The sequence below is a fragment of the Ranitomeya imitator genome, chromosome 8 (genome assembly GCF_032444005.1).
Source record: "Ranitomeya imitator isolate aRanImi1 chromosome 8, aRanImi1.pri, whole genome shotgun sequence".
Lineage (NCBI taxonomy): Eukaryota > Metazoa > Chordata > Amphibia > Anura > Dendrobatidae > Ranitomeya > Ranitomeya imitator.
Genome location: NC_091289.1, coordinates 132,660,689 through 132,732,777, shown reverse-complemented (window position 1 = coordinate 132,732,777; position 72,089 = coordinate 132,660,689). Strand labels below are relative to the sequence as shown.

The 72,089-nt window shown below is 47.5% G+C and overlaps 1 long non-coding RNA gene across 1 annotated transcript; it reads right to left on the bottom strand.

Annotated features, from left to right (window-relative positions):
- Positions 1-40,873: 40,873 nt before the first annotated feature.
- Positions 40,874-48,854, bottom strand: LOC138647293 (uncharacterized). The gene is made up of 3 exons (XR_011314940.1): positions 48,583-48,854; positions 42,202-42,512; positions 40,874-41,388 (listed from the first exon to the last, which is right to left on the bottom strand). It is a non-coding gene; the product is annotated as an uncharacterized lncRNA (long non-coding RNA).
- Positions 48,855-72,089: the final 23,235 nt, after the last annotated feature.

Below are 72,089 nucleotides of genomic sequence, written 5' to 3'. Positions count from 1 at the left end.
ATGTATGGCTTAATTTAGATTCATTAAAGGAGTCTATGTCATTCTTTCATTTAATTTATTCTGGTTGTGTGTCTATTTACAATATAACTATAGGATTAGTAATGAATAGGCATCTAATTTAAATAAATACACACGTGGTCAAAATTATTGGTACCCCTTGATTATTGACAGAAAAACCCACGATGGTCACAGAAATAACTTGAATATGACAAAAGTAATAATAAATACAAGATCTATGAAAATGAACAAATGAAAGTCAGACATTGCTTTTCAACTATGCTCCCACAGAATAAAAAAAGAATAAAACTCATGAAATAGGCCTGGACAGAAATGATGGTATCCCTGAAAATAATGTGACAAAAGTGACATGTTAAATCAAGGTGTGTCCAATAACTAACACAATAAAATGATGCACCTGAGTGCAAAAAGGTATGCGCTTGATAATAGCCAACAAAATGTTTACAACCAAAAAGTGGAATAACCCTGAAGAAGGAGACAGCAGTCTCAGAAACGCGTCGGTTGATTGACCCTCACAGCGTTCCGTACTCACTCCCGGGCTTCGGTAACGGTCACGTGACCGCACACGTCACGCAGGTCCTGTGTCTCACCTGGACTCACAGCTCTCGCACCGCACGGCGTCTGGTGTTCCGGGGCCCCGTTCCAGCCCGGAGGCTTGTTTCAGGTGGCTGCTACCGGCTGGGGCAGCCACTAGTTTGGACTCTACAGCGGCGCTCTGCACCTGGAGCTCCCCGAAAATACAGCGGCAGCACGATAGTTTTCTCATCCATCACGGACTTCTCACCCATCACGGACTTGCCATTGGAGGTAGGAACATTCATGTTTTAATTCTACCTATCCACCACGGACGCAAATAAGGACTCTTTTGGTGTATACACTGAGAAACTACGCTCTATTCCACTATCTATTTGGGTTATTCCACTTTTTGGTTGCAAACATTTTATTGGCTATTATCAAGCGCATACCTTTTTGCACTTAGGTGCATCATTTTATTGTGTTATTTATTTATTTACCAACCAAGTGTGGAGGTTGGTTTGGTACTGCAGCAAGGATCGATAGCCCTGTCTTTTCCTTACATTTTGCGCCACCATTTATATTTATCTTTACTTGTGTCCAATAACTAGCATCACAGGTGTCTACAGTCTTGGAATCAGTCAGTGGGCCTGTATATAGGGCTACAGATACTCACTGTGCTGTTTGGAGACATGGTGTGTATCATACTCAACATGGACCAGAGGAAGCGAAGGAAAGAGTTGCCTCAGGAGATTAAAAAGAAAATTGTAGCCAAACATGTTAAAAGTAAAAGTTATAAGACCTTCTCTAAGCAGCTTGAAGTTTCTGTGACCACAGTTGCACATATTAAGATCTATGGGACTGTAGCCAACCTCCCTGTACGTGGCCGCAGGAGGAAAATTGATGACAAATCAAAGAGACGGTTAATACGAATGGTAACAAAAGAGCTCAGAAAAACTTCTAAACAGATTAAAGGTGAACTACAAGCTCAAGGAACATCAGTGTCAGATTGTACCATCCGTTGTTGTATAAGCCAAAGTGCACTTCATGGGAGACGACCAAGGAGGACACTATTGCTGAAAAAAAGTCATAAAAAATCCAGACTGGAATTTGCCAAACTACATGTTGACAAGCTACAAAGCTTCTGGGAGAATTTCCTATGGACAGATGAGACAAAAATAGAACTTTTTGGCAAGGCACACCAGCTCTATGTTCACAGATGGAAAAATAAAGCATATAAAAAAAGAACACTGCCTACTGTGAAACATGAAGGAGGCTCTGTTATGTTCTGGGGCTGCTTTGCTGCATCTAGCACAGGGTGTCTAGAATCTGTGCAGGGTACAATGAAATCTCAAGACTATTAAGGGATTCTAGAGAGAAATGTGCTGCTCAGTGTCAGAAAGCTTGGTCTCATTCGCAGGTCATGGGTTTTTCAACATGATAATGACCCAAAACACACAGCTTAAAACACCCAAGAATGACGAAGAGGAAAATATTGGACGATCCTGAAGTGTCCTTCTATGAGTCCTGCCCTAAATCCTATTGAGCATCTTTAGAAAGAGCTGAAACATGCCGTCTGGAAAAGGCAACCTTCAAAGATTAAGCAATTAGAGCAGTTTGCTTTTGAGGAGTGAGCCAAAATACCCGTCGAGAGGTGCAGAAGTCTCATTGACAGTTACAGAAATCATTTGATTGTAGTGATTGCCTCAAAAGGTTGTGCAACAAGATATTAAGTTAAAGGTACCATCAATTCTGTCCAGGTCTACTTCATGAGTTTTATTTTTTTAAATTCTGTGGAAGCATGGTTGACAAGCAATGTCTACTTTCATTTGTTCATTTTCATAGATTTTTTTTATTTATTATTACTTTTGTCAGATTGAAGTTATTTCTGTGACCATAGTGGGTTTTTCTGTTATTAAACAAGGGGTACCAACAATTTTGACCATGTATGTAAATAAAACAGCATGGGAACTCCACTTGTCTTGATGATTCACCTTGCTATGGCTGACAGCTGAGGGTTGCAGCCAGTTTTCAGTTTTGCCTGGCCAGTTATGAAAAATACAGGGAAACCCATGTCCATTTTTTAAAAATTATTTATTTATAGCACAATTGATAGGTCAATTTATGCCAATTTTCCTGAAGTCTATCCCTAATTTGAACTGTTTTGGCAGCTTTTTGGTGCCTCTGAAGGTGTCTATGCATTTGATTTTTTCTCCCACTGAATTCATTATTGTTCGGAACATTCGCTGAATCCAATCCGAGCCTTGAAAGGGTAGCTCATCTGTAATTCCTACCATGTTCTGCATGCCATTTTCAAAGCAAATGATCCAAAGCAAATGAGCAGCACTGCTACTTCATAGATATGTTATAAAGATGATGTAATGCATCATGCAAAACCTTTAAATAAGGCAGCTGGGTTAGCTCAGCAGAATAGAGTTTGGGCTGGAACAGAACAAATGATTGTTTGTTTGGTGAATACTTTTAAACTGCCTGAGCTGATACTGAATGGAATACTGAGATTGGTGATGCTGCTACATTGACATTGTTTTATTGCGCCTGAAGAAAGAATTGTTTATTAGGGATGAGGGATTCTGAACGGTGAAGTTCGAGACCATACCGGCACCTAGTGTCTGGCACTAAACCCCACACATACATTTTAATGAGCATCCAGTTTCCAAGCCATTGTGTGTAATTTGCATCCCCGCATGTGGGAGTACTGTGTCCTTAAGCTGCTGTCTGCTCTCTGCACCCCTCGCTTGTGGGAGTACTGTTCCTTTAAGCTGCTGTGTGTTGTGTTATATTATGTAGTAGTGTAGTGTTGCAAACAAATAATTGGCATCAGCCATGTCCTTGCCATTTTGTAGGCCAAATAACTATTTTTGTGGACTGCTGTGTGTTTTCTAGTAGTCTGAGAAATTACTGGGATCAGCCATCTCGTTCCTGTTTGTATTCCAACGAACTAATTTTTCTGCACTACTATTTTTTCTATTAGTGTTGCAAATATATAATTGGCATCAGCCATCTCGTTACTATTTGAGGGCCAAATAAACAATTTCTCTAGACAGCTGTGTGTTTTCTAGTAGTCTGAGAAATAAGCAATTGGCTTCAGCCCTCAGCAGCAATGGCACCTTACAAGAGCTTTAGCAAACTTGTCTAAAATAATCTTCTATATTTCCCGTACAGTACACATAAAGGGTGATTCATTCTCTACTTTACCCAGGAAAACTTCTAAAAGAGAAAATCTACCTTACTGAAAATTGGAATATAAATACCTTAGTTCATGAAAATCTGATGTTTTAAAGCAGTTGTTGAAACTGTCCACCATTCGCAACCAAGAACGCCGGCAGGACACATTGGGTCATAGCCTGATTTTCTCGCTGTGTGTTTTCTCAGAGCACCTCTACTGTTTGTGGTTTGCTACTGTATATCCGACTTTCAAAAGAGCCCAAATTAAAAAATCTGGAAGTGTTAAATCAGGCGATCTTGGTGGTCACAGTTCTTTGGAGATTATTCTGTCGTCAAAGAAGGCTTCAATACACGGTTTTGATGGTGGACTTCAACCTTCAATCTTCTTTGGACACTCACTTTGGTACCTCTTTAATGACTCAGCTTTCCAATAAGGTTTCACACTGAAAACACACTCCTCCAAACTGTATCTGTACATTGTCAACAAATGAACAATAAATTCAGTGGGAGTGAAATGGAAGCACCACACATAACCTTAGTCAGAGAATGGTGAGCAACAATTCTATCTCGTAGTGGAGACAACTGGAGGAGCAACAAATTGTCACTGTCATTTCTCATGAACCACAGTTTTTACAGTCCAAGTTTCAGCACGGTCAACGGTCTCTTTTAGAACTTGCAACAATTTTTCTTGGCAAAGTAGTAAATCAATCACACCCTGTACTATACCAGAGTAACACAATAAGAAAATAAGCATCCATTTTCCCCTTAAAATAAAATAATAATTTTGTTTATATAGCGCCAACATATTCTGCAGCGCTTTACAAATTATAGAGGGGACTTGTACAGACAATAGACATTACAGCATAACAGAAATCACAGTTCAAAATAGATACCCAGAGGAGTGAGGGCCCTGCTCGCAAGCTTACAAACTATGAGGAAAAGGGGAGACACGAGAGGTAGATATATAGGTAGAATAAAGAAAAAAATGTACAAGGAGTTAATATGTGATTAACATTTTCTAGAAACCTTAAAACTTCATATATTGTCTGTTCAAAAACCAACCACATCTACACAATAATTACCTGTGGTAAAACTGTCTTTTAACCCACAAATTGTACGTTTTGGATCATTTAGTGAATGATTAAACAAAATAAGCGTTCGAAATGTCTAATGAAGCACATGACAAGCTTTATATACATACAAAATTACATCTCGCTCAGATCTACAGAATAATTACTCAGTTTATATGCTTTGATTGTAACCCCTGAGGCTTCCTGCAAATTATTACCTCTTAATAACCCTGACACAGGACTTGTTTACCAATGACAGGTAAAATTAACTGGAGTGCATGTTTGCCCCAGAGAAATAAAATTAGGAGCTCAGCAGTTTCCCTGCCTTGGAAATCATCAGATGAGCGGGAATGTGGTGAATTGAAATAATCAGCATTCCTGCTGCAATATAGAAATATAACAAATATAAGAATACTGTATATGTACACAGTGAAAGTCACATCACTTCTCCATCCGCTGTAATAAACAATGCAACTAAGAGTGTCTTTAATGTCCTGGGATCAATTATTTTTTTAAAAAGTTCAGTAATTTTCTAACTTCTGAAAATTAAGTGCCCCTCGGACACCTTAAGACTAGAGGCACCATACCAGCCAAGACAATCGAGGTTTGTTATGCTAATCACACTCTGATCAAACTGTCCAGAGTCTGATCATATTGTGACCCGATTTTCTCAGATAAGGAGAAGATGGGGAAAAAAGTATCATCTTCTTTATTCTGTCAGTCGATGTAAATCACACTGCACTAAGATGACATTCCATTTTTTTCCATGGACATATTGACTTGCATGGTCAAGTGCAATCCAATTATCGGATATAAATCGAGCATGTGCAATTTTTTTGAGAAAATTTCATATGTGCACAGCCCCATAGAACAACATGGGTCCAAATATGATCCGGTGTTTTGTTGCATCACACTCGGACCGTCTGTTCGCTTTCAAGTAAATATCTCCCCTAACCGAAGTTTTCTAAAATAAAGAAAAAAATGCATTTTACTCATCTTCCCCAGCTGCTGAGCTCGCTCACTGATTGGCTGCTTGACTATCGACAAGTCATCGGTACAGCAGTCAATGCCAGATAGTGCGAACAGTAGTAGAGGCTCGCTGGCGAACTCGGGGGAGGTCCAATTTCCTGACCGAAAAACCGGACGAGTGCTATGTGAATGCCATGCGATTGTCATGCAAGTACAATGCAATTTTCACACCTAGCATTCAATTTACATCCGAATGTGCAGCAATTTCTATCCGATTGCAATGCGATTTTAACTTGAGATTTACATACAGCAGTTCCCTGTATGTAAAAGCTTATGTTACAATCACATTGTAATACACAACTGTACACATCCTTTTAAAACCAAACCAAATATATTTAAAAAAAAAAAAAAATATATATATATATATATATATACATATATATACACTGCTCAAAAAATTAAAGGGAACACTAAAATCCCACATCCTAGATATCCCTGAATGAAATATTCCAGTTGTAAATCTTTATTCATTACATAGTGGAATGTGTTGAGAACAATAAAACCTAAAAATGATCAATGTAAATCACAACTAATATCCCACAGAGCTCTGGAGCTGGAAGGATGCTAAAAATCAAAGTGGAAAATGAAGTTACAGGCTGATCCAACTTCAGTGGAAATGCCTCAAGACAAGGAAATGATGCTCAGTAGTATGTGTGGCCTCCACGTGCCTGTATGATCTCCCTACAATGCCTGGGCATGCTCCTAATGAGGCAGTGGATGTTATCCTGAGGGATCTCCTCTCAGACCTGGAATAAAGCATCAGTCAACTCCTGTACAGTCTGTGATGCAATGGGGCATTGGTGGATGGAACGAGACATGATGTCGCAGATATGCTCGATTAGATTCAGGGCTGGTGAACTGGCAGGCCAGTCCCTAGCATAAATGCCTTCATCATGCAGGAACTGCTGACACACTTCAGCCACATGAGGCCTAGCATTATCATGCATCAGAAGGAACCCAGGGCCTAATGCACCTGCATATGGTCTCACAAGTGGTCTGGCTACCTCTGGCGAGCATATGGAGGGCTGTGTGGCCCTCCAAAGAAATGCCACCCCACACCATTACTGACCCACTGCCAAGCCGGTCATGCTGAAGGATGTTGCAGACAGCAGATCACTCTCCACGGCATCTCCAGACTCTGTTATGTTTGTCCCATGTGCTCAGTTTAAACCTGCTTTCATCTGTGAAAAGCACAGTGCGCCAGTGGTGAATTTGCCAATCCTGGTGTTCTGTGGCAAATGCCAAGCATCCTGCACGGTGATGGGCTGTGAGCATAACCCCCATCTGTGAACGTCTGGCACTCAGACCATCCTCATGGAGTTGGTTTCTAACTATTTGTGCAGACACATGCACATTTGTGGCCTGCTGGAGGTCATTTTGCAAGGCTCTGGCAGTTCTCCTCCTGTTCCTCCTTGCACAAAGGCTGAGGTAGCGGTCCTGCTGCTGGGTTGTTGCCCTCCTACTGTCCCCTCCACATCTCCAGGTGTACTGGCCTGTCTCCTGGTAGTGCCTCCAGCCTCTGGACACTACGCTGACAGACAGCAAACCTTCTTGCCACAGCTCGCATTGATGTGCTATCCTGGATGAGCTGCACTACCTGAGCCACTTGTGTGGGTTGTAGAGTCCATCTCATGCTGCCACGAGTGTGAAAGCACAACCAACATTCAAAAACATCAGCCAGAAAGCATTGGTACTGAGATGTGGACTGTGTTCCCCACCAGCAGAACCACTCCTTTATTGAGTGTGTCTTGATAATTGTCAATAATTTCCATTTGTTGTCTATTCCATTTGCACAACAGCAGGTGAAATTGATTATCGAACAGTGTTGCTTCCAAAGTGGACAGTTTGATTTCACAGAAGTTTGATTTACTTGGAGTTATGTTCTGCTGTTTAAGTGTTCCCTTTATTTTTGTGAGCAATGTATATATATATATATATATATATATATATATACACACACATATATATGTATTAGATAGCTTAAAAGCCGGCAAATGATCTGCCGCGTACAGTATAGAATAGAATTGGTTTAGTAGAATAGATAGAGTAGATATATACACATAGTATATATATATATATATACATATATTTATATATATATATATTTATATATGTCAGTGACACACATATATATATCTTTGTATTGCATATAGATATAGATAGATGATGCAACCACCCAGGCTGTAAACTACTGGGGAATAAGTGAGAAGCTGCCGACGCTTGTTTCAGAGACAAGCACTGACATCACTGAGTCTGTGCTCCCTCACAGCCCGATCTCAGATGAACTCTTAAGTGTGGGAAAATGCCAGCTGATTTTCCCACGCTCAAGAGTTTATCTGGGTCCGGGCTGTGAGTCAGATGCGCCTTTTCTGGGGCAGCTGAGTGCTGAGATTTTTAGCAAGGGGGTGCCAATTTCCATGGTCCCTTCCTAGGCTATTAATATCAGCCCGCAGCTGTCTGCATAGCCTTTGCTGGTTATTAATTATGGTTAAACCACATGTAATTTTTTTGAGGGGTGTCCCATTTTAATAGCCAGTAAAGGCTAAGTATACAGTTGTGAGCTGATATTAATAGCCTGGGAAGCTTCATGGGTATTAACCCCTTCCCAGGCTACGAACATCTGCCCCCAGTCACTGGGTTTCCCTCTGCTGGTTTTGAAAATTGCGTGGGAGCCCAGGCCATTTTTTTCAAATCATTTATTAATTAAATACATGTCCAGTAATTTGCACACACACTGTACTAATTGCATTTGTCACTGACGTCTATATATCTACCTATTCTATATGTATTTACTGTATGTAATCCATCTCTTCTGTCCTGTCGACTCCTGCATTGATTTTACAGAAGCCGGCAGCCTATTCTTCTATCTCTGTATCTATGTAATATAAATTCATATATATGTGTGTGTCACTGACATGTATATATGTATGTATTATATGTGTATATATATATATATATATATATATATATATACAGTATATATTCTATCTTTTCTATTATAACCTGTCAGTGTGATTTTTACAGTAGCGGCATAAGAATTACCTATGCGTAAAAAATGGACAGCACTCGCATGGTGTGAGTGCTGTGCATTTTTTTCTCGCATCCATTGACTTGCATTGGCGAGTCTTGTCTGAGATACGCAGCAAATCGCAGCATGCTGAAATTTTTTTCTCAGTGTGATTTCAGCTGAGCAAAAAAATTGCAGATGAGATGTAATCCATTGAATAACATTGGTCCGAGTGCAATCTGATTTTTTATCGGATTGCACTCGTCCACTTTTCTTGCAAGTGCGTATGAGCACTTAGTGGAAGAATTATACTAAAATAAGAGCAGAAACTTGTCACTTTTCCACTAGTTACAGGTCCTCTTTAAGTGGACAACTGCTAGAAGAAGTGTCCAACAGCAACATAAGTCAAAACAATGCTCAACCATAGCTTACTTAGGGATGGGTGGATACTAAAGTCCTTTTGGTCTCCATTGGGCTGGTATATGTTGCTATGGCTATTTTTTGGGTATAGTTGTCTACCATAATCAGCATATACAGTACTATCCCATTCAAAGACAAATGGTAAAAAAATATATTCCTATAGACTAGATTATGTTGCATCTTTCAATCAGAGGTATTCACTTGGTCTGGAGATTGTTCCTACATATATCTCCAACATGGGCTCCTCATCTGTTGTGAACAGAGCACTGTAAAGACAGTGTGAATAGTCTATATACTAATTGAGACTGTGATCTTTGTATTATGCTATCAGTAGATGTTTCTCTTGTTTTTTTGGACTTGTGTATTTTCTGCTATGAGGACATACATGGACACATGTGGATAAAATATTCTTTTAGAGATTACAATTAATTAATGCCAGTTAAAGTCATTTATCTGCAATCCATGTCAGCACAAAACCTGTTCTGATATATTTAAAATCTTAGAGGTTCCCCTAGCTATACTTTTCAGCACATTAGGATTTTTCATTACATTTATTTCTTACAACTGACAAATATTTTCATTTTCTTCAAGAACTTGATACATGGGAGTGTGCGATCCAATCAATACATTACAAACGGAATTGTTAAGAAACAAAGGTGAAATAACTAACCCATCTACCTAGCCACAAATAATAAAACTGCATTTCCAAAGAATCACAAAAATTTGAGCCTGGCAAAGAATTGGTGCATCTAATGGTGTGCTCATTCTCTGAGATTGGTCAAAAACAGCAGGCATGTCCTCTTCCGTTACAACTGATGGCAGGCTCTCAGTCAGTGTGACTGGACCAGGTAAAGAACCCGATGTTTTGAGTTCAAAGATATGCATCTCAATAGTTGTCAAGGTAACAGAGGAGGAGGAAGAAGCAGCAGACGCGATTGATGGGGATGGCTGATGGTTGTTAAGGTCTGCTGGTTCACATTTTAGTGCAGTGGGATTCCCAGAGTAATGCATGTTGATGGCACATGTGAAGGTTCATACATGTAGTAGTCAAATTATTGCTGCACTTTTTACCTCGACTCAGTTATTTTTTGCAAAGTTGGCAGATTATGTAAGTTGGCTCATCCTTTGCAGTGTCAAAAAAGGCCCAAGCTAGGCAACCTTTGCCACCCCTGAAAGCTGCGGACCCATGGACACTGCGAGTCACAGCCCCAGTTGTGGCTGTGGATGCATTGCTCGTCATGTCTGCATCCCTACGTGTCTGCGATGTACGGCGCAACGTAACTTCCTCGACTTCCTCCACAGATGACCTACTCAGCTGTGTGCCTCTATGTTGATGCCCACTGGAATCTAACACCTCATCATCATCTTCCTCTGTGTTATCACATTCCTTGCCCTTAGAGTCACCCTCCTTCTCTTCCTACCCTGACAGCACAGTACAGTCCGCGTGAGCTTCAGATATCAGCCTCATCAGGATCACCTCTCCCCAGAGATTGATGTCTGATGATGAGGGTCAGGATGCTGTTTGGACCCTACTTCGTCCTGCCTTGGATGTAAGCTAAAAATATTTTGGGCATCAGTGCAGATTTCCTCCTCTTGACTCTGGAAAGCTTTTGAGTACACTTCCGATGAACATGCATAAAATGTGTGAACAGCTCTTGAGACTCACCCATCTATGGTTCCATACAGTCAGTTGTATGGTTGGAGAGTTAGGATGAGGGGGAAGCAAGGGGTATTTGGATGCCACCTCTGTGGACTGTACTGGGTGTAATGTTGAAGTGGAGGAAGAGCTGGACAGGCCACTTGAAGCTGCGCTTGCCATTCACTCGAGTACATGCTCCTTCTGTGCCTCATCAACAAGGCGTACCGCTGTGCGTCTGCCAAAGAAAGTAAGTGTAGTTGCCCATGAAGTAACAGAAGTTTTCAGTTGCCTATGCATAGGACATGACATTGGTTCACTACACTATTGTTACTACAAAAATTACCACCTACCACACGTACATCTTGAACAATAAGCCTAATTCCCCCTCTGAGCTCTGCAAACCATCTCCTCTCATCAAGCACGTGCTAAACGATCATGATACACCACCATTCTCATTGCTTAAGTGCTGAAAATACTTTTGTGGCAACACAAATATTTTCCCACACTTTTTAACGAATGTCACCAATTTTTTTTATGATTTTAGAAAATGTTGCTCGTATTTCCGATCACATATCTGAATGTGCCATATTCATGTCAAATTTATGTTTGGCGATCTTTTTCCGAACAAATTCGGTCATCACCACACATGACCATTAGTGATGAGCGAATATACTCGTTACTCGAGATTTCCCAGGCACGCTCGTGTGTCCTCCGAGTATTTTTTAATGCTCGGAAATTTAGTTTTCATCACCGCAGCTGAATGATTTACATCTGTTAGCCAGCATAAGTACATGTGGGGGTTGCCTGGTTGCTAGGGAATCCCCACATGTATTTAAGCTGGCTAAGAGATATAAATCATTCAGCTGCAGTGAGGAAAACTAAATGTCCGAACACTAAAAAATACTCTGAGGATACCCGAGCGTGCTCGGGAAATGTCGAGTAACGAGTATATTCGCTCATCACTAATGACCATGCCTGGTTATAAATTCAGCAGTGAGAACCACAGGTCTGTCTGATCTGTGATTCATTTCAATAACTCTTCTGCAGTCTGTGGCTTGTTTCTTGGACAAATTAGCTTCAGCAGAGCCTGTTGTTGCTTCGCTGAGGCACTACTGCAGTGCTTCCAGCTTACGGCTAATGTGGACGATGTTGTCTGAGAGAACACATCAGAGTTGGAGAATCAGGAGGAACAGAAACTGGTGGAGGAAACTCTGATAGAGGTAGGGCCAGCAATCCTCAGAATTGGTAGCATAGGTGCCATGCAAGGGTGGGTCTCGACCTTAGCCTCCACAATGTTCACCCAGTGTGCCGCCATGAAAATGTAGTTGTGAAAGACGAGGGAGACTCCATTTGGATTCATTAATTTAGGCCCAATATGTTATCCAGAGATCTCCATCTGCCCCTGGAACTGTGTCCCCCATCCATGGGATAAGTGTGCAAATTCCCAAAAGAACAGGAACATGACAAATGGCCAGAGAATTAGAGGCCACATGTTAATTAAGGCAAGAAGGAACAGAGCTGGGACCCACAGATGTCTTTTGTGCAAGGCAGCCAACATCAATCAGCTATCAATGGAAGGCGCAGACATTTGAGCACCGACAGATAGAAATTAATTATGAGAGTAACGTGCATCTCAGGGTTGAGTCCAATATACCACCAGAATTCTGGGAGCTCTCCATACACACCCCTGTGTCTCATCATTCTCTAGCTGTCCCAGATACAGAGCTATCCAGACTGGCTCTCTAGCCGACCCAAGTTTGGACTCTCCATATCAGTCCAGCCCAAACAAACCCTTTGAGACGTCAGTTGTCCCATTTGGACCTCCCACTAGGAAGTTATGACCCATCCTAGATATTGAGAAGTATTTCAGCTAGGAGGTCAAGGGAGGAGATTTCAGTCCAACCCAGAGGGGCGATGGGAAATACAGGAGGGGCGAGCTAAGGGTTAAAAGCTAGCCACTCACATTTAGCCAGTGTGATTGTTCTGCCATGGAAGCCTCATCATGTCATGTGTGGAGATGGACCAGAAATTAAGAAAGTACCTGTTGACTCAAGTTCTTCCTTGGGCCATATGTTATAAGGAACAATAAGTGACACATACCGCTAACTGCAAACCCATCCCTGTACCCTCCCTTTATCTGTACTTCTGGCTATAATATCTGTATAGTACTAAGTATATATTTGTATTATCTAGTTCTCCTTTTGGCAATTAAAATATCAAATAATTTTGGGCTGCTTTTTTATCTCGCATCCCGATTTCCAACATCCGTGAGTCCGGTTAGAACTTATGCGCTACCTGGGGTTGGTTTTTGACCCAATATAGGCTTGTTAACGAACTGGGCTTATATCTAAAAAGAAACTGGTGGCAGTATACCATTCTGGTGTTATTGGTGTGTGGCACCCCTAGGGGTATTTGCCACAAAAATAGTTACTGACAGTAAATACAAATACTAAAATAGCAAGACTGCACTACCACCTCCGGCCAGAAGGGGGAGCTCCAGAGACTCCCCTTGATCCATTCTGGTCTGAGAGAAGAAATGGCAGTTGGGCTAAGGAGCTGAAAGTGAGAGGTCATACAGCTGAATTTCTAACAGCCCTATGACGGTTTCCAGGCCCAAATCACCGGCCTGAGGAGAAGAGGAACAGAGAGAAAGGACATTGTGAGAACCGGGTAGCATTAATCACTACCCAGAACAGGCGCAAAGACGGATACCGGATCCGTGGCTGTATTCATTATATATAATACAGCAACCGGAAAAACGTGAGGTGATATCAGCTTCACTAGGGCCGGACGCAGCAACAGACACAGAGTTCAGCGGTACTCCTGGAGGGGGTAAGCCGATAAAAGGACTCAGGTTGCCCGTCGAACCAGGACCCGGAGGGGACAGATTGGGCCGGCAGCCAGTTCACATACAACAGCAGGGCCACACAGAAATTGCGTACAATAAGAGGCGAAGACCCCGGCAGGGTCAAAGTAACTCAGAGTTCCCATACAGACTCCGGTGACAGGACTGGTTGTAAATCCTTTTATGTTAAAGTAAACTGGTTAAACATTTCAGTGCCTCAATCTTTCATTTGGACAATAGCCATCTATCCAGGATCGGGATCGTCACCGCTGGGAGAACCTGCTGCTGATCAAGTAAGTGCCTGTCCCCTCACGATACCCCTTACACTGTGCATTGCCTGAGGCCACAGCACCGGGTCAAGCCACCCGTGACATCCCCCTCAAGAGACAGACCCCATTGGTCCGGTGCTGGGTATCCCGGTCTCTTGGGCGTCACATTTGGCGTCATGAACAGGATTCAGCCAGCCTGTATACCGGGTATTGTGTGCCATGATTGGAGTCCAAAATTGTGAAAACTTGGATGAAAAATCTTGAAAATTGACTTTATTAAAGAAAATTCCATTTCCCATTGAAAACTATTGAAAGTGACTTTTCCCCATTGGTTATAATGGAGTAAAGATGGCCGCCATCCCCTGAGCCCCAGTTTAACTGAAAAACTTCAGAATCCGCCATTACAGAGCGCGGTGGGTGGGAGCAGCAGGGGGCGTGTCATTGTGGGCGGCACCAACTTGAGCGCTCTGACGTCAGAGCAAGGGGAAAACCAATCCTGCTGCACAGCGGAACGAATCTACACTATCCCGACGGAAGCGGAGGACCGGAAGGGTCCGGATTAACTAAGGGGGCACAGTATGTCGCAGCACGGAGACGCCGCAGCACCCGGCGACGCTAATGCAGCTGAAAGACAGAGTGTCGATAGAGAGTCCGGTAGCGCAGCGGTGCAAGGAGTGGTGCCCATCATGCCGGTGCTGATGCCATATACCCCGGGTGGCCCGTGGCTTCCAATGTATGAAGGTGAGCCTAATACCCTTGACGATTTCAGAGAAAAGATGCTGGCCCATTTTGACATGTTCCCCGTGGGTGAATTTCAGCGTGTTAGTCTCCTGATGATGCAGTTAAGTGGCCATACTAAGCGAGAAGTCACAGCATGGGCAGCTGATCTAAAAGGCACTGTTGAACGCATATTTGCTGGATTAAAAGCTACATTTGAAACCACTGCCGGCAGCAAAGCTAAAGTACGATTCTTTAATTGCAAACAAAAAGCTAATGAGAGTGTGAGAGACTTTGCCTTAAACCTGCAGGAAGCCCTTAAATCACTTACACTGGCTGAACCCATTTTTAACACCGGGGCGGATAAACTGCTAAGAGATCAATTTATTGAGGGACTCTACACCCCTTCTCACCGGGGGCATGTGAGTATGCTTGTTTTTAAGAACCCTGAATTGACATTTGCCCAATTAAAGGAGAGCGCTATACGTCTCCAGCTGGCAGAGGCACCTCGGAATCAGGATCCTGCGCAACCCATGGCAGAGGCACCTCAACAACAGGGAGTGCAAGTGACATCAGCTATGTCCGGGGCCATTGCTAAGCCCCTGGGGCCCAGTACTAATGAGGCTCTTCAACAAAAGCATGACTCTTTAACTGATGTTGTTGCTTCAATGGCTAAAACCATGCAGGAGATGAGAGGACCCAAGATGGAGTTGCCAAACCGTAGAGAGGATGTTCCATGGATGAGACCCCGGAAATACCCGACATGGAGAGGACGACCCCGCGACCGCTACCAACCGGATGGACAGCCCATTTGCCGCCGTTGCCAGCAGCCAGGCCACTTTGCACGAGATTGTGATTTAAACGGGAATCCCCTGGGAATGCGGGCCGCTTCACAGGAATGAACTTTCAAGGCCCAACACCCTGGCACGACAGGTACATCGGAGGACGACCCATTATCCCTATCGTGCTGGACGGAATTCCCCTCAACGCTTTGCTGGACACAGGTTCCCAGATTTCATCTATACCGTATATCCTTTATAAGAGGTACTGGGCTGATGCAGATATTGATAAAGAGCCCTCTGATGTTGAACTAGATATATGGGCCAGTAATGGTAAGTTGGTACCGAAACTAGGATTCAGGGAGACAACCATAAAGATTGGTAAAGTAGAATTGAAGAAACAGGGTATAATTGTTGTTGATGTTGACCGGCGGAACTGTGAACCAACTGTATTGATAGGAATGAATGTGTTAGAGAACTGCTTTTCCGAAGTCATTTCTGTCTTACAGCAAATTGCTGAAACTGCCCAATCCTGCCAGCAGAGAGTTCTCCGGAGGGAAATAAAAGTATTGATGTTAAGGCAACAGGTAGAAGTTGCAGGTGGAGAAATCGGCAGTGTGAGGGTAAGTGATCCAACGTCTATTGTAATCCCACCAAAAACAGAAATGCTGGTATGGTGTAGAGCAGCCATTGGTACTAAGGGACGAGATTATCAAGCCTTAATAGAACCAGTGTACACCGACAGCAGGCCCACTATACTCACAGCACGAGGGGTAGTCGAGGTACACCGGGGACGAGTGCCGGTACGACTTTTGAACTGTGGAGAGGAAGAGGTCACTTTGCCAAGGTATGCTACAGTGGCAAAGCTATATACTGTTGACAACAATGCCATCACAACCATTGAGCCCTTAGAACCAACCTGTCAGGTGGAAGTCAACGGCTCAGATGGAGAATTGGAGGATTGGTGCCAACAGCTACACGTGGGCATAAATTCAACACCTACCCATCAAAAACAAGGGGTGTATAGGCTAGTGACGGAATATGAACAAGTCTTCAGTAAACACCCATTGGACTTCGGACGGATAGAAGGGGTAGAACACACAATCCCCACCGGTGACCATCCCCCAATAAAAGAAAGATATAGACCCATACCGCCCGCTCACTATCAATGTGCAAAAGATATGCTGAGGGAGATGAAACAGGCAGGGGTAATAAGAGACAGCTGTAGCCCCTGGGCGGCCCCTCTAGTGATTGTCAAAAAAAAGGACGGAACCATGAGAATGTGCGTAGACTACCGGCGGATTAATAACATCACCCATAAAGACGCCTACCCCTTGCCTAGGATAGAAGAGTCCTTGACTGCTTTGAAATCTGCTAATTATTTTTCCACCTTAGACTTAACAAGTGGGTATTGGCAAGTCCCTGTGGCTGAGAGAGATAAGGAAAAGACGGCATTCACCACACCAATGGGTCTATGTGAATTTAATCGCATGCCATTCGGACTCTGCAACGCATCCGGTACCTTCCAGCGGCTGATGGAATGCTGCCTCGGACACAAGAACTTCGAGACCGTCCTCCTGTACCTAGATGATGTGATCGTCTACTCAAAGACTTACGAACAACACTTAAAAGACCTGGCAGAAGTGTTCGAAGCCTTATCCAGGTATGGCATGAAAATCAAGCCATCCAAATGTCACCTTCTCAAGCCAAAGGTACAGTACCTGGGACACATCGTGAGTTCGGAGGGAGTAGCACCGGATCCCGAGAAAATAAGCGCCATAAGGGATTGGCCAAGACCTACCAACGCAAAAGAAGTGAGGCAATTCCTGGGATTGGTGGGTTACTATCGCAGATTTATAAAAGGATTTACCAAGTTGGCAGCACCCTTCAAGACGCCTTGGTAGGGCAGACGAAGAAACCTTCAAACCGAAACCCTCCTTTTCAGTGGAACGACGAAAGGGAAGACTCCTTTGAACAACTAAAGAAGGCACTAACCGGAGAAGAGGTTCTGGCATACCCAGATTACCATCAACCTTTCATCCTCTACACCGATGCCAGTAATGTGGGACTAGGAGCGGTGCGGTCACAAAAGCAAGAAGGTCGGGAGAAAGTCATCGCCTTTGCAAGTAGAAAGCTCCGGCCAACTGAAAGAAATTCAGAAAATTACAGCTCCTTCAAATTGGAACTACTGGCAGTAGTTTGGGCTGTGACTGAACGTTTCAAACACTATCTGGCCGCTGCAGAATTTATTGTCTATACTGACAACAATCCGTTGACCCATCTGGACACAGCTAAATTAGGTGCGTTAGAACAGCGATGGATAGCCCGGTTATCTAATTACAACTTCATAATCAAGTATCGAGCAGGTCGCAAGAATGGAAATGCCGATGCCCTATCCCGGATGCCACACTTGAGAGATGTAGAAGAAGAAATGGGGGAGCTTGAAGAAATTGAACTACCAGCCTTCCATCATCCCAAGGCAAAACATCATCAGTCAAGTACCTATCAGAAACAACAAGAGGTGAATTTTAATCCGTTAGCACACCATAGATGGGCTGACACCCAAGACAGCAATCTGGCTGTGAAGTTGGTGAAGGAACTGCTGACTGAGCAAAGTGCATATCCCGATGAGGATGCCCCAGAAGAGACGCATCAACTCTGGAAAGAGAGAGGCAAAATGTTCCTGTATCAAGGGAAGCTCTGTAGAAGGTACACCAATCCGAAAACACATGAATTGTTTTGGCAAATTATCGTGCCTAAACAAGATGTCAAGATGGTCCTCGAAGCTTACCATAATGGTGCTCGTCACTTCGGTTGGAAAAAGTTAGAAGTACTTCTAAGAGAAAGATTTTATTGGGTCGGGATGAGAAAATCAATCGAACAGTGGTGCAGAAATTGTGGCCCGTGCAACCTCAGAAGAAACGATCAAAAGAACCAAAGAGCACCACTGCAGCCCATAATCACCAAACAAACACTTGAACTTGTAGCCATGGACCACGTGAAGTTGACACCAAGCCGGTCCGGCTATGTCTATGCCTTGACCATCGTGGATCATTATTCACGCTTCTTGGTAGTAGTACCTGTAAAAGATCTGACAGCAAAAACAGCAGCCAAAGCGTTCCAAACGTACTTTTGTAGACCCCATGGATATCCGGAACAGGTTCTCACCGACCAAGGTACAGCCTTTGAATCAGAGATCTTCAGAGAATTCTGTAATATGTATGGTTGCAAAAAGATCCGGACGACGGCCTATCATCCACAAACAAACGGCTTATGCGAGAAGATGAACCATATTGTAATAGACCTACTAAAGACTTTACCTGAGACAGATAGGAATCAATGGCCAGAGAAATTGCCTGACTTGGTGGATCTGTATAATCATGTCCCGGTGAGCTCCACCAACTGCACCCCAGCTTACCTTATGCGTGCAAGACCCGGCCAATTACCAATCGATCTAGAAATGGGAATTCTGAAACCAGACGCAGAAGTTCAAGACTCCAATTGGGATATCATATGGCAAAAGCAGTATCGCCAAGTGCAAGAGAGTGTGGAAAGAAGCCTTCAGCAAACTAGAGAAAGACAAAAGCGAACTTTCAACCAGAATGCTCTAGCGACCCCATTAAGACCGGGTGACCAAGTGCTCAAGAGAAATCGTCGAACCAATAAACTAGACAATCAGTGGGAAGCCGTACCCTACACAGTTTTACCAACAAGAATGGATAATCCTAAAATGTGTCTCATTAGCAAAAACGGAGGCTTAACATCTGTATTAGTGTCAAGAGACAATCTTAAATTGTGTCCGGAAGCATTGAAAGAGCCAGAAGTTGTCCAGCCAGAATCAGAAGTTATTCAACCCATACAGGTTCAACCAGTAAAGGAAAAAGAAGAGGAAATGTATCACACCTGTATAGGAGACTTTCCCAAAACCCTACTAACATACCATGGTGCAGTAGTGGTTCCCATGGTGGCCTTTTACCCAACACCGAACCCAATACCAGAAGTCCCAAGACAGGAAGAGGCTGACCCCGCACTACAGGAGGTTCCAGGCCACGAAGAACAGATTCCTGATCAGAGTAATCCCATTCACGGTGGACTTGCCAACTCCATAGTCATGGAATTATCTTTAGCAGAGCGGGCAGATACTACATCCGCAGTAGACAGTAGTACTCCACATGAAGAGATACCGCTATTACGTAGATCACAGCGTAGTACCCAGGGTCAATTACCGGCCAGGTATGCAGATTACCAACTATAAAGCTCATAATGTGAATTGTATATATGTTATGCCGTATATAGTTAAACAGAAAATGTAGTATAGTCATTGTTATCAGTCTGCAACGTTTAAGCCCAGTGCCTACAGAGACTTGTCTGTATGAACTTCTTGCATATTCTTGAACTTGTTATCAGCCCGGAGGCACTAAATCAAAGCTCCGGAAAGACTGCTTTTTGAACTTTGGTTTTTGCTCTTTTTGAATTTTCTTTAGACTTTATATTGACAACTTCATTGGAAAAATGGAACTAAATTCCTGGACACAAAGTGCAGTGCCTTTCCTAGTACCTTCAAGGATAGGACTGTATTAATGGACGCTATTTGAAGTGACTTTTTACAGAACTCTATTTTTGTTTCCTTGAGTGGTTTTTGTAACTTTTCATTTTTAAGACTCTGTGCATATTAATTGTTATTTCAAAATGTTATCGTCCCACAGTCCCGGAGTACTGTTCTTAACTAAGGGGGAATGTGGCACCCCTAGGGGTATTTGCCTCAAAAATAGTTACTGACAGTAAATACAAATACTAAAATAGCAAGACTGCACTACCACCTCCGGCCAGAAGGGGGAGCTCCAGAGACTCCCCTTGATCCATTCTGGTCTGAGAGAAGAAATGGCAGTTGGGCTAAGGAGCTGAAAGTGAGAGGTCATACAGCTGAATTTCTAACAGCCCTATGACGGTTTCCAGGCCCAAATCACCGGCCTGAGGAGAAGAGGAACAGAGAGAAAGGACATTGTGAGAATCGGGTAGCATTAATCACTACCCAGAACAGGCGCAAAGACGGATACCGGATCCGTGGCTGTATTCATTATATATAATACAGCAACTGGAAAAACATGAGGTGATATCAGCTTCACTAGGGCCGGACGCAGCAACAGACACAGAGTTCAGCGGTACTCCTGGAGGGGGTAAGCCGATAAAAGGACTCGGGTTGCCCGTCGAACCAGGACCCGGAGGGGACAGATTGGGCCGGCAGCCAGTTCACATACAGCAGCAGGGCCACACAGAAATTGCGTACAATAAGAGGCGAAGACCCCGGCAGGGTCAAAGTAACTCAGAGTTCCCATACAGACTCCGGTGACAGGACTGGTTGTAAATCCTTTTATGTTAAAGTAAACTGGTTAAACATTTCAGTGCCTCAGTCTTTCATTTGGACAATAGCCATCTATCCAGGATCGGGATCGTCACCGCTGGGAGAACCTGCTGCTGATCAAGTAAGTGCCTGTCCCCTCACGATACCCCTTACACTGTGCATTGCCTGAGGCCACAGCACCGGGTCAAGCCACCCGTGACATCCCCCTCAAGAGACAGACCCCATTGGTCCGGTGCTGGGTATCCCGGTCTCTTGGGTGTCACAGGTGGATCCTGGCAGTGACGGACTGGTGGTTTATATCTACAGCTGTGGCAAAAATTAAGAGACCACCACATCAAAACCCTGTCATGGGCAGACCAATCTCCACACCTAAACCCCATTGAAAACCTCTGGAATGTAATCAAGAGGATGATAGATAGTCACAAGCGATGAACAAAGAAGAACTGCATAAATTGTTGTGTCAGAGGCAGTGTGAAAGACTAGTGGAAAGCATGCCAAGACGCATGAAAGCTGTGATTAAAAATCATGGTTATTCCACAAAATATTGATTTCTGAACACTTCCTAAGTTAAAACATCAATATTATCGTTTCTAAATGATTTTGAAGTAGTTTTCTATGCATTATTTGAGGTCTGAAAGCTCTGATTTTTTTATTTTGACCATTTTTCTTTGTCAGGAAAAAAATACAAAATGTATTGCTTGGAAATTCGGAGACATGTTGTCAGAAGTTTATAGAATAAAAAAACTATTTACGTTTTGCTCAAAAATATACCTAGAAAGAGAAAAAATCTGACAAACTGAACATTTTGCAGTTGTCTCTTAACTTTTGCCAGACCTATATATTCCCGGCCTGGGACTGGTATATATATATATATATATATGTATGTATATATATATATATATATACCGCCCTCACTGAAGAGTGCTTCGATAACCAGTGAGTAACAGGGCAGCCTCTTCGCTACTACTTATCCTAGGTGCAGTTCCCTGACTGACTGGTAAGGGGGCACCAGAGAACTGTAAATGCCTAAGCTCTGTCACAGATTGGTGAAGGCGGTGGGATATCCGTATTCCCCCGCCTCTCATTTTCCTTACAAGTGGTGGCAGCAGTGGGATCGAGATAATAGTGTGTGTGGGAACCCTACTCCTAGACACTAAGGACTACCAGCAGTAGCTTTTGCTGCTGAGGTCTTAAAAGGAACCTGTCACCCCCAAAATTGAAGGTGAGCTAAGCCCACTTGTTTATGTGATTTTGGTTTTATTTATATACAGTATATATATTCTTTTCAAGTGGTTCTTTTTTGGTATAGTATTCTGTTGTCTGCTTGAACTTAATTTGATTTTGTGATAGGTTCTCTTGTGCTCCTATTTTTTTGGTTTAAAGTATGGGAGACATGGGGGCAGTATGGGAGACACAAGGGCAGGATGGACACACGTGGCAGAATGGGAGACACGGGAACAGAATGGAGACAATGAGCAGGATGGGAGACAGGGGGCAGGAGGGGAGACATGGGGGCAGGATGGGAGACACAAGGGCAGGATGGACACACGGGGCAGAATGGAGACATGGGGCAGAATGAGAGACATGGGGGCAGGATCGAAACAAGGGGTAGAATGGAGATAGGGGGCAGAATGGAGACACGGGTAGGATGGAGATACGGGGGCAGAAAGGAGGCAGGATGGGAGACAAGGGGCAGAATGGAGACAAGGGGCAGAATGGAGACACAAGCAGGATGGGAGACACGGGGCAGAATGTAGCCAGGGGGCAGGATGGTAGACAAGGGGGCAGAATGTAGACAAAAGGCAGGATGGGAGACACAGGGGCAGGATGGGGGACACGGGGTAGGATGGGAGACACGGGGGCAGGATGGGAGACATGGGGGCAGAATGTAGACAAGGGGCAGAATGTAGACAAGGGGCAGAATGGAGATGGGGCAAGATGGGTGACACGGGACAGAATGAAGACAAGGGCCAGGATGGGAGAAATGGGTGCAGGATAGGAGACAAGGGGAAGATTAGAGACACAGGGTAGGATGGAAATGGGGTAGAATGGAGACAAGGGGCAGGATGGGAGACATGGGGGCAGGATGGAGACATGGGGCAGGAATGGAGACATGGGGACAGAATGGAGACATGGGGCAGAATGGAGATATGGGGGCAGAATGGAGACATGGGGCAGAATGGAGACATGGGGGCAGGAAGGAGGCAGGATGGGAGACAAGGGGCAGAATGGGAGACATAGGGGCAGGATAGGAGACAAGGGGTCGAATTGAGACACGGGGGCAGGATGGAGACAGGGGGCAGAATGGAGACAAGCGGCAGAATGGAGACAAGAAGCAGGATAGGAGACACGGGGCAGGATGAGAGACATGGGGGCAGGATGGAGGCATGGGGCAGAATGGGAGACATGGGGCAGGATGGGAGACAAAGGGGCAGAATGGAGACAAGGGGCAGAATGGAGACAGGGGTCAGAATGGAGACATGGCAGGATGGAGACATGGGAGCAGGACGGAGGCAGGATGGGAGACAAGAGGCAGAATGTAGATGGGGAAAAATGGAGACACGGGCAGGTGGGATACACAGGGGCAGAATGTAGACAAAGGGCAGAATGGAGACAGGGGGTAAGATGGGAGACACAGGGCAGAATGTCGACAAGGGGCAGGATGGGAGACACGGGGTAAGGATGGGGAACACGGAGCAGGATGGGAGACGTGGGTGCAGGATGGGAGACAAGGGGCAGGATGGGAGTCAGGGGGCAGGATTGGAGACATGGGGCAGGATGGAGACACAGGGGACAGGATGGAGACACAGGTGGCAGGATGGAGACATGGATACAGATGGGGCAGGAATATAGGACAGGATGGAGACAGATGGGGCAGGATGGAGACAGATGGGGCAGGATCATAGGGCAGGATGGAGACACATGGTGCAGGATCATGGGGCAGGATGGAGACAGATGGTGCAGAATCATGGGGCAGGATGGAGACAGATGGGGCAGGATCATGGGGCAGATGGGGCAGAATCATGGGGCTGATGGGCAGGATCATGGAGCAGATGGGACAGGATCAAGGGGCAGATGGGGCAGGATCATGGGACAGATGGGACAGGATCATGGGAAAGATGGGGCAGGATGGGACATCACATCAAGGCAGGATGGAAGAACATATGGCTGGAGTCAAGAACGAGACACACGGGGGCCAGAATGGGGGATGTTATTACTGCAGTGATGTATTTATTTTATTTTTTGAGGATACTGTTTCAAATAGGGGTGTCGGTCCTGTTACTGTTCAGAGCAAAACACTGTCCCCTTTTTTTCCTCATCTGGTGTAGTTTAGAATTTGGGAAAAAAATAAGTAATGTGTTCTGCAAGCGGTGCTCTAGATAACTGTGTAATTTCCTGCACAGACGAGCCCTGGCTGGAAGAAGTGATGGCGGTCTGTGCTGGATGAAGATGAAAAGCAAAAATGAAGGACTTGACCTAGAGACGTCACTTGTGAGTCAGTGTGTTACCTGTACACTGACACTATACATTCTATACTATATACAACAGGGGTGTCAAACTGCATTCCTTGAGTGCCTCAAACCATGCGTGTTTTCAAGATTTCCTTAGCATTGCACAAGGTGCTGGAATCATTCTGTGCAGGTGATTGAATTATCACCTGTGCAATGCAAGGAAATCCTGAAAACATGACCTGTTTGCAGCCCTCGAGGAATGCAGTTTGACGCCCCTGATATACAGCAGTCCTGTGTACAATGTCACCAGTGATCACTGTATTATCATTACACTATACATTAAATACAGAGCCCCTGTGTATAAAGTCACCGGTGATCACTTTTTACCTGTACACAGACATTGCATGCTAAGTACAGATCTCCTGTGTATAATGGCACTTATCGTGATATTAGTATTGTGTTTTTTTTATTACTGATCAGTATTTTAGTATTCAGTCACTATGTGGTGGTAATATGATGTCCGGCCATGGTCTGGCGGTATTTGTTCCTTGTATATGCTATTATTTAGTCACTATGTGGTGGTATTATGTGGTCTGGTAATAGTGTGGTGGTATTTGTTCCTTGTATGTGGTATTATTGGTCATCATGTGGTGGTAATATGTGGTCTAGACATGGTGAGGTGGTATTTGTCCATTGTATGTGATATTATTCGGTCGCTGTGGTGGTAATATGTGGTCTGGAAATGGTGTGGTGGTATGTGTTCCTTGTATGTGGTATTATAGGTCCCTATGTGGTGATAATATAGTGTCTGGTCATGGTGCAGTGGTATTTGTCCCCTGTATGCGATATTATTGGTCATTTTAAAAATTGAAAAATAAATAAAATTACACCTAAATTGTATTGGATATTTTAACGAATATTTAATAGGTTAGAGTAGAGTAGGGCCTGGCCAGCCAAAATAGTCTACCTTGTCGTGGTGGCGGCTTAAAAAAATCTTTTGACTGTGGACAGTTCGAGGGGTGGAGGTGGGGCTGGGGTGGAGTCTGGGCAGAGTCTCAAGGGGGCCTCCAAAATTTTGCAAGTATGGGGCCTCAAAATTTCTAGTGGCAGCCCTGCCCGAAAGTGGTAGCTTTGTCATCCATTTGGGCCAACCAGGTGGCTACCGCCTTACTGGAGGTTTTCTCCAGAGTGAGGTTTCCCCAGGAAATGCTCACCGACCGAGGGACCCAGCTCATGTTGCCGCTGATGGTGTCCCTCTGTAATCTAGTGGTCAGCCCATACCAGTCACAGACTAATGGCCTGTGCAAGCAGTTCAATGGCTCCTTAAGTGGATGCTTAAGATGTTGGTCGACTCCCACATGAGAGATTAGGAGTAATACCTCCCACACTGGGAGGTTCCACAGGCCTCAACAGGGTTCTTCCCCTTTGAGCTCCTGTATGGGTGACATGTGCAGAGGCCCCTGGCTCTAGTGAAAGAGGCATGGGAAGGGGACTTGGTCACCCCTGGAGTGTCGGTCATCGAGTATGTTGTACGCTTCCAGGACAAGATGGCTTTTATGCGGCTGGTGCATGACAATATGGCCCAAGCCCAGACTGACCAGAAGCATTGGTATGATCAGAAAGCTTGTGAGAGGACCTACCAGGTGTTCAAAAGGTGTGGGTACTGGTCTCCGTACCACAGAACAAGCTTCAGCAGCTCAATGCCATCATGTACCTGGTAACCCTGGACCACACCTGTTGAAAAAGGAAGGCCTTCCATGTGAACATGATGAAGGCCCATCATTAGCGGGAGGTCTGCACATGTGCAACCTTCCCAAGGAAAGTGAGGCAGAAACCCTCCTGGATCTGCTCACCCAGGCCAAGGCGGGAGGATCCATTAAGGATGTGTAGGTTGGCAACCATCCATGATGTGAATACTGGGAATCACCCCCAGATCTAGTGTTCAGAATTTCGAGTCTCTCTCGAGGAGCAGTAGCACATGCATAAGGAGACTTACATAATGCTGAAGCTGGGGGTGATCCAAGCTTCCTGTCACGTGTTGGCTTCCCCAGAAGTTCTCATCCCCAAAAAGGACCTAACAAACCGGTTCTGCGTGGTCTACAGGGGGCTCAATGCTGTGAAGGTCACTGATGCGTTCCCCATACCACACATCGATGACCAGTTGGCTTGGGCTAAGTACCTGACCATCATGGATCTAGGTCAGGGATATTGGCAGATTCCCCTGACACTTGAGGCACGGGGATGTTCTGCCTTTAACCCTTTTGGACTGTGCGAGTCCACTGTGATGCTGTTTGGCATGAAGAATGTCCCTGCCACTATTCAGCAGGTGGTCAACACACTGCTCAAGGAACTTGAAAGGTACGCGGCCACGTATCAGGATGATATTGCCATCTTCATTCCCACCTGGGAGGATCACCTGGAGCATCTGGCGCAAGTGCTCGTGTGGATCCAATGGGCAGGTTTGACCATCAAGCCAGAAAAATGCCAGCTGGGCATGAGCAAGGTCTTCTACCTTGGTCACCGGGTAGGCAGGTAGAGTTCTGAAGCCAAAGCCTGGGAAAATGGATGTATTGCATCCTGGCCCACCCCCAGGACCAAGAAGCAACTGATGTCCTTCTTGGGGACCGCCAGGTATTATAGGAGGTTTGCCCCACAGTATAGTACCCTGGCAAAGCCCCTGACGGACCTCACCAAGAAGAAAATCCTACAGAAAAAATGAAGTACTAAGCCAAATTAAAATTTATAATTTTTATAAATAATAATAATTAAAAAACAAAAAAATAAAAATAAATATAAAAAGAGTAAGGAGATGGAAAACAAGAGAGGATGTCGGTGTGTACCCTACAGGTACAAAATGATGTATCCAAGTACAATATATATATATATATATATATATATATATATATACATATATATATATATATATATGTATATATAATCCCATCAATAAAAAATATAATCAAATAAAAGCAACATTTCTTAAACAGATCATAAAATAATCACTAAATAAAATGCTTTATAGATAACGCCATTGAAATAAAGAATTATATGATCAAGACACAAGGTGCATGTGCAAAACCAAGATTACATGGGAATTTCATCATAATCCTAAAAATGTAAATAAACATATATGCAGACAAAAAATACTAACCAAAGAATAAATGAATATATAAGGTGCAAGTGCTGTTCAAAAAATCTATTACCATTAGGTTTAGATAGAAAAATTCATCATGATGTCTGCTTGAAGAGTGTAAGGTGTAAGTGCACACAAACCTAGGTGGTTAGTCACAGAAAGACAGCCAGAGACCTCTATGCGCATTTCGCATATGGCTTCTTCAATAGGGGAGTTTCCCCTATTCAGCTAGGAGATTTCAGTCCAACCCAGAGGGGCGGTGGGAAATATGGGAGGGGGCGAGCTAGGGGTTAAAAGCTAGCTACACACATTTAGCCAGTGTCATTGTTCTGCTATAGAAGCAGCATCATGTCACACGTGGAGACGGACCAGAAACTAAGAAAGTACCTGTGAACTCGAGCGCTTCTCTGAGCCCAGATGTTATAAGGAACGGTAAAATAACACATACCACTAACTGTAATCCCATCCCTGTACCTTCCCTTTATCTGTACTTCTGGCTGTAATATCTGAATATTACTCTGTATATATTTTTATTATCTAGTGCACCTTTCAGCAATTAAAAAATCAATTCATTTTGGGCTGATCTTTTATCTTAAATCTCAATTTTCCATGTCCGTGAGTCAGTCTAGTACTTATAATCTACCTGAGGTTGGTTTCTGACCCGATATAAGCTTGTTAACGGACAGGGCTTATGTCTAACGAGTAGGGTTGAGCGAAACGGATCGTTCATGTTCAAAAGTCGCTGACTTTTGGCAAAGTCGGGTTTCATGAAACCCGACCCGACCCCTGTGTGGGTCGGCCATGCGGTACGCGACTTTCGCGCCAAAGTCGCGTTTCAATGACGCTAAAAGCGCTGTTTCTCAGCCAATGAAGGTGGACGCAGAGTGTGGGCAGCGTGATGACATAGGTCCTGGTCCCCACCATCTTAGAGAAGGGCATTGCAGTGATTGGCTTGCTGTCTGCGGCGTCACAGGGGCTATAAAGGGGCGTTCCCGCCGACCGCCATCTTACTGCTGCTGATCTGAGCCTAGTGAGAGGTTGCTGCCGCTTCGTCAGAAGCAGGGATAGCGTTAGGCAGGGTCCATTAACCCCCAAACCGCTTGTGCTGTAGCGATTTCCATTGTCCAACACCACCTTTGATGTGCAGGGACAGTGGAAGCTACATTTTTTTTTCCTCAGCGCTGTAGCTCATTGGGCTGCCCTAGAAGGCTCCCTGATAGCTGCATTACTGTGTGTACGCCGCTGTGCAAACCAACTGCTTTTTTCAAAGCACAAATCCTGTTGTTCCTTCCTTTCTGCACAGCTATCTTTTTTGTTTGTCCACACTTTTTATTTAATTTGTGCATCAGTCCACTCTTTATTGCTGCCTGCCATACCTGGCTGAGATTACTGCAGGGAGATAGTAATTGTAGGACAGTACCTTTTTTTTTTTTTTTTTTTTAATTCTCCCTAAAAAAATAAGTTGTGTGAGATTAAGATTGGCATTTCTGCTAGAGTGCCATCCCTGTGTGTGCCATCTCTCTCACATAGTGGGCCATAGAAAGCCTTTTTATTTTTCTGTTTTTTTTTGGGGGGGGGGTTTATAAATTCTCCCTGAAAAAAAAAAACAGTGGGAGATTAATATTGGCCTTTGGGCTTGTGTGCCAGTCCTGAGTGTGCCATCTCTCTCTCAAATAGTGGGCCATACAAAGCCTATTTATTTATTTTTTTTAAATTTGGTTTCTAAATTCTCCCTGAAAAAATAACAAAAAACCATGGGAGATTAATATTGGCCTTTCTGCTTGTGTGCCACTCCTGACTCCTGGGTGTGCCATCTCTCTCTCTCAAATAGTGGGCCATAGAAAGCCTATTTTTTTTTTATTTGGTTTCTAAATTCTCCCTGGAAAAATTTAAAAAAAATCAGTGGGAGTTTAATATTGGCCTTTCAGCTTGTGTGCCAGTCCTGACTCCTGGGTGTGCCATCTCTCTCTCTCAAATAGTGGGCCATAGAAAGCCTATTTTTTGTTTTTTTTATTTGGTTTCTAAATTCTCCCTGAAAAAATAAAAAAAAAATCAGTGGGAGTTTAATATTGGCCTTTCAGCTTGTGTGCCAGTCCTGACTCCTGGGTGTGCCATCTCTCTCTCTCAAATAGTGGGCCATAGAAAGCCTATTTTTTTATTATTATTATTATTTGGTTTCTAAATTCTCACTGAAAAAAATCAAATTTTTTTATTTGGTTTCTAAATTCTCCCTGAAAAAATCAATTTTTTTTATTTGGTTTCTAAATTCTCCCTGAAAAAAAAAGTGGGAGATTAATATTGACATTTGTGCTTGAGTGACAGTCCTGCGTGTGTGGCATCTCTCTCATTTGGTGCCACCGAAAACAGAATGTGTAACATTGTGCCTGATTTTCCTTGCGGTCTCACCCACCTGTAAAGGGATATCTAAATCATACTGAAGTTATAGCTCACCGTGTAAGTTGTTTGACAGCAACAAATACCGTTACTTTGGTTACGTTATTAAAACAATGAGGAAGTCTGGTGGAAGAGGTCGTGGCCGTGGGCGTTCATTGTCAGCTGGTAATGATGGTAGTGGTAGTTGAGCATCAGGTGGTCGTGGGAAAAAAAATATTGCACCTAAGTCTGGAGCTGTGGAGCCAGGTTCGTCGTCTGGCTACAGAAGGCCTCGAACGCTCCCTTTTCTGGGAGTAGGAAAACCGCTTTTAAAGCCGGAGCAGCAAGAGCAAGTTTTGGCTTACCTTGCTGACTCAGCCGCTAGCTCTTTTGCCTCCTCTTTTGAAACTGGTAAATGTAAAGCAGCACGTCGTTAGTGGATGTTCACGGTCAGGGACAAGTCGCTTCCTTGTCCTCTTCAGCAAAAACAACAACAGAGAAGGATGCAGCAGGCGACACAACGGGTTACTCCATAGAGCTCTTTACACATACCGTCCCTGGCTTAGAAAGTGAAACAGTTAACAGGCCATGCCCATTACAAGTTGAATCTGACATGGAGTGCACTGATGCACAGCCACAGCCAGACTACTATGCTGGTCCTTTGACTCAGACCACAACATTGCCCTCGCAGGGTACTGATCCAGAATCAGACCCTGATGAGAATATGTTGCCCTGTCACGAACGCTATACCACCGACTTACACGGTGACACAGACGAAGTTGCACACGAGCTAGAAGAGGAGGTTATAGATGACCCAGTTGTTGACCCCGATTGGCAGCCATTGGGGGAACAGGGTGCAGGCGGCAGTAGTTCTGAAGCGGAGGAGGAGGGGCCGCAGCAGGCATCAACATCGCAACAGGTTCCATCTGCCGGGCCCGTAGATGGGACAAAACGCGTGGCAAAGCCAAAACCTGTTGGAGGACAGCGTGGCCATCCGGTTAAAGCTCAGTCTGCAATGCCTGAAAAGGGATCCGAGGCTCGAAAGAGTGCAGTCTGGCATTTTTTTAAACAACATCCAATTGATCAGCGCAAAGTCATCTGTCAAAAATGTTCAACTACCTTAAGCAGAGGTCAGAATCTGAAAAGTCTCAATACAAGTTGCATGCATAGACATTTAACCACCATGCATTTGCAAGCCTGGACTAACTACCAAACGTCCCTTAAGGTTGTAGCACCCTCGGCCAATGAAGCTAGTCAGCAACGCTACATCCCTGCCGTCACTGTAAGGCCACCATTTTCCGCACCACCTGCAGTATCTGTGCAGGCCAAAGCAGTCAGGGTCAGGGAATCACCAATTTCGTAGTAGGAAACACTGCATCTAGGGCACCGGCGGAAACAATACCGTCTCCAACCGTCTCTCAGTCTGCTATGTCCACCAGCACCCCCGCTAGTTCCACGATCTCCAGCTCTCCAGTCCAGCTCATCCTACATGAGAATCTGGTTAGAAAAAGGAAGTACTTATCCTCGCATCAGCGTACACAGGGTTTGAACGCCCACATAGCTAGACTAATCTCGTTAGAGATGATGCCCTACCGGTTAGTTGAAAGCGAAGCTTTCAAAGCCCTGATGGACTATGCTGAACCACGCTACGAGCTACCCCGTCGACACTTCTTTTCGAGAAAAGCCATCCCAGCCCTCCACCAGCATGTTAAAGAGCGCATCGTCCATGCACTCAGGCAATCTGTGAGTAGAAAGGTGCACCTGACAACAGATGCATGAACCAGTAGGCATGGCCAGGGACGTTACATGTCCATCACGGCACACTGGGTGAATGTGGTGGATGCAAGGTCCACAGGGGACATCAATTTCGGGACAGTTCTGCCTAGCCCACGGTCTAGGAAACAGTTGGCTGTAGGTGTTCGCACCCCCTCCTCCTCCTCCTCGTCCTTCTGCAGAAGCGAGAGCTCGTCCACAGACCGCAGTCGCCCAACCACTCCATCCGCAGCTGCCACTGTTGCACACCAGTTGTCCCATTATGGGCCAGCTACTGGCAAGCGTCAGCAGGCTGTATTGGCTATGAAGTGTTTGGGCGACAACAGACACACCGCGGAAGTTCTGTCCGAGTTCTTGCAGAGAGAAACGCAGTCGTGGCTGGGCACAGTAGATTTTGAGGCAGGCAAGGTAGTGAGTGATAACGGATGGAATTTCATGGCTGCCATCTCCCTTTCCCAAATGAAACACATTCCTTGCCTGGCTCACACCTTAAACCTGGTGGTGCAGTGCTTCCTGAAAAGTTATCCGGGGTTATCCGACCTGCTCCTCAAATTGCGCGGACTTTGCTCACATATCTGCCGTTCGCCCGTACACTCCAGCCGTATGCAGACCTATCAGCGGTCTTTGAACCTTCCCCAGCATCACCTAATCATAGACGTTGCAACAAGGTGGAACTCAACACTGCACTTGCTTCAGAGACTGTGCGAACAAAGGCGGGCTGTTATGTTTTTGTGGGAGGATACACATACACGGGCAGGCAGTAGGATGGCAGACATGGAGTTGTCAGGTGTGCAGTGGTCGAAGATACAAGACATGTGTCAAGTCCTTCAGTGTTCTGAGGAATGCACACGGCTGGTTAGTGCAGACAACGCCATATTAAGCATGAGCATCCCCCTAATGTGTCTGCTGATGCAAAGTTTGACGCACATAAAAGAGCAGGCATCTGCAGCTGAGGAAGAGGAAAGCCTTGATGACAGTCAGCCATTGTCTGGTCAGGGCAGTGTACAGGACGAGGTAGCGGGCGAACAGGAGGAGGAGGACGAGGAGGATGATGGGGATGAGTATTTTTTTAATGAGGAAGCTTCTCCGGGGCCACTGGAAATTGTTGGCGTGGCAAGGCCGGGTTCTGGTTTTTTGAGGTACACAAGTGACGTAGATTTGCCTGAAACTGCCCCTCAACCAAGCACAACCGCAGATTTGACAACTGGATCTTTGGCACACATGGCGGATTATGCCTTTCGTATCCTCAAAAGGGACACACGCATTACGAAAATGATGAACGATGATGATTACTGGTTGGCCTGCCTCCTTGATCCTCGCTATAAGGGCAAACTGCAAAATATTATGCCACATGAGAACTTGGAACTAATATTAGCAACTAAACAATCAACTCTTGTTGACCGTTTGCTTCAGGCATTCCCAGCACACAGCGCCCGTGATCGTTCTCACATGAGCTGCAGGGGGCAGCAGACCAGAAGTGTTAGAGGTGCAGAAATCAGAAGTGGTGTTGGACAGAGGGGTTTTCTGACCAGGTTGTGGAGTGATTTTGCTATGACCGCAGACAGGACAGGTACTGCTGCATCAATTCAAAGTGACAGGAGACAACATTTGTCCAGTATGGTTACTAACTATTTTTCATCCCTTATCGATGTTCTATCTCAACCGTCATTCACATTTGATTACTGGGCATCCAAATTAGACACCTGGCCAGAATTGGCAGAATATGCATTGCAGGAGCTTGCTTGCCCGGCAGCTAGTGTCCTATCAGAAAGAGTATTCAGTGCTGCAGGTTCAATATTAACCGAAAAAAGGACTCGTCTGGCTACCTAAAATGTTGATGATCTAACCTTCATTAAAATGAACCACAACTGGATTTCGAATTCTTTTGCCCCACCTTGCCCAGCCGACACCTAGCTTTCCTATGAAAAGGTATTGCCTGTGGACTACTCTGAATGACTTTACCAATCTCGTAATTTGCAGCAGCTGATTGTCCAGCATACGACATGTTTACACCTCCCTAAATGGCCAAACTGCCCACACGGGGCCGTGGTATCGCCACTTGGCGCAAGCACCCGTGAGAGTGCTGTTTGTCTGAAGAGGTGGGTGTGCCCGCTTTTGGTCGACGGCACTGCCACTGGGTCCCTCATAGTACAATAAAGTGTCTCTGGCGGTGGTGGTGCGCACCCAACGTCAGACACACTGTTGTAACATGAGGGGCCCTGGGCCTGTACCGCCGGCCACAAGAGAGTTCCCTCACCCCCAGCTCAAACAGTGCTCTACCACTGGCACAATTATCTCTCACAGTTCCACCATTGTTTAGTCTATGCGCTGACATCCTTAAATTCCTGCCACTGACAATACCATTGTGTTGACATGTATGATGGTACTTAACATAGTCAGGAGCCGTGTCCTATATTTACCCAAGTAAATACTTTGCGCCAAATTACTAGGTCTGAAACTACGCAGAGGAGCCCACCCCTGTACCTAATGATTGCACCCTTTTGTGTTTTCCTTTTGTTGTAATGCGAGACATTAACATGTATTTATTGTTTGGGACTACTAACTGGCAGACACTCATTACAATCGGCCTCCGCTGACAACACCAATGCTGCCTGTGTACCCCTGCAAGAGAATTCAAAGTGCCTACAGCCAAATTTTATTATGTTAGTCCTTTGAAGCCTGTCTGCGGTCCCTCCTTCCACTAGGCCTCCACTGACCTGTCTACTGCTGCCCGTGTGCCCCTGGAACCAATTTTAAAGTGCCTACAGCCAAATTTCATTATGTTAGGCCTTCGAAGCCTGTCTGCGGTCCCTCCTTCCACTAGGCCTCCACTGACCTGTCTACTGCTGCCCGTGTGCCCCTGGAACCAATTTTAAAGTGCCTACAGCCCAATTTTATTATGTTAGGCCTTCAAAGCCTGTCTGCGGTCCCTCCTTCCACTAGGCCTCCACTGACCTGTTTACTGCTGCCCGTGTACCCCTGGAACCAATTTTAAAGTGCCTACAGCCCAATTTTATTATGTTAGGCCTTCGAAGCCTGTATGCAGTCCCTCCTTCCACTAGGCCTCCACTGACCTGTCTACTGCTGCCCGTGTGCCCCTGGAACCAATTTTAAAGTGCCTACAGCCATATTTTATTATGTTAGGCCTACTACGCCTGTCTGCGGTCCCTCCTTACACTTGTCCTCCACTGACCAGACCACTGCTGCCCGTGTACCCCTCGAACCAATTTTAAAGTGCCTACAGCCATATTTTATTATGTTAGGCCTACTACGCCTGTCTGCGGTCCCTCCTTACACTTGTCCTCCACTGACCAGACCACTGCTGCCCGTGTACCCCTGGAACCAATTTTAAAGTGCCTACAGCCTAATTTTGTTATGTTAGGCCTACTACGCCTGTCTGCGGTCCCTCCTTCCAATACTCCTCCACTGACCACACCACTGCTGCCCGTGGACCCCTGGAACCTATTTTTAATTGCATAGAGCATCCTTTTTTTAATAGTAGGCGTACAAAGTCTGTCTGCGGTCCATAATTGAAATTGTCCTCCACTGACCAGACCAATGCTGCCTGTGTTCCCCTGTAACCTTTTTTAAACTGCATTGAGCCACATTTTTGGTTTAAGGCCTACTACCTGCGTCTGTCTACGCCACTCAATACAGCTGTCCTCCTTTGAAAAAAACTGAGCGTCAATAGTCTTGTTTTCAGCCTCTAGGAATTTGAAAACTGCATTGGGGCTACTACTTCGGTAGGGCCTACTAACGGTGTCTGCCGCTCCAAGGTGTTCCCCAGGTTTCCTCGCCATTGCTTCGATCTTCTGACTCTCGTTTAGTAGTTGTTGAAAACTACACTGCATTAGGCCTACAAATTGGGTATGGGGTGTAGAGACGGTTTGTTCCACTCCAAGGTGTTCCCCAGGTTTCCTCTCCATTGCTTCGATCTTCTGACTCTCGTTTAGTAGTTGTTGAAAACTACACTGCATTAGGCCTACAAATTGGGTATGGGGTGTAGAGACGGTGAGTTCCACTCCAAGGTGTTCCCCAGGTTTCCTCTCCATTGCTTCGATCTTCCGACTCTCGTTTAGTAGTTGTTGAAAACAACACTGCATTAGGCCTACTAGTTGGGTTGGGGCCTTCTATCTGTGTCTGCCGCTCCTTGCTGTTCTCCTACAGTGAACAAAGCTGTGCCGCCGGTTTACTACTGTTGCCAATTTTGAACTGCATTTAGAATACTTACTGATTTGGGCCTACTCTCTGTGTCAGCCTCTTATTCCAGTTGTCCTCCACTGAACAAACAATGCCCCCTGGTTAGTCCTGTTACCAATTTTGAACTGCATTTAGCCCACTTTATTTTTTGGGCCCATATCTGTTTCCCCCTCATCCTGCCCATTGCCCAGCCGGTGATAGATGAGTCTGCTGGTACATTGACCCATAACGCAACATTCCCCGTGCACGCTACACTGCAAGATTGTGACCCTGCTGAAAGTCAGGTCCCCCTTCCCGCATACCATACCACATTACACGGGGACAAAGAGGAAGGTGCAGATGAAGGTGCAGGTTCCTTCATCAGGTGGGGGGAGGAATACTCGTTGGCGACATCACTGGCACAGGGCATCTCATAGTATGCAAAAGTGTTGCTGCCGGTGGGAGGCGCCCCCGCCGTGCAAACACATCGCTGTACTTTGAGGGGCCCTGTGCCAGGGCCAATGCCAACGAGTGGGCCCCCCTGCTTGCTCAGGATCGCAGCACTTGCAAAGTTGAAATACTTACCTCTCCCTGCTCCACTGCCGTGACGTGGTCCAGATTTACTGGGCCCACTAATTGCTTGAACCAGCCCTACGCCCCACAACTTTAGCCAAATGACCCTCAATTTCAAATGCCTTACAATTATTATAAGCTAAATTACGATTGACAAGCTTCAGTAGCAAGAATGGATGTTTTTGCCAATACAATGGGCTCTGTACATGTTTTCCTGGCCTCTACTCACTGCCGACTATGCTCTCCCATTGACTTGCATTGGGTTTCGTGTTTCGGTCGATCCCCGACTTTTCACGATAATCGGCCGATTCCACTCGACTCGACTTTTGAGATAGTCGGGTTTCGCGAAACCCGGCTCGACTCTAAAAAGGTCAAGGTCGCTCAACTCTACTAACGAGTAGTGTTGAGCATTCCGATACCGCAAGTATCAGGTATCGGCCAATATTTGCAGTATCGGAATTCCGATTCCGAGTTCCGATACTCTCAGTATATCGGATATCGGAATCGGAAGTTCCCATAATTCAGAGAGCCAGAATTCAGCCAATGAGGAATCCTTAGAAGTGTGGGCACATCTTGTTCTGCATGTTAGGCATGTAACTACTGGCATGGCTGTGAATGGCTGCTGAAATGATGTCATGATGCACTATAAAAGTCGCCACAGCCATTTTGGGTTCACTCTGCTGTGAATTCAGTTAGGGACAGGACACTGTGTTCTGACTGAGGGCCAGTTTTCAGATAGCGATTTGCTTCATTGTGCTTTACCCAGGCTAATTTAGCAACTGCTGTGTGAGAACTTTGCTTTTGCCTTGCAGCGCTGTTCAGAGCTGACCACAAGGTGTTTGTGTGAGTGCAGCTCACTCTGTAGTCTGGTCTGCGGCCAGAGCCGGTTGTAGTCAGCTCAGGGTGCGTCAAAGCCTCATACCATTGCATTGTCCGTTTTTCAATTAGTGCAGCCTGCTGCACATTTTTTTCAAATTTATCCTATTAGTGGCTTTCCATCCGTATCCTGCTAGATTGTGTAAAAACACAATATAGGATTACATAGAGGAGCTTTTTTTGGCCTTGCAGCGCCGTTCACGGTGGTCTGCAAGGTCTCTATGTGAGTGCAGCTCACTCTGTAGTCTGGTCTGCTGCCACGGCTGGTTGTAGTCAGCTCAGTCTGCATTACTGCCTCATACTGTTCCATTGTCCGTTTTTCAATTAGTGCAGTATGCTGCACATTTTTTCAAATTTATCCTATTAGTGGCTTTCCATCAGTATCCTGCTAGATTGTGTAAAAACACTATATAGGATTACATAGAGGAGCTTTTTTTGGCCTTGCATCGCCGTTCTCAGTGGTCTGCACGGTCTCTGTGTGAGTGCAGCTCACTCTGTAGTCTGTTCTACCACCACAACCGGTTGTAGTCAGCTCAGGGTGCATCACTGCCTCATACAGTTACATTGTCCGTTTCTCAATTAGTGCTGCACATTTTTTCAAATTTATCCTATTAGTGGCTTTACATCCGTATCCTGCTAGATTGTGGAAAAACACTATATTGGATTACATAGAGGAGCTTTTTTTTGCCTTGCAGCGCTGTTCACGGCTGTCTGCACGGTCTCTATGTGAGTGCAGATCACTCTGTAGTCTGTTCTGAGAAAAAAACAAAAAGTTTATAAAGTTTACCAAACAGTCCACTTTACAGTTGTGTAGGCCACATTAGGTCATATTAAAGTCTAGTCCACACTTGATTAAATTAGTGTTCCTTATACCTGTTAGCAGGTGTTCAGGAATAAGCACACTAAGCCTTTAGTACTTTTCTGCCTATCTTTGTCAGTCAACCAAGATGAAGAAGGCAGGGAGTAAGGACCGTGGGTATGGAGGTGGAGCATGGAGAGGACGTGGGGATTCTGTGCCTGCTGCGGGCACCGGTGACTCATCATCCCCAAGTTTTAGCAGGGAACAGTCCTTCATGCGCAGCTTTGTAGGAGCTCACCATACCACGCTGCTGCGGGATGTACAAATTGAAGCCGTAGTCGGATGGATGGCAGCTAACGCATCGACTTCAATTAGTGCCACATCCTCTCAGGCACAGAGCACTGAAGAGCACCCATCTGTCTCTTCACCACCTGCCATATTGCCCAGGCAGTCAGAGAGCCCAGGACAGGAGCCATCTCTACTTCTGTTCTCTGAATCTATTGGCTTGGAAAGAGAGGGCCAGCCAAGCAGCATTGGAGAAAGAAGAAGAGGCAGTATGTAGTGATGCCCAACAGCTTTGTCTCTCTGAATCTGAAGAGACACGTGGGTGTTATGACCTGGTGGTCAGGACAATAATGGACCTGGTGGTTAAGAGCACACGGAATGACCTGATAGTTACTGATAATAAAGGACGAGCTCTGGGACGTGGGAACTCTGCTGACCGCAATCCCTAAACCTATCAACCACACTAGAAATAGCCGTGGATAGCGCCTAACGCTCCCTATGCAACTCGGCACAGCCTAAGAAACTAGCTAGCCCTGAAGATAGAAAAATAAAGCCTACCTTGCCTCAGAGAAATTCCCCAAAGGAAAAGGCAGCCCCCCACATATAATGACTGTGAGTAAAGATGAAAATACAAACACAGAGATGAAATAGATTAAGCAAAGTGAGGCCCGACTTACTGAACAGACCGAGGATAGGAAAGGTTACATTGCGGTCAGCACAAAAACCTACAAAAAGACCACGCAGAGGGCGCAAAAAGACCCTCCGCACCGACTCACGGTGCGGAGGCGCTCCCTCTGCGTCCCAGAGCTTCCAGCAAGCAAGACAACAAATTAAATAGCAAGCTGGACAGAAAAATAGCAAACCAAAGAAATACAAGCTGGAACTTAGCTTCTGATGGGAAGACAAGTCACAAGAACGATCCAGGAGTGAACTAGACCAATACTGGAACATTAAGAGTGCAGCAAGAAAAAAGAAGCTGCTCCAAAGAATGCACACCCACAGAAAATAAAGCAAGAATATAAATATAATAACAAAAGGAGTTTTATTAACACACAACAACTTCAAAACACATAAAACATAATTAAAAACAGTACAAAGTACAATTGGCACATATAAGCAAATGACATGTACAAAATACAAGATACAAGTCTGCAAAAAACCGGCATATATATAGGAGAAATAACCCTTTGGCTCATAGAGCTAATAACAAATAGCTGGGCAAGCGTGCAAACCTATAGCAGCCACAATCTATCCACCAAACTGGGAAAACCACTATAGTATAGAAACCCACCTACAGGGCAGAGCCCACCAAATGCAGTGGCTCGGGTACTGATAACTCATAGAGTCCCAACAAACCCCATGTCTCTGATAGAACAAGCGGGCTGTAACATACCCAAGGAGGAAAGGGCAAGCACGCCGACTCCAGGCGCAGACAAAATGTGTGCCAAAGAAGAAAGAACGCCCAACGCGTATCGCCCTTCTCAAGAGGGCTTCGTCAGGGGAAGGTGCCGTGTGTCAGAGGACCCACTGTATAAATAGTAAGTATATGGCTTACCTAATGGAGCGCAGGTGGGTAGAAACGCCGGCGCAACCGGAAGTATGGTACTTAAGAGGAGAGCGCACGTCATCCAGCAGGATGAGGAATAGACACATCCCCCCAGCCAGGCAAAGAGTGCGCGTGCGCGGTCGCACCAATGGGAGCTAAGCCTCTCCTACCGCCGGGGACACAGCCGGCGTCGGCGTACACATGCGCAAGCGCAGATGAACAGCTGTGAGGAGCGCGACTCCCCCTGTTGCCGGAAATATAACCGGCCGGAGAAAATCTCCAAGTGGGACAATAACCCAAATAACACAAGAGCTAAAGGGTCCAGGACATAGGTATATCAGAAGGAGAGACAGAACGGCCCGAGGGGAAGGAAAAGAAAAAGAAAGAAAAGGGGAGGAAGGCAAAGGAGAAAAAGAGGGAAAAAGAAGAGGGGGGAGGGAAGATGGTAGGGAGAAGAACACAAACCAGGTCCGGGCGCAAGACCAGGGCATAAGATCAGCCCAAATAGATGTTCAAGAATGCCACAGAAGGAATCCATCTAATACATATATGGCAAGATATCTATATAGTCCCTACAACCATATATAGACGCTACAGCCAAATAGCTGCAGATCTAGACCCAAATGTGTGCTGCAGAGAAACCACAGAACTAAACCCAAGTGTGTGCTGCTGAAACGAAGCTCTAATAGATACAACTGCAGCCAGACAAATACGGAGGGCCATATAATAATAGCCGACCGTAGGGCAAATATACGTCCCTATGGACCCCCATAAGAACATATATGACAACACCTATGATCATATGCAACCCCACATGCACAACACAAGCGCGTCACATACCACACAACCCCCGGGGGCACACCACCACACATATCATGCAGCATCACAACAACCTGAAACGGGGAAAATATTAACATAAAAATAATATGACAATATAAATAGTTTTTATTAAATGTTAAAGTTACATATAACAAAACATAACCTATACATACTCCCCAGATTGCACAAAGCCCCCAGATATGGCCTCTTAGTGAAACAGCAGAAAAAACGCAACACCCCCAAAGACCAAGATTCTTATCAGACATGGGCCCAGTGGCGATTGAATAGGAGAGCCCTCAATGGGATTCTATAACCCATCCAAAAGCCATGATAATGTAGATAAAACAGCAAACGCCCATAGTCCTATAGCGCCCCATGAGCCACTAAAGGGTAACATGATGAACTAGAAGGAAAAACCCCCTGCAGAAAGGCCAATAATGATACCAGAGCAAAAAATATATATAACACCAAGTATCCAGACTGGAGCAAGAGCCCAACAGATGCACAAAGATTCAGACCAACGGCACAAATATATTTAATAGAAAAACCCCAAAAGAAACACTCAACGCCGCCAATCATTGTTCATATAATGAATCCAGGATTTGCTGATGAATGATGAGAATCTTCACGGCAGTATATAAACTCAGAGGTAGCTCCATCCAAGATCCAGAAAATCTCTTCCATAGGTATATAAACTGAAGGCCCGCAGGATTTCCAAAACGTAATCTAAAAAATAGCCAAAAAATAAAAAGTAAAAAAGAAAGAAGAACAAAAAAAGAAAAGAAAAGGAGAAAGGGAAAAGGGTGGGGGGGGGAAAGGAAGAAAAGGAGGAATGGATTAACCCAGAAAGCCCGTAAATAATAACTCCTCATTAAGACTCCCCGGGGTCACAGATCCCAAGTGGAAAATCCACCGAGCCTCAGCCCTAAGAAGCTGAGGTACAATGGGGCCACCCCTATTCGTATGATGAATTCTTTCCAACCCTACCACCTGCGTATTGGTGGTACGCCCACCATGATGAGACAAAAAGTGGGAAGCGACTGGGGTGAGTATTTTACCCTCGGCCCGGTCACCAGGGGCCATATGGATAGTAGAGAAATGTTTCTGTACTCTACGTCGTAATTCTTGTGTAGTTTGACCTACATATACCAAGTGGCAAGGACAGATTAAGGCGTAAATCACACAAGAAGTCCTACAATTAATGTAAGAGCGTAATTTATAACGTCCGCCATCAGAGGGATTGATAAAGGAGTCCCTAGTCAGGATCATGTGAGAGCAGACATTGCAGTCGCCACATGCGAAAGAACCCAGGAGTCTAATGCCCTGACCTATACGAGTAGTTTGTCTGACATAATGACTCCTGGTGAGGATGTCTCTAAAATTCGGGGCCCTTCTAGCAACTATCAAGGGACAATCACCCACAATGGTTGAAGTACTGAGGTCCGTGGTAAGTATCCCCCAGTGTTTACGCAGGATACCACTCAGACCAACCCAATTGTTGTTAAACGTCGTGATAAACCTGGGTTTATTATCACCTACCTTGGTCCTTGGGGCCAATAGTGAATCCTGCGTATGGGCTCTAGCCCGCTGGTAGGCCCTCGAAATGCTCCTGTGTGGATAATGCCGGTCCTTAAAGCGATGAGTGTGCTCCCCAGCCTCTTCCTGAAAATCCGAATCATTAGTACAGTTCCTTCTGGCCCGAAGGAATTGGCCTATTGGGACACCCATCCGGGTGTGACGCGGGTGGAAGCTCCTGAAATCCAATAGGCTGTTTGTAGCCGTGGGTTTACGAAACAATTTGGTCATAACCGATCCATTATCCAGCGAGATCTCCAAGTCCAAGAATGTAACTGTAGACAGTGACATGGTATATGTTAGAAGAATGTGATGAGTGTTGTTATTTAGAGATTCAATAAACTGGCAACATTCTTCTTGAGAACCCGTCCAAACAAAGAATAGGTCATCAATATACCTAGACCAATGCGAAACCTTATCTGTAAAAATCACGGATGGAAACACCTTGGTGGCTTCCCACCACCCTAGAAACAAATTTGCTAGGGCGGGCGCACATCTTGCACCCATGGCCACCCCTGAGACTTGTAAATAATAGGCCCTATCAAACAAAAAGTAGTTATGCCTAAGTATGAAATCTAACAAGTCTACTATCAGGGAGTCATGCATGCGGTCAGAATGATTGAGTTGGTCCAGAAAAAATTGTATGCAATACTGGAACATTGACAGGTGGCATGGAGCAAAGATCTAAGTGGAATTAAATAGAGCAGCAGCTAACGAATTAACCTCGTCACCTGTGAAAGGAAACTCAGAACACCCACCAGAGGAAGTCTATGGACAGAACCAGCCGAAGTACCATTCATGACCACAGGAGGGAGCCCGACAACAGAATTCACAACAGTACCCCCCCTTGAGGAGGGGTCACCGAACCCTCACCAGAGCCCCCAGGCCGACCAGGATGAGCCAAATGAAAGGCACGAACCAGATCGGCAGCATGAACATCAGAGGCAAAAACCCAGGAATTATCTTCCTGACCATAACCCTTCCACTTGACCAGGTACTGGAGTTTCCGTCTCGAAACACGAGAATCCAAAATCTTCTCCACCACATACTCCAAATCCCCCTCAACTAACACCGGGGCAGGAGGATCAACGGATGGAACCACAGGCGCCACGTATCTCCGCAATAACGACCTATGGAACACATTATGGATGGCAAAAGAAGCAGGAAGGGCCAAACGAAATGACACAGGATTGATAACCTCAGAAATCTTATACGGACCAATGAAACGAGGCTTAAACTTAGGAGAGGAAACCTTCATAGGAACATAACAAGATGACAACCAAACCAAATCCCCAACACAAAGTCGGGGACCCACACAGCGCCGACGGTTAGCGAAACGTTGAGCCTTCTCCTGGGACAATGTCAAATTGTCCACCACATGAGTCCAAATCTGCTGCAACCTATCCACCACAGTATCTACACCAGGACAGTCTGAAGACTCAACCTGGCCTGAAGAGAAACGAGGATGGAAACTAGAATTGCAGAAAAACGGCGAAACCAAAGTAGCCGAGCTGGCCTGTTATGTTTGCTAATGACAGGTGTTATGAAGGCAATCCAGAAACACAGTGTGCTTAGCGATCAGAGCGCACACAGTGATCTGACAAATACCCAAAAATACAAGAACGAGCTCTGAGACGTGGAAACTCTGTAGACTGCACACCTGATCCTATCCTAAACACAACTAAAAGCGGCTGTGGATTGCGCCTAACAATTACCTAGGCAACTCGGCACAGCCTAAGAAACTAGCTAGCCTGAAGATAGAAAAATAGGCCTGACTTGCCCCAGAGAAATTCCCCAAAGGAAAAGGCAGCCCCCCACATATAATGACTGTGAGTAAGATGAAAAGACAAAACGTAGGGATGAAATAGATTCAGCAAAGTGGGGCCCGATATTCTAGGACAGAGCGAGGACAGTAAAGCGAACTTTGCAGTCTACAAAAAACCCTAAAGCAAAACCACGCAAAGGGGGCAAAAAAAACCCACTGTGCCGAACTAACGGCACGGCGGTACACCCTTTGCGTCTCAGAGCTTCCAGCAAAACAAAAGACAAGCTGGACAGAAAAAAAGCAACAAAAAAGCAAAAAGCACTTAGCTATACAGAGCAGCAGGTCACAGGAACAATCAGGAGACGCTCAGATCCAACACTGAAACATTGACAAGGAGCAAGGATAGCAGCATCAGGCGGAGTTAAGTAATGAAGCAGTTAACGAGCTCACCAGAACACCTGAGGGAGGAAGCTCAGAAACTGCAGTACCACTTGTGACCACAGGAGTGAATTCAGCCACAGAATTCACAACAGTACCCCCCCCTTGAGGAGGGGTCACCGAACCCTCACCAGAGCCCCCAGGCCGACCAGGATGAGCCGCATGAAAGGCACGAACAAGATCGGAAGCATGAACATCAGAGGCAAAAACCCAGGAATTATCTTCCTGAGCATAACCCTTCCATTTAACCAGATACTGGAGTTTCCGTCTAGAAACACGAGAATCCAAAATCTTCTCCACAATATACTCCAATTCCCCCTCCACCAAAACCGGGGCAGGAGGCTCAACAGATGGAACCATAGGTGCCACGTATCTCCGCAACAACGACCTATGGAATACATTATGTATGGAAAAGGAGTCTGGGAGGGTCAAACGAAAAGACACAGGATTGAGAACCTCAGAAATCCTATACGGACCAATAAAACGAGGTTTAAATTTAGGAGAGGAAACCTTCATAGGAATATGACGAGAAGATAACCAAACCAGATCCCCAACACGAAGTCGGGGACCCACACGGCGTCTGCGATTAGCGAAAAGTTGAGCTTTCTCCTGGGACAAGATCAAATTGTCCACTACCTGAGTCCAGATCTGCTGCAACCTATCCACCACAGAATCCACACCAGGACAGTCCGAAGACTCAACCTGTCCTGAAGAGAAACGAGGATGGAACCCAGAATTGCAAAAAAATGGAGAAACCAAGGTAGCCGAGCTGGCCCGATTATTAAGGGCGAACTCAGCCAACGGCAAAAAGGACACCCAATCATCCTGGTCTGCAGAAACAAAACATCTCAGATATGTTTCCAAGGTCTGATTGGTTCGTTCGGTCTGGCCATTAGTCTGAGGATGGAAAGCCGAGGAAAAGGATAGGTCAATGCCCATCCTACCACAAAAGGCTCGCCAAAACCTTGAAACAAACTGGGAACCTCTGTCAGAAACAATATTCTCAGGAATGCCATGCAACCGAACCACATGCTGAAAGAACAAAGGTACCAAATCAGAGGAGGAAGGCAATTTAGCCAAGGGCACCAGATGGACCATTTTAGAAAAGCGATCACAGACCACCCAAATGACTGACATCTTTTGAGAAACGGGAAGGTCAGAAATGAAATCCATCGAAATATGTGTCCAAGGCCTCTTTGGGACCGGCAAGGGCAAAAGCAACCCACTGGCACGAGAACAGCAGGGCTTAGCCCTAGCACAAATCCCACAGGACTGCACAAAAGTACGTACATCCCGTGACAGAGATGGCCACCAGAAGGATCTAGCCACTAACTCTCTGGTACCAAAGATTCCAGGATGACCAGCCAACACCGAACAATGAAGTTCAGAGATAAGTTTATTAGTCCACCTATCAGGGACGAACAGTTTCTCTGCTGGACAACGATCAGGTTTATTCGCCTGAAATTTTTGCAGCACCCGCCGCAAATCAGGGGAGATGGCAGACACAATGACTCCTTCCTTGAGGATACCCGCTGGCTCAGATAAACCCGGAGAGTCGGGCACAAAACTCTTAGACAGAGCATCCGCCTTCACATTTTTAGAGCCCGGAAGGTACGAAATCACAAAGTCGAAGCAGGCAAAAAATAACGACCAACGGGCCTGTCTAGGATTCAAGCGCTTGGCAGACTCGAGATAAGTCAAGTTCTTATGATCAGTCAATACCACCACGCGATGCTTAGCTCCTTCAAGCCAATGACGCCACTCCTCGAATGCCCACTTCATGGCCAGCAACTCTCGATTGCCCACATCATAATTACGCTCAGCGGGCGAAAACTTCCTGGAAAAGAAGGCGCATGGTTTCATCACTGAGCAATCAGAACCTCTCTGTGACAAAACCGCCCCTGCTCCAATCTCAGAAGCATCAACCTCGACCTGGAACGGAAGAGAAACATCCGGCTGACACAACACAGGGGCAGAACAAAAACGACGCTTCAACTCCTGAAAAGCTTCCACAGCAGCAGAAGACCAATTAACCAAATCAGCACCCTTCTTGGTCAAATCGGTCAATGGTTTGGCAATGCTAGAAAAATTACAGATGAAGCGACGATAAAAATTAGCAAAGCCCAGGAACTTTTGCAGACTTTTCAGAGATGTCGGCTGAATCCAATCCTGGATGGCTTGGACCTTAACTGGATCCATCTCGATAGTAGAAGGGGTAAAGATGAACCCCAAAAATGAAACTTTCTGCACACCGAAGAGACACTTTGATCCCTTCACAAACAAAGAGTTAGCACGCAGGACCTGAAAAACCATTCTGACCTGCTTCACACGAGACTCCCAATCATCTGAGAAGATCAAAATGTCATCCAAGTAAACAATCAGGAATTTATCCAGATACTCACGGAAGATGTCATGCATAAAAGACTGAAACACAGATGGAGCATTGGCAAGTCCGAACGGCATCACTAGATACTCAAAATGACCCTCGGGCGTATTGAATGCAGTTTTCCATTCATCTCCTTGCCTGATTCTCACCAGATTATACGCACCACGAAGATCTATCTTAGTGAACCAACTAGCCCCCTTAATCCGAGCAAACAAGTCAGATAACAATGGCAAGGGATACTGAAATTTAACAGTGATCTTATTAAGAAGGCGGTAATCAATACACGGTCTCAGCGAACCATCCTTCTTGGCTACAAAGAAGAACCCTGCTCCCAGTGGTGATGACGATGGGCGAATATGTCCCTTCTCCAGGGATTCCTTCACATAACTGCGCATAGCGGCGTGTTCGGGCACGGATAAATTAAATAATCGACCTTTAGGGAATTTACTACCAGGAATCAAATTGATAGCACAATCACAATCCCTATGCGGAGGTAGAGCATCGGACTTGGGCTCTTCAAATACATCCTGATAATCAGACAAGAACTCTGGGACCTCAGAAGGGGTGGATGACGAAATCGACAAAAATGGAACATCACCATGTACCCCCTGACAACCCCAGCTGGATACCGACATGGAATTCCAATCCAATACTGGATTATGGGTTTGTAGCCATGGCAACCCAAACACGACCACATCATGCAGATTATGCAACACCAGAAAGCGAATAACTTCCTGATGTGCAGGAGCCATGCACATGGTCAGCTGGGCCCAGTATTGAGGTTTATTCTTGGCCAAAGGTGTAGCATCAATTCCTCTCAATGGAATAGGACACCGCAAAGGCTCCAAGAAAAACCCACAACGTTTAGCATAATCCAAATCCATCAGATTCAGGGCAGCGCCCGAATCCACAAACGCCATGACAGAAAACGACGACAAAGAGCATATCAAGGTAATGGACAGAAGGAATTTGGACTGTACAGTACCAATGACGGCAGACCTAGCGGACCGCTTAGTGCGCTTAGGACAATCAGAAATAGCATGAGTGGAATCACCACAGTAGAAACACAGACCATTCAGACGTCTGTATTCCTGCCGTTCAACTCTAGTCATAGTCCTATCGCACTGCATAGGCTCAGGTTTAACCTCAGGCAGTACCGCCAAATGGTGCACAGATTTACGCTCGCGCAAGCGTCGACCGATCTGAATGGCCAAGGACAAAGACTCATTCAAACCAGCAGGCATAGGAAATCCCACCATGACATCCTTAAGAGCCTCAGAGAGACCCTTTCTGAACAAAGCTGCCAGTGCAGATTCATTCCACTGAGTGAGTACTGACCATTTCCTAAATTTCTGACAATATACTTCTATATCATCCTGACCCTGGCACAAAGCCAGCAAATTTTTCTCAGCCTGATCCACTGAATTAGGCTCATCATACAGCAATCCGAGCGCCAGGAAAAACGCATCGACACTACTCAATGCAGGGTCTCCTGGCGCAAGAGAAAATGCCCAGTCTTGAGGGTCGCCGCGCAAAAAAGAAATAATAATCAAAACCTGTTGAATAGGATTACCAGAAGAATGAGGTTTCAAGGCCAGAAATAGCTTACAATTATTTTTGAAACTTAGAAACTTAGTTCTATCTCCAAAAAACAAATCAGGAATAGGAAATATTGGTTCTAACATAGATTTCTGATCAATAGTATCTTGAATTTTTTGTACATTTATAACGAGATTATCCATTGAAGAGCACAGACCTTGAATATCCATGTCCACACCTGTGTCCAGAATCACCCAAATGTCTAGGGGAAAAAAAAAAAAGTGAACACAGAGCAGAAAAAAAATAAATAAATGATGTCAGAACTTTTTCTTTCCCTCTATTGAGAATCATTAGTTTGGGCTCCTTGTACTGTTTTGTTTGCTAATGACAGGTGTTATGAAGGCAATCCAGAAACACAGTGTGCTTAGCGATCAGAGCGCACACAGTGATCTGACAAATACCCAAAAATACAAGAACGAGCTCTGAGACGTGGAAACTCTGTAGACTGCACACCTGATCCTATCCTAAACACAACTAAAAGCGGCTGTGGATTGCGCCTAACAATTACCTAGGCAACTCGGCACAGCCTAAGAAACTAGCTAGCCTGAAGATAGAAAAATAGGCCTGACTTGCCCCAGAGAAATTCCCCAAAGGAAAAGGCAGCCCCCCACATATAATGACTGTGAGTAAGATGAAAAGACAAAACGTAGGGATGAAATAGATTCAGCAAAGTGGGGCCCGATATTCTAGGACAGAGCGAGGACAGTAAAGCGAACTTTGCAGTCTACAAAAAACCCTAAAGCAAAACCACGCAAAGGGGGCAAAAAAAAACCACCGTGCCGAACTAACGGCACGGCGGTACACCCTTTGCGTCTCAGAGCTTCCAGCAAAACAAAAGACAAGCTGGACAGAAAAAAAGCAACAAAAAAGCAAAAAGCACTTAGCTATACAGAGCAGCAGGTCACAGGAACAATCAGGAGAAGCTCAGATCCAACACTGAAACATTGACAAGGAGCAAGGATAGCAGCATCAGGCGGAGTTAAGTAATGAAGCAGTTAACGAGCTCACCAGAACACCTGAGGGAGGAAGCTCAGAAACTGCAGTACCACTTGTGACCACAGGAGTGAATTCAGCCACAGAATTCACAACACTGGCCCGATTATTAAGGGCGAACTCAGCCAACGGCAAAAAGGACACCCAATCATCCTGATCAGCAGAAACAAAGCATCTCAGATATGTTTCCAAAGTTTGATTAGTTCGTTCGGTTTGGCCATTTGTCTGAGGATGGAAAGCCGAGGAAAAAGACAAATCAATGCCCATCCTAGCACAAAAGGATCGCCAAAACCTTGAAACAAACTGGGAACCTCTGTCAGAAACGATGTTCTCCGGGATACCATGTAAACGAACCACATGCTGGAAAAATAATGGCACCAAATCAGAGGAGGAAGGCAATTTAGACAAAGGTACCAAATGGACCATCTTAGAAAAGCGATCAAAAACCACCCAAATGACCGACATCTTTTGAGAGACGGGGAGATCCGAAATAAAATCCATAGAAATATGCGTCCAGGGCCTCTTCGGGACTGGCAAGGGCAAAAGCAACCCACTGGCACGATAACAGCAGGGCTTAGCCCGAGCACAAGTCCCACAGGACTGCACAAAAGAACGCACATCCCGCGACAAAGACGGCCACCAGAAGGATCTAGCCACCAAATCTCTGGTACCAAAGATTCCAGGATGCCCAGCCAACACTGAACAATGAATCTCAGAGATAACTCTACTAGTCCATCTATCAGGGACAAACAGTTTCTCCGCTGGGCAACAGTCAGGTCTATCAGCCTGAAATTTTTGCAGCACCCGCCGCAAATCAGGGGAGATGGCAGACAAAATTACCCCCTCTTTGAGAATACCCGCCGGCTCAGGAACACCCGGAGAAGTCAGGCACAAAACTCCTTGACAGGGCATCAGCCTTCACATTCTTAGAGCCCGGAAGGTACGAAACCACAAAATCAAAATGGGAGAAAAATAACGACCATCGAGCCTGTCTCGGATTCAACCGTTTGGCAGACTTAAGATAAGTCAAATTCTTGTGATCTGTCAAGACCACCACGCGATGCTTGGCTCCTTCCAGCAAATGACGCCACTCCTCGAATGCCCACTTCATGGCCAACAATTCACGATTACCAACATCATAGTTACGCTCAGCAGGCGAAAACTTTCTAGAAAAGAAAGCACATGGCTTCATCACCGAGCCATCAGAACTTCTTTGTGACAAAACAGCCCCTGCTCCAATCTCAGAAGCATCAACCTCAACCAGAAACGGAAGCGAAACATCTGGCTGGCAAAACACAGGGGCAGAAGAAAAACGACGCTTCAACTCCTGAAAAGCCTCTACAGCCGCAGAAGACCAATTGACCACATCAGCACCCTTCTTGGTCAAATCAGTCAACGGTTTAGCAACAAGAACAGGTACCACTGATACATAACTTAGAAAAATACCGGGAAAAAAATCCCATATTACTTTGGACAAGATTTAAGTCACCAGGACACTCCAAAAACGCTAATCCTACAAAAAACAGGGAGTAACAAGTCCCATACACAAATATAAAAAAGTATAGAAATTTTATTAAACAAATATAATAACAATACAAGGTCCAGGAAATGGTGCATATACAGATGACATAACTACTGTAGTAACACAGGGGGTATACTAAACAGATGTCTAGATGTTAACAATGAACAGGTGTTCTAGCATATCACATATACCAGTAAAGTGCTGCCTATCATGCATGGTGTCAGAGTATATAGTAACCTTAACTCATTCCGGTTACAAATATCCACATGCTGCCTATCAAATATAGGGTTAAATGCTAGTATATATGGAGTATGCACCGTTAGTCTTACCCGTATGTATGTGCCAGTAAGTGTCGCCAGCAGCTGCAAGAACAAGAACGATCCAGGAGTGAACTAGACCAATACTGGAACATTGACAGGTGGCATGGAGCAAAGATCTAAGTGTAGTTAAATAGAGCAGCAGCTAACAAATTAACCTCGTCACCTGTGAAAGGAAACTCAGAACACCCACCAGAGGAAGTCCATGGACAGAACCAGCCAAAGTACCATTCATGACCACAGGAGGGAGCCCGACAACAGAATTCACAACAGGTGGGCCAGTGCCTCCGGTCAGCACACCTCAGTACGCATCTGATGATGAGACTCAGGTGTCACTTTCAGGTGCGTACTGTGCTGCCGAGACTACCCAGGAGAAGCAGTGGGTGGCAGAGGGTAGTGTAGATGATGAGTGTTGTGAATTCCGCTCTTGGGCTCCCTCCGGTGGTTGTAAGTGGCACTTTTGTGAGTTCTGCTCTTGGGCTCCCTCTTGTGGTTTCAAGTGGTATGGCTGTTCCTTGGAGTTAGCTGTCATCAGCTGCCTCCACTTATCGTCTCTTCTGCTCTGCTATTTAGGCCTGGCTCTTTCCTTCAGCCAGTGCCACTTGTAAATGGTTCCTGGTTGGATTCACATCTCTTTGGATTCCCCTGTTATCCTGACCAGTTCAGCAAAGCTAAGTTTTTGCTTGCTCTTTTCTGTCCAAAGATTGTGGACTTATCCGTTCTGTGCTTTCTATGTTTGTCCAGCTTATCAGTATGAATTATTTCTGTCTTGCTGGAAGCTCTGGGAAGCAGATTTACCCTCCACACCTTTAGTCAGGTGTGGAGATTTTTGTAAACTCTGCGTGGATTTTTTGTAGTGTTTTATACTGACCGCACAGTATTCCATCCTGTCCTATCTATTTAGCTAGACTGGCCTCCTGTGCTCATCCTGGTTTCATTCTGTGTATGTATTTTCCCTCTCCACTCACCGTCATTATTTGTGGGGGCTAATCTATCCTTTGGGGATTTTCTCTGAGGCAAGATAGCTTTCCTGCTTCTATCTTTAGGGGTAGTTAGCTCTTAGGCTGTGACGAGATGCCTAGGGAGAGTTAGGAGCATTCCACGGCTACTTCTAGTGTTGTGTTTAGCTTAGGGACTGCGGTCAGTACAGTTACCACTTCCTTCAGAGCTCGTTCCATGTTGCTCCTGGACCACCGCATCATAACAGATGAGGTCCTTGACCCATCATGGCGTGAGGTACAGGAAGGTGGTGGGAGCAGCTCTTAGGAAGAGATTCCCCGAATGGCCCAAAAAGGAGGGAGAGGGAGGGGGAAGACTGTGGTGCCTGTGGCCCCCACTTCAGCACCCATTAGGACCATGCCTCTTCCAAAAGCCAAAACGGGCACTCCCAAGATTTGCAGTGCTTGGTCCTTTTTTGACACAGTTGCAGTTGACATTTGCTTAGTCAAATGCAAGGTGTGTCATCAGAAAGTCAAAACAGGGAAAAGTGTCCGCAACCTCAATACCACAAATATATGGAAACATGCGGACCAAGCACGCGGTGGAGTTACAAAAACACACTGAAGACCTAGGCCAACCTACAGCGGCACCTACCACCTCTTCAGCTCGTGTTCTAGCCTCTTCCTCCAGCTCACACACAGTTGGTTCGGCTTCCTCACAGGATCGCCATGGAAGAACCTCTGGCACTGTTGTCCAGAGACCCAGTGTAATTCCACCCACAGCACCATGTTCCCAGTCATCCTCACACTCCCCGCCCAGTCTACAGCCATCGGTAGCACAGGTATGGGAGAAAAGGCGGCCATTCTCGGCAAACCACCCCCGAGCACAGGCTCTGAATGCTGGCATTGCAAAACTACTGTCCCTTGAAATGCTGTCATTCAGGCTGGTGGAGACTGACACTTTCCGAAACTTGATGGCATTGGTAGTCCCACAATACAATGTGCCCAGTCACTTTTATTTCAGCAGGCAAGCCATCCCTGCCCTGCAAAAGCATGTGGAGGCAAACATTAAACACGCGCTACTGAACGCCGTCAGTAGCAAGGTCCACCTCACCACCGATGCGTGGACCAGTCACCATGGACAGGGGCGATACCTTTCCCTCACTGCCCATTGGGTAAATGTTGTGGAGCCAGGTACAGATCTTGCGAGTGGCGCAGGACGTGTTCTGCCAACTCCAAGGATTGCAGGAATCCAGTCTGAACATATTGACTCCTCCTCATACTCAAGTTCCTCTGAATCAGCGCTGCAGGAGCCGTCACAGTCCACCTCCACATGGACCCGTGAACGTTTACCTGTTACGACCGATATAAGCACAGCGTAGTATGTGACAATGGCCGAAATATGGTGGCAGCTCTGGGCCTAGGCAACCTCACTCACATCCCATGTCTGGCACATGTGCTCAACTTGGTCGTGCAGAGTTTTTTGAGGGACTATCCAGATCTTGATGCACTGCTGCACAAGGTCCGCCTAGAGTGTGCTCACTTGTGGCGTTCCCGCATGGCAAGATCGCGCATTGCAGCTCTGCAGCGCCGATTCCGGCTTCCGGAACATCGCATCATATGTGACCTACCTACCAGGTGGAATTCCACATCACATATGTTGGAGCGGTTGTGTGAGCAGTAGCCAGCAGTAATGGAGTACCAGCTGCATCAGGCGCAAAGTAGTCGCACTGCGCGCTGTTCAGACTTCACAACCACTGAGTGGGCCACTATGAAGGAGGTCTGCCAGGTTTTGCGTGCCTTCAATGATTCCACGTGGATGGCGAGTGCAGATGATGCACTAGTCAGCATGACTGTCCCCCTTATCTGCGTGCTTGAAAGAACACTGCAAGTGCTAAGGGATGAGGTTGTGGAAGAGGTGGAGGATGAGGAGTCACAAATTCCATCTGCTTCTGGACAGTCAGTGCAACGTGGTTCCTCACAAAGGCCTAGGCAGGGGACACTTTGTGAGGAGGAGGAGTCAATGGAGGAGTTACTTAATTCTCCAGTAGTCAGTGTGTAGAGCGAGGGTGGGGTAAGGCAGAGCAGGCAGAGATCACGCCTCAAGCATGGGACAGCATTTCTTGGCCAGTTGGCAGTCTGCAGCACATGGTTGATTTCATGCTGCAGTGCCTGAGAAACAACCGCCGCATCGCCGATATTCTCAAGACGGCTGATTATTGGGTGTACACCCTCCTAGATCCACGCTACCGGGACAACTTTCAAAGCCTCATTACACCGTTGAACCGGGAGCGTAAAATGCGGGAGTAGCAAGACACACTGGTGCAGTCCATCATATTCCCCAGTCCTATCAAGAGCAGTGCTGCTAGTGCTTTACAAAGCAGCAAAGTGCGTCGAGGCAGTGGAGGAAGCTCTGCACAAAGAGGGAGCAGAAGCTGTGCCTCAGCACAAGGCAAGGCCATTATGGCCCAACTGTGACAAAGTTTTGTGTGCCCGCCAAAAATGTCTACACCATCACAGACGGCTCCAGTCAGCAGGAGGCAACGTTTCTGTCAGATGGTGACAGACTACATGTCTTGCCCTCTCAGTGTACTCCCAGACGGCTCTTTCCCCTTCAACTTTTGGGTCTCTAAGCTGGATACATGGCCAGAGCTTAGCCAGTATGCAGTGGAGGTGCTGGCTTGCCCTGCTGCTAGTGTATTATCGGAAAGCGTCATTAGTGCCGCAGGTGGTGTAGTAACAGAACGTCGCATGCGACTATCCTCCAATAACGTTGACCGGCTTACTTTTCTGAAAATGAACAAGGCCTGGATCTTGCAGGAATTTGCCATTCCTCTTCCAGATTAAATAACTGGTTGGCTACAGTATCAAGGTCTCTCCTGTTGTGTTCATGTTTCTACCACCTGAACTGCAATGTCTGGGCTCCAACACCGCCAGTTGCTGCTCAGAAGTGCCGTCTGCACAGTCAACACATGACCCAGTGTTATTGGGTTTCAGTAACGTCAGCTGATCCCCAGCTGTGTATCCGGCAATGTGGCCTGCTACCTCCACGCTGAAGCTACAACAGATATTAAACTGCCTCGAGTGCAGGCTTCAGCCTACACTCTGCTTCTCATGCATTCCCTGGGCTCCAACACCACCAGTTGCTGCACGGAAGTGCCGTTTTCACAATCAACACTTGCTGCCGTATTAGTGGGTTTTAGTAACGTCAGCTGATCCCCAGCTGTGATCCCCAACAGATAGTAAACTGCCTCGAGTGCAGGACACGCCCTACACTCTGCTTCTCATGCATTCCCTGGGCCCCAATACTGCCAGTTGCTGCCTGGAAGTGCCTTTTTCACAGTCAACACTTGCTGCCGTGTTATTGGGTTTCAGTAACGTCTGCTGATCCCCAGCTGTGTATCCGGCAATGTGTCCTGCGACCACCACGCTGACACTACAACAGATTTTAAACAGCCTTGAGTGCAGGCTTCGGCCTACACTTTGCTCCTCCTGCTGTCCCTGGGCTCCAACACTGCCTGTTGCTGCTCGGAAGTGCTGTCTGCACAGTCAACAGTTGCTCCTCTGTTATTGGGGTTCAGTAACGCCAGCTGTTCCCCTGCTGTGTGTGTGTGTGCGGCAATAATTCAAGTCTGCTCCTCCTGCTGTCCCTGGGCTCCAACATCGCCAGTTGCTGCTCGGAAGCGCTGTCTGCAGAGTAAACAGTTGTCCCTCTGTTATTGGGGTTCAGTAACGCCAGCTGCTCCCCTGCTGTTTGTGCAGAAATAACTGTAGTCTGTTCCTCCTGCTGTCCCTGGGCTCCAACACCGCCAGTTGCTGCTTGGAAGTGCTGTCTGCACAGTCAACAGTTGCTCCTCTGTTATTGTGATTTAGTAACGCCGGCTGCTCTCCTGTTGTGTGTGCGGCAGTAACTGTAGTCTGCTCCTCCTGCTGTCCCTGGGCTCCAACACCGACAGTTGCTGCTCGGAAGTGCTGTCTGCACAGTAAACAGTTGCTCCTCTGTTATTGGGGTTCTGTAACGCCAGCTGCTACCCTGCTGTTTTTGCAACAATAACTGTAGTCGCTCCTACTGCTGTCCCTGGGCTCCAACACCGACAGTTGCTGCTCGGAAGTGCTGTCTGCACAGTCAACAGTTGCTCCTCTGTTATTGGGGTTCAGTAACGCCAGCTGCTCCCCTGCTGTGTTTGTGGCAATAAGTGTAGTCTGCTCCTCCTGCTGTCCCTGGGCTCCAACACCGACAGTTGCTGCTCGGAAGTGCTGTCTGCACAGTAAACAGTTGCTCCTCTGTTATTGGGGTTCTGTAACGCCAGCTGCTCCCCTGCTGTTTTTGCAGCAATAACTGTAGTCTGCTCCTCCTGCTGTCCCTGGGCTACAACACCACAAGTTGCAGCTCGGAAGTGCTGTCTGCACAGTCAACAGTTGCTCCTCTGTTATTGGGGTTAAGTAACGCCAGCTGCTTCCCTGCTGTGTGTGCGGCAATAACTGTAGTCTGCTCCTCCTGCAGTCCCTGGGCTTCAAATCCACCAACTGATGCTCAGAAGTCCTGTCTGCACAGTAAACAGTTGCTCCTTTGTTATTGGGGTTCAGTAATGCCAGCTGCTCCCCTGCTGTGTGTGCGGCAATAACTGTAGTTTGCTCCTCCTGCAGTCCCTGGGCTCCAGTGCCACCAGTTACTGCTCGAAAGCGCTGTCTGCACAGCCAACAGTTGCTTCAATGTTATTGGGGTTCAGTAACACCAGCTGCTCCACTGCTGTGTGTGCAGCAATAAATGTAGTCTGCTCCTCCTGCTGTCCCTGGGCTCCAACACCGCCAGTTGCTGCTCGGAAGTGCTGTCTGCACAGTCAAAAAGCTGCTCCTCTGTTATTGGGGTTCAGTAACTCCAGCTGCTCTCCTGCTGTGTGTTCGGCAATAACTGTAGTCTGCTCCTCCTGCTGTCCCTGGGCTCCAACACCGCCATTTGCTGCTCGGAAGTGCTGTCTGCACATTCAAAAGTTGCTCCTCTTTTATTGGGGTTCAGTAACGCCAGCTCCTCCCCTACTGTGTGTGCGGCAATAACTAAAGTCTGCTCCTCCTGCTGTCCCTGGGCTCCAACACTGCCAGTTGCTGCTCGGTAGTGCTGTCTGCACAGTCAACATTTGCTCCTCTGTTATTGGGGTTCAGTAACACCAGTTGCTCCCCTGCTGTTTGTGCAGCAAAACCTCAAGTCTACTCCTCCTGCGGTCGCTGGGCTCCAGCACCACCAGTTACTGCTCGAAAGTGCTGTCTGCACAACCAACAGTTGCTCCTCTGTTATTGGGGTTCAGTAACGCCAGCTGCTCCCCTGCTGTCTGTGCGGCAATAAATGTAGTCTGCTCCTCCTGCTGTCCCTGGGCTCCAACACCACCAGTTGCTGCTCAGAATTGCTGTCTGCACAGTCAACAGTTGCTCCTCTGTTATTGGGGTTCTGTAACACCAGCTGCTCCCCTGCTGTGTGTGCGGCAATAACTGTAGTTTGCTCCTCCAGGAGTCCCTGGGCTCCAGCACCACCAGTTAAAGCTTGAAAGTGCTGTGTGCACAGCCAAAGGTTGCTCCTCTGTTACTGGGGTTCAGTAACGCCAGGCGCTCCCCTGCTGTGTGTGTGGCAATAAATGTAGTCTGCTCCTCCTGCTGTCTCTGGGCTCCAACACTGCCAGTTGCTGCTCGATAGTGCTTTCTGCACAGTCAAAAGTTGCTCCTCTGTTATTGGCGTTCAGTATTGCCAGCTGCTCTCCTGCTGTGTGTGCGTCAATAACTGTAGTCTGCTCCTCCTGCTGTCATTGGGCTCCAACACTGCCAGTTGCTGCTCGGAAGTGCTGTCTGTACAGTCAACAGTTGCTCCTCTGTTCTTGGGTTTCAGTAATGCCAGCTGTTCCCCCGCTGTGTGTGCGGCAATAACTGTAGTTTGCTCCTCCTGCTGTCCCTGGGCTCAAACACTGCCAGTTGCTGCTCGGAAGTGCTTTCTCCACAGTCAACAGTTGCTCCTCTGTTATTGGGGTTCTGTACCGCCAGCTGCTCCCCTGCTGTGTGTGCGGCAATAACTGCAGTCTGCTCCTCATGCTGTCCCTGGGCTCCAACACTGCCACTTGCTGCTCGGAAGTGCTGTCTGCACTGTCAACAGTTGTTCCTTTGTTATTGGGGTTCAGTAACGCCAGCTGCTCCCCTGCTGTGTGTGCGGCAATAACTGTAGTTTGCTCCTCCAGCAGTCCTTGGGCTCCAGCACTGCCAGTTACTGCTCATAATTGCTGTCTGCACAGTCAACATTTGCTCCTCTGTTATTGGGGTTCAGTAACGCCAGCTGCTCCCCTGCTGTGTGTGCAGCAATAACTGTAGTCTACTCCTGCTGTCCATGGGCTCCAACACTGCCATTTGCTGCTCGGAAGTGCAGTCTGCACAGTCAACAGTTGCTTCTTTGTTATTGGGGTTCAGTAACGCCAGCTGCTCTCCTGCTGTGTGTGCGGAAATAAATGTAGTCTGCTCCTCCTGCTGTCCCTGGGCTCCAACACCGTCAGTTGCTGCTCGGAAGTGCTGTCTGCACAGTCAAAAGTTGCTCCTCTGTTATTTGGGTTCAGTAACTCCAGCTGCTCTCCTGCTGTGTCTGTGGAAATAAATGTAGTCTGCTCCTCCTGCTGTCCCTGGGCTCCAACAGTGCCATCGGCTGCTTGGAAGTGCTGTCTGCACATTCAAAAGATGCTCCTCTGTTATTGGGGTTTAGTAACGCCAGCTGCTCCCCTGCTGTGTGTGACGCAATACCTAAAGTCTGCTCCTCCTGCTGTCCCTGGGCTCCAACACTGCCAGTTGCTGCTCGGAAGTGCTGTCTGCACAGTCAACATTTGCTCCTCTATTATTGGGGTTCAGTAACACCAGTTGCTCCCCTGCTGTTTGTGCGGCAATAACTCAAGTCTTCTCCTCCTGCGGTCCCTGGGCTCCAGCACCGACAGTTACTGCTCGAAAGTGCTGTCTGCACAGCCAACAGTTGCTCTTCTGTTACTGGGTTCAGTAACGCCAGGTGCTCCCCTGCTGTGTGTGTGGCTTTAACTCAAGTCTGCTCCTCCAGCTGTCCCTGGGCTCCAACACCGCCAGTTGCTGCTCAGAATTGCTGTCTGCACAGTCAACAGTTGCTCCTCTGTTATTGGGGTTCAGTAACGCCAGCTGCTCCCCTGCTATGTGTGTGGCTATAACACAAGTCTGCTCCTCCTGCTGTCCCTGGGCTCCAACACCGCTAGTTGCTGCTCAGAATTGCTGTCTGCACAGTCAACAGTTGCTCCTCTGTTATTGGCATTCAGTAACTCCAGCTGCTCTCCTGCTGTGTGTGCGGCAATAACTGTAGTCTGCTCCTCCTGCTGTCCCTGGGCTCCAACACTGCCAGTTGCTGCTCGGAAGTGCTTTCTGCAGAGTCAAAAGTTCCTCCTCTGTTATTGGGGTTCAGTAACGCCAGCTGCTCCCCTGCTATATGTGTGGCTATAACACAAGTCTGCTCCTCCTGCTGTCCCAGGGCTCCAACACCGCTAGTTGCTGCTCAGAATTGCTGTCTGCACAGTCAACAGTTGCTCCTCTGTTATTGGCATTCAGTACCTCCAGCTGCTCTCCTGCTGTGTGTGCGGCAATAACTGTAGTCTGCTCCTCCTGCTGTCCCTGGGCTCAAACACTGCCAGTTGCTGCTCGGAAGTGCTGTCTGCACAGTCAACATTTGTTCCTCTGTTATTGGGGTTCAGTAACACCAGTTGCTCCCCTGCTGTTTGTGCGGCAATAACTCAAGTCTGCTCCTCCTGCGGTCCCTGGGCTTCAACTCCACCAACTGCTGCTCAGAAGTCCTGTCTGCACAGTCAACAGTTGCTCCTTTCTTATTGGGGTTCAGTAACGCCAGCTGCTCCCCTGCTGTGTGTGCGGCAATAAATATAGTTTGCTCCTCCTGCAGTCCCAGGGCTCCAGCACTGCCAGTTACTGCTCAAAAGTGCTGTCTGCACAGTCAACAGTTGCTTCTTTGTTCTTGGGGTTCAGCAACGCCAGCTGCTCCCCTGCTGTGTGTGCGGCAATAACTGTAGTTTGCTCCTCCTGCAGTCCCTGGGCTCCAGCACCACCAGTTACTGATCGAAAGGGCTGTCTCCACAGCCAACAGTTGCTTCTCTGTTATTGGGGTTCAGAAACGCCAGCTGCTCGCCTGCTGTGTGTGCACCAATAAATGTAGTCTGCTCCTCCCGCTGTCCCTGGGCTCCAACACCGCCAGTTGCTGCTCGGAAGTGCTGTCTGCACAGTCAACAGTTGCTCCTCTGTTATTGGGGTTCAGTAACGCCAGCTGCTCCCCTGCTGTGTGTGCAGCAATAACTGTAGTCTGCTCCTCCTGCTGGCCCTGGGCTCCAACACCGTCAGTTGCTGCTCGGAAGTGCTGTCTGCACAGTCAAAAGTTGCTCCTCTGTTATTTGGGTTCAGTAACTCCAGCTGCTCTCCTGCTGTGTGTGCGGAAATAAATGTAGTCTGCTCCTCCTGCTGTCCCTGGGCTCCAACAGCGCCATTGGCTGCTTGGAAGTGATGTCTGCACATTCAAAAGTTGCTCCTCTGTTATTGGGGTTCAGTAACGCCAGCTGCTCCCCTGCTGTGTGTGACGCAACAACTTAAGTCTGCTCCTCCTGCTGTCCCTGTGCTCCAACACTGCCAGTTGCTGCTCGGAAGTGCTGTCTGCACAGTCAACATTTGCTCCTCTGTAATTGGGGTTCAGTAACACCAGTTGCTCCCCTGCTGTTTGTGCGGCAATAACTCAAGTCTACTCCTCCTGCGGTCCCTGGGCTCCAGCACCGACAGTTACTGCTCAAAAGTACTGTCTGCACAGCCAACAGTTGCTCCTCTGTTAATGGGTTCAGTAACGCCAGGCGCTACCCTGCTTTGTGTGTGGCTTTAAATCAAGTCTGCTCCTCCAGCTGTCCCTGGGCTCCAACACCGCCAGTTGCTGCTCAGAATTGCTGTCTGCACAGTCAACAGTTGCTCCTCTGTTATTGGGGTTCAGTATCTCCAGCTGCTCCCCTGCTGTGTGTGTGGCAATAACTGTAGTCTGCTCCTCCTGCTGTCCCTGGGCTCCAACACTGCCAGTTGCTGCTCGGAAGTGCTTTCTGCAGAGTCAAAAGTTGCTCCTCTGTTATTGGCATTCAGTAACTCCAGCTGCTCTCCTGCTGTGTGTGCGGCAATATCTGTAGTCTGCTCCTCCTGCTGTCCCTGGGCTCAAACACTGCCAGTTGCTGCTCGGAAGTGCTGTCTGCACAGTCAACATTTGTTCCTCTGTTATTGGGGTTCAGTAACACCAGTTGCTCCCCTGCTGTTTGTGCGGCAATAACTCAAGTCTGCTCCTCCTGCGGTCCCTGGGCTTCAACTCCACCAACTGCTGCTCAGAAGTCCTGTCTGCACAGTGAACAGTTGCTCTTTTGTTATTGGGGTTCAGTAACGCCAGCTGCTCCCCTGCTGTGTGTGCAGCAATAAATATAGTTTGCTCCTCCTGCAGTCCCAGGGCTCCAGCACTGCCAGTTACTGCTCAAAAGTGCTGTCTGCACAGTCAACAGTTGCTCCATTATTCTTGGGGTTCAGCAACGCCAGCTGCTCCCCTGCTGTGTGTGCGGCAATAACTGTAGTTTGCTCCTCCTGCAGTCCCTGGGCTCCAGCACTGCCAGTTACTGATCGAAAGGGCTGTCTGCACAGTCAAAAGTTGCTCCTCTGTTATTGGGGTTCAGTAACGCCAGCTGCTCTCCTGCTTTCTGTGCGGCAATAACTGTAGTCTGCTCCTCCTGCTGTCCCTGGGCTCCAACACAGCCAGTTGCTGCTCGGAAGTGCTGTCTGCACAGTCAACAGTTGCTCCTCTTTTAGTGGGGTTCAGTAACGCCAGCTTCTCCCCTGCTGTGTGTGTGGCAATAACTAAAGTCTGCTCCTCCAGCTGTCCCTGGGCTCCAACATTGCCACTTGCTGCTCAGAAGTGCTGTCTGCACAGTCAACATTTGCTCCTCTGTTATTGGGGTTCAGTAACACCAGTTGCACCCCTGCTGTTTGTGCGGCAATAACTCAAGTCTGCTCCTCCTGCGGTCTCTGGGCTCCAACACCGCCAATTGCTGTTCGGAAGTACTCTCTGCAGAGCCAACAGTTGCTCCTTTGTTATTGGGGTTCAGTAACACCAGCTGCTCCCCTGCTGTGTGTGTGGCAATAACTGTAGTTTGCTCCTCCTGCAGTCCCTGGGCTCCAGCACCGCCCGTTACTGCTCGAAAGTGCTGTCTGCAAAGCCAACAGTTGCTCCTCTGTTATTGGGGTTCAGTAACGCCAGCTGCTCCCCCTGCTGTGTGTGTGGCAATAAATGTAGTCTGCTCCTCCTGCTATCCCTGGGCTCCAACACCTCCAGTTGGTGCTCAGAATTGCTGTCTGCAGTCAACATTTGCTCCTCTGTTATTGGGGTTCAGTAACGCCAACTGCTCCCCTGCTGTGTGTGCAGCTATAACTGTAGTCTGCTCCTCCTGCTGGCCTGGGCTCCAACACCGCCAGTTGCTGCTCGGAAGTGCTATCTGCACAGTCAACATTTGCTCCTCTTTTATTGGGGTTCAGTAACACCAGTTGCTCCCCTGCTGTTTGTGCGGCAGTAACTCAAGTCTGCTCCTCCTGCGGTCCCTGGGCTCCAACACCGCCATTTGCTGCTCAGAAGTGCTGTCTGCACAGTCAACAGTTACTCCTCTGTTATTGGGGTTCAGTAACTCCAGCTGCTCCCCTGCTGTGTGTGCGGCAATAACTGTAGTCTGCTCCTCCTGCTGTCCCTGGGCTCCAACACTGCCAGTTGCTGCTCAGAAGTGCTGTCTGCACAGTCAACAGTTGCTCCTCTGTTATTGGGGTTTAGTAACGCCAGCTGCTGCCCTGCTGTGTGTGCGGCAATAACTGTAGTCTGCTCCTCCTGCTGTCCCTGGTCTCCAACACTGCCACTTGCTGCTCGGAAGTGGTGTCTGCACAGTCAGCATTTGCTTCTCTGTTATTGGGGTTCAGTAACATCAGTTGCTCCCCTGCTGTTTGTGCGGCAATAATTCAAGTCTGCTCCTCCTGCGGTCCCTGGGCTCCAACTCCGCCAACTGCTGTTCGGAAGTGTTGTCTGCACAGTCAACAGTTGTTCCTTTGTTATTGGGGTTCAGTAACGCCAGCTGCTCCCCTGCTGTATGTGCAGCAATAACTGTAGTTTGCTCCTCCTGCAGTCCCTGGGCCCCAGCACCGCCAGTTACTGCTCGTAAGTGCTGTCTGCACAGTCAACAGTTGCATCTTTGTTATTGGGGTTCAGTAACGCCAGCTGCTCCCCTGCTGTGTGTGCGGCAGTAACTGTAGTTTGCTCCTCCTGCAGTCCCTGGGCCCCAGCACAGCCAGTTACTGCTCGAAAGTGCTGTCTGCGCAGCCGACAGTTGCTCCTCTATTATTGGGGTTCAGTAACACCAGCTGCTCCCCTTCTTTGCGTGCAGCAATAAATGTTGTCTGCTCCTCCTGCTGTCCCTGGGCTCCAACACCGCCAGTTGCTGTTCGGAAGTGCTGTCTGCACAGTCAACAGTTGCTCCTATGTTATTGGGGTTCAGCAACGCCAGCTGCTCTCCTGCTGTGTGTGCGGCAATAACTGTAGTCTGCTCCTCCTGCTGTCCCTGGGCTCCAACACCACTATTTGCTGCTCAGAATTGCTGTCTGCACAGTTAACAGTTGCTCCTCTGTTTTATGGCTTCAGTAACGCCAGCTGCTCCCCTGCTGTGTGCGGCAATAACTATAGTCTGCTCCTCCTGCTGTCCCTGGGCTCCAACACCGCCAGTTGCTGCTCGGAAGTGCTGTCTGCACAGTCAACAGTTGCTCCTCTGTTATTGGGGTTCAGCAACGCCAGCTACCCTCCTGCTCTGTGTGCGGCAATAAATGTAGTATGCTCCTCCTGCTGTCCCTGGGATCCAACACCACCATTTGCTGCTCAGAATTGCTGTCTGCACAGTCAACAGTTGCTCCTCTGTTATAAGGGTTCAGTAACGCCAGCTGCTTCCCTGCTGTGTGTGCGGCAATAAATTTAGTGTGCTCCTCCTGCTGTCCCTGGGATCCAACACCGCCAGTTGCTGCTCGGAAGTGCTGTCTGCACAGTCAACAGTTGCTCCCCTGTTATTGGGGTTCAGCAACGCCAGCTGCTCTCCTGCTGTGTGTGCGGCAATAACTGTAGTATGCTCCTCCTGCTGTCCCTGGGCTCCAACACCACCATTTGCTGCTCAAAATTGCTGTCTGCACAGTCAACATTTGCTCTTCTGTTATTGGGATTCAGTAACGCCAGCTGCTCCCCTGCAGTGTGTGCGGCAATTACTGAAGTTTGCTCCTCCAGCAGTCCCTGTGCTCCAGTACCGCCAGTTAATGCTCGAAAGTGCTGTCTGCACAGCCAACAGTTGCTCCTCTGTTATTGGGGTTCAGCAACGCCAGCTGCTCTCCTGCTGTGTGTGCGGCAATATCTCAAGTCTGCTCCTCCTGTTGTCCCTGGGCTCCAACATTACCATTTGCTGCTCAGCATTGCTGTCTGCACAGACAACATTTGCTCTTCTGTTATTGGGATTCAGTAACGCCAGCTGCTCCCCTGCAGTGTGTGCGGCAATAACTGAAGTTTGCTCCTCCAGCAGTCCCTTTGCTCCAGTACTGCCAGTTACTGCTCGAAAGTGCTGTCTGCACATTCAACAGTTGCTCCTCTGTTATTGGGGTTCAGCAACGCCAGCTGCTCTCCTGCTGTGTGTGCGGCAATAACTGTAGTCTGTTCCTCCTGCTGTCCCTGGGCTCCAACACCACCATTTGCTGCTCAAAATTGCTGTCTGCACAGTTAACAGTTCCTCCTCCGTTATATGGGTTCAGTAACACCAGCTGCTTCCCTGCTGTGTGTGCGGCAATAATTATAGTCTGCTCCTCCTGCTGTCCCTGGGCTCCAACACCGCCAGTTGCTGCTCGGAAGTGCTATTTGCACAGTCAACAGTTGCTCCTCTGTTATTGGGGTTCAGTAACGCCAGCTGCTCTACTGCTGTGTGTGCAGCAATAACTGTAGTCTGCTCCTCCTGCTGTCCCTGGGCTCCAACACTGTTGTTTGCTGTTCAGAATTGCTGTCTGCACAGTCAACAGTTGCGCCTCTGTTATATTGGGTTCAGTAACGCCAGCTGCTCCCCTGCTGTGTGTGCGGTAGTAACTATAGTCTGCTCCTCCTGCTGTCCCTGGGCTCCAACACTGCCAGTTGCTGCTTGGAAGTGCTGTCGGCAAAGTCAACATTTGCTCCTCTGTTATTGGGGTTCAGTAACACCAGTTGCTCCCCTGCTGTTTGTGCGGCAATAACTCAAGTCTGCTCCTCCTGCAGTCCCTGGGCTCCAACACCACCAACTGCTGCTCGGATTTGCTGTCAGCACAGTCACCAGTTGCTCCTTTGTTATTGGGGTTCAGTAAGGCCAGCTGCTTCCCTGCTGTGTGTGCGGTAATAACTGTTTTGCTCCTCCTGCAGTCCCTGGGCTCCAGCATCGCCAGTTACTGCTTGAAAGTGCTGTCTGCACAGCCAGCAGTTGCTCCTCTGTTATTGGGGTTCAGTAACGGCAGCTGCTCCCCTGCTGTGTGTGCGGCAATAAATGTAGTCTGCTCCTCTTGCTGTCCCTGGGCTCCAACACCGACAGTTGCTGCTCGGAAGTGCTGTCTGCACAGTCAACAATTGCTCCTCTGTTATTGGGGTTTAGTAACGCCAGCTGCTCCCCTGCTGTGTGTGCGGCAATAAATGTAGTCTGCTCCTCCTGCTGTCCATGGGCTCCAACACTGCCATTTGCTGCTCGGAAGAGCAGTCTGCACAGTCAACAGTTGCTTCTTTGTTATTTGGGTTCAGTAATGCCAGCTGCTCTCCTGCTGTGTGTGTGGAAATAAATGTAGTCTGCTCCTCCTGCTGTCTCTGGGCTCCAACAGCGCCATTGGCTGCTCGGAAGTGCTGTCTGCACAGTCAAAAGTTGCTCCTCTGTTATTGCGGTTCAGTAACTCCAGCTGCTCTCCTGCTGTGTGTGCGGAAATAAATGTAGTCTGCTCCTTCTGCTGTCCCTGGGCTCCAACACCGTCAGTTGCTGCTCGGAAGTGCTGTCTGCACATTCAAAAGTTGCTCCTCTTTTATTGGGGTTCAGTAACGCCAGCTCCTCCCCTACTGTGTGTGCGGCAATAACTAAAGTCTGCTCCTCCTGCTGTCCCTGGGCTCCAACACTGCCAGTTGCTGCTCGGAAGTGCTGTCTGCACAGTCAACATTTGCTCCTCTGTTATTGGGGTTCAGTAACACCAGTTGCTCCCCTGCTGTTTGTGCAGCAAAACCTCAAGTCTACTCCTCCTGCGGTCGCTGGGCTCCAGCACCACCAGTTACTGCTCGAAAGTGCTGTCTGCACAACCAACAGTTGCTCCTCTGTTATTGGGGTTCAGTAACGCCAGCTGCTCCCCTGCTGTCTGTGCGGCAATAAATGTAGTCTGCTCCTCCTGCTGTCCCTGGGCTCCAACACCACCAGTTGCTGCTCAGAATTGCTGTCTGCACAGTCAACAGTTGCTCCTCTGTTATTGGGGTTCTGTAACACCAGCTGCTCCCCTGCTGTGTGTGCGGCAATAACTGTAGTTTGCTCCTCCAGGAGTCCCTGGGCTCCAGCACCACCAGTTAAAGCTTGAAAGTGCTGTGTGCACAGCCAAAGGTTGCTCCTCTGTTACTGGGGTTCAGTAACGCCAGGCGCTCCCCTGCTGTGTGTGTGGCAATAAATGTAGTCTGCTCCTCCTGCTGTCTCTGGGCTCCAACACTGCCAGTTGCTGCTCGATAGTGCTTTCTGCACAGTCAAAAGTTGCTCCTCTGTTATTGGCGTTCAGTATTGCCAGCTGCTCTCCTGCTGTGTGTGCGTCAATAACTGTAGTCTGCTCCTCCTGCTGTCATTGGGCTCCAACACTGCCAGTTGCTGCTCGGAAGTGCTGTCTGTACAGTCAACAGTTGCTCCTCTGTTCTTGGGTTTCAGTAATGCCAGCTGTTCCCCCGCTGTGTGTGCGGCAATAACTGTAGTTTGCTCCTCCTGCTGTCCCTGGGCTCAAACACTGCCAGTTGCTGCTCGGAAGTGCTTTCTCCACAGTCAACAGTTGCTCCTCTGTTATTGGGGTTCTGTACCGCCAGCTGCTCCCCTGCTGTGTGTGCGGCAATAACTGCAGTCTGCTCCTCCTGCTGTCCCTGGGCTCCAACACTGCCACTTGCTGCTCGGAAGTGCTGTCTGCACTGTCAACAGTTGTTCCTTTGTTATTGGGGTTCAGTAACGCCAGCTGCTCCCCTGCTGTGTGTGCGGCAATAACTGTAGTTTGCTCCTCCAGCAGTCCTTGGGCTCCAGCACTGCCAGTTACTGCTCATAATTGCTGTCTGCACAGTCAACATTTGCTCCTCTGTTATTGGGGTTCAGTAACGCCAGCTGCTCCCCTGCTGTGTGTGCAGCAATAACTGTAGTCTACTCCTGCTGTCCATGGGCTCCAACACTGCCATTTGCTGCTCGGAAGTGCAGTCTGCACAGTCAACAGTTGCTTCTTTGTTATTGGGGTTCAGTAACGCCAGCTGCTCTCCTGCTGTGTGTGCGGAAATAAATGTAGTCTGCTCCTCCTGCTGTCCCTGGGCTCCAACACCGTCAGTTGCTGCTCGGAAGTGCTGTCTGCACAGTCAAAAGTTGCTCCTCTGTTATTTGGGTTCAGTAACTCCAGCTGCTCTCCTGCTGTGTCTGTGGAAATAAATGTAGTCTGCTCCTCCTGCTGTCCCTGGGCTCCAACAGTGCCATCGGCTGCTTGGAAGTGCTGTCTGCACATTCAAAAGATGCTCCTCTGTTATTGGGGTTTAGTAACGCCAGCTGCTCCCCTGCTGTGTGTGACGCAATAACTAAAGTCTGCTCCTCCTGCTGTCCCTGGGCTCCAACACTGCCAGTTGCTGCTCGGAAGTGCTGTCTGCACAGTCAACATTTGCTCCTCTATTATTGGGGTTCAGTAACACCAGTTGCTCCCCTGCTGTTTGTGCGGCAATAACTCAAGTCTTCTCCTCCTGCGGTCCCTGGGCTCCAGCACCGACAGTTACTGCTCGAAAGTGCTGTCTGCACAGCCAACAGTTGCTCTTCTGTTACTGGGTTCAGTAACGCCAGGTGCTCCCCTGCTGTGTGTGTGGCTTTAACTCAAGTCTGCTCCTCCAGCTGTCCCTGGGCTCCAACACCGCCAGTTGCTGCTCAGAATTGCTGTCTGCACAGTCAACAGTTGCTCCTCTGTTATTGGGGTTCAGTAACGCCAGCTGCTCCCCTGCTATGTGTGTGGCTATAACACAAGTCTGCTCCTCCTGCTGTCCCTGGGCTCCAACACCGCTAGTTGCTGCTCAGAATTGCTGTCTGCACAGTCAACAGTTGCTCCTCTGTTATTGGCATTCAGTAACTCCAGCTGCTCTCCTGCTGTGTGTGCGGCAATAACTGTAGTCTGCTCCTCCTGCTGTCCCTGGGCTCCAACACTGCCAGTTGCTGCTCGGAAGTGCTTTCTGCAGAGTCAAAAGTTCCTCCTCTGTTATTGGGGTTCAGTAACGCCAGCTGCTCCCCTGCTATATGTGTGGCTATAACACAAGTCTGCTCCTCCTGCTGTCCCAGGGCTCCAACACCGCTAGTTGCTGCTCAGAATTGCTGTCTGCACAGTCAACAGTTGCTCCTCTGTTATTGGCATTCAGTACCTCCAGCTGCTCTCCTGCTGTGTGTGCGGCAATAACTGTAGTCTGCTCCTCCTGCTGTCCCTGGGCTCAAACACTGCCAGTTGCTGCTCGGAAGTGCTGTCTGCACAGTCAACATTTGTTCCTCTGTTATTGGGGTTCAGTAACACCAGTTGCTCCCCTGCTGTTTGTGCGGCAATAACTCAAGTCTGCTCCTCCTGCGGTCCCTGGGCTTCAACTCCACCAACTGCTGCTCAGAAGTCCTGTCTGCACAGTCAACAGTTGCTCCTTTCTTATTGGGGTTCAGTAACGCCAGCTGCTCCCCTGCTGTGTGTGCGGCAATAAATATAGTTTGCTCCTCCTGCAGTCCCAGGGCTCCAGCACTGCCAGTTACTGCTCAAAAGTGCTGTCTGCACAGTCAACAGTTGCTTCTTTGTTCTTGGGGTTCAGCAACGCCAGCTGCTCCCCTGCTGTGTGTGCGGCAATAACTGTAGTTTGCTCCTCCTGCAGTCCCTGGGCTCCAGCACCACCAGTTACTGATCGAAAGGGCTGTCTCCACAGCCAACAGTTGCTTCTCTGTTATTGGGGTTCAGAAACGCCAGCTGCTCGCCTGCTGTGTGTGCACCAATAAATGTAGTCTGCTCCTCCCGCTGTCCCTGGGCTCCAACACCGCCAGTTGCTGCTCGGAAGTGCTGTCTGCACAGTCAACAGTTGCTCCTCTGTTATTGGGGTTCAGTAACGCCAACTGCTCTCCTGCTTTCTGTGCGGCAATAACTGTAGTCTGCTCCTCCTGCTGTCCCTGGGCTCCAACACAGCCAGTTGCTGCTCGGAAGTGCTGTCTGCACAGTCAGCAGTTGCTCCTCTGTTTTTGGGGTTCAGTAACGCCAGCTTCTCCCCTGCTGTGTGTGTGGCAATAACTAAAGTCTCCCCCTCCAGCTGTCCCTGGGCTCCAACACTGCCACTTGCTCCTCAGAAGTGCTGTCTGCACAGTCAACATTTGCTCCTCTGTTATTGAGGTTCAGTAACACCAGTTGCACCCCTGCTGTTTGTGCGGCAATAACTCAAGTCTGCTCCTCCTGCGGTCCCTGGGCTCCAACACCGCCAGTTGCTCCTCTGTTATTGGGGTTCAGTAACGCCAGCTGCTCCCCCTGCTGTGTGTGTGGCAATAAATGTAGTCTGCTCCTCCTGCTGTCCATGGGCTCCAACACCTCCAGTTGGTGCTCAGAATTGCTGTCTGCACAGTCAACATTTGCTCCTCTGTTATTGGGGTTCAGTAACGCCAGCTGCTCCCCTGCTGTGTGTGCAGCAATAACTGTAGTCTGCTCCTCCTGCTGGCCCTGGGCTCCAACACCGTCAGTTGCTGCTCGGAAGTGCTGTCTGCACAGTCAAAAGTTGCTCCTCTGTTATTTGGGTTCAGTAACTCCAGCTGCTCTCCTGCTGTGTGTGCGGAAATAAATGTAGTCTGCTCCTCCTGCTGTCCCTGGGCTCCAACAGCGCCATTGGCTGCTTGGAAGTGATGTCTGCACATTCAAAAGTTGCTCCTCTGTTATTGGGGTTCAGTAACGCCAGCTGCTCCCCTGCTGTGTGTGACGCAACAACTTAAGTCTGCTCCTCCTGCTGTCCCTGTGCTCCAACACTGCCAGTTGCTGCTCGGAAGTGCTGTCTGCACAGTCAACATTTGCTCCTCTGTAATTGGGGTTCAGTAACACCAGTTGCTCCCCTGCTGTTTGTGCAGCAATAACTCAAGTCTACTCCTCCTGCGGTCCCTGGGCTCCAGCACCGACAGTTACTGCTCAAAAGTGCTGTCTGCACAGCCAACAGTTGCTCCTCTGTTAATGGGTTCAGTAACGCCAGGCGCTTCCCTGCTTTGTGTGTGGCTTTAAATCAAGTCTGCTCCTCCAGCTGTCCCTGGGCTCCAACACCGCCAGTTGCTGCTCAGAATTGCTGTCTGCACAGTCAACAGTTGCTCCTCTGTTATTGGGGTTCAGTATCTCCAGCTGCTCCCCTGCTGTGTGTGTGGCAATAACTGTAGTCTGCTCCTCCTGCTGTCCCTGGGCTCCAACACTGCCAGTTGCTGCTCGGAAGTGCTTTCTGCAGAGTCAAAAGTTGCTCCTCTGTTATTGGCATTCAGTAACTCCAGCTGCTCTCCTGCTGTGTGTGCGGCAATATCTGTAGTCTGCTCCTCCTGCTGTCCCTGGGCTCAAACACTGCCAGTTGCTGCTCGGAAGTGCTGTCTGCACAGTCAACATTTGTTCCTCTGTTATTGGGGTTCAGTAACACCAGTTGCTCCCCTGCTGTTTGTGCGGCAATAACTCAAGTCTGCTCCTCCTGCGGGCCCTGGGCTTCAACTCCACCAACTGCTGCTCAGAAGTCCTGTCTGCACAGTGAACAGTTGCTCTTTTGTTATTGGGGTTCAGTAACGCCAGCTGCTCCCCTGCTGTGTGTGCGGCAATAAATATAGTTTGCTCCTCCTGCAGTCCCAGGGCTCCAGCACTGCCAGTTACTGCTCAAAAGTGCTGTCTGCACAGTCAACAGTTGCTCCTTTATTCTTGGGGTTCAGCAACGCCAGCTGCTCCCCTGCTGTGTGTGCGGCAATAACTGTAGTTTGCTCCTCCTGCAGTCCCTGGGCTCCAGCACTGCCAGTTACTGATCGAAAGGGCTGTCTCCACAGCCAACAGTTGCTTCTCTGTTATTGGGGTTCAGAAACGCCAGCTGCTCCCCTGCTGTGTGTGCAGCAATAAATGTAGTCTGCTCCTCCTGCTGTCCCTGGGCTCCAACACAGCCAGTTGCTGCTCGGAAGTGCTGTCTGCACAGTCAACAGTTGCTCCTCTTTTAGTGGGGTTCAGTAACGCCAGCTTCTCCCCTGCTGTGTGTGTGGCAATAACTAAAGTCTGCTCCTCCAGCTGTCCCTGGGCTCCAACATTGCCACTTGCTGCTCAGAAGTGCTGTCTGCACAGTCAACATTTGCTCCTCTGTTATTGGGGTTCAGTAACACCAGTTGCACCCCTGCTGATTGTGCGGCAATAACTCAAGTCTGCTCCTCCTGCGGTCTCTGGGCTCCAACACCGCCAATTGCTGTTCGGAAGTACTCTCTGCAGAGCCAACAGTTGCTCCTTTGTTATTGGGGTTCAGTAACACCAGCTGCTCCCCTGCTGTGTGTGTGGCAATAACTGTAGTTTGCTCCTC